General features: G+C 35.8%; 3 protein-coding genes across 5 annotated transcripts; all 3 read left to right on the forward strand.

The window, feature by feature from the left end:
- Window positions 1-7,721: 7,721 nt before the first annotated feature.
- Window positions 7,722-21,229, forward strand: LOC104221844 (uncharacterized). Of its 3 annotated transcripts, none has more exons than XM_070171574.1 (14): window positions 7,722-7,960; window positions 8,645-8,885; window positions 12,980-13,154; window positions 13,691-13,774; window positions 13,869-14,110; window positions 14,234-14,453; window positions 16,864-16,943; window positions 17,021-17,105; window positions 18,174-18,305; window positions 18,382-18,495; window positions 18,609-18,656; window positions 19,510-19,594; window positions 19,796-19,852; window positions 20,789-21,229. In XM_070171574.1, the coding sequence occupies exons 2-14, from the start codon at window positions 8,662-8,664 to the stop codon at window positions 20,884-20,886; spliced, it is 1,644 nt and encodes a 547-aa protein (XP_070027675.1). In that variant the 5' UTR covers window positions 7,722-7,960; window positions 8,645-8,661; the 3' UTR covers window positions 20,887-21,229. The 3 variants fall into 3 exon arrangements, with proteins under 3 accessions (XP_070027675.1, XP_009771282.1, XP_009771283.1); XM_009772980.2 differs by having other exon boundaries at window positions 7,787-7,960; window positions 8,529-8,885; XM_009772981.2 differs by lacking the exon at window positions 8,645-8,885 and having other exon boundaries at window positions 7,891-7,960.
- Window positions 21,230-24,792: 3,563 nt separating this feature from the next.
- LOC104221845 (putative pentatricopeptide repeat-containing protein At3g23330) lies at window positions 24,793-27,827 on the forward strand. Its single transcript, XM_070158629.1, has 2 exons — window positions 24,793-25,534; window positions 25,610-27,827. Exons 1-2 carry the CDS (start codon window positions 25,026-25,028, stop codon window positions 27,237-27,239), a joined length of 2,139 nt encoding a protein of 712 aa, XP_070014730.1. The 5' UTR covers window positions 24,793-25,025; the 3' UTR covers window positions 27,240-27,827.
- A 4,869-nt stretch (window positions 27,828-32,696) lies between these two features.
- LOC104221846 (casein kinase 1-like protein 10) lies at window positions 32,697-38,856 on the forward strand. The gene is made up of 15 exons (XM_009772984.2): window positions 32,697-33,340; window positions 33,441-33,481; window positions 34,080-34,149; window positions 34,247-34,395; window positions 34,474-34,569; window positions 34,978-35,048; window positions 35,663-35,724; window positions 35,806-35,869; window positions 35,966-36,050; window positions 36,221-36,347; window positions 36,479-36,552; window positions 36,653-36,716; window positions 37,734-37,870; window positions 38,020-38,333; window positions 38,432-38,856. The coding sequence occupies exons 1-14, from the start codon at window positions 33,265-33,267 to the stop codon at window positions 38,296-38,298; spliced, it is 1,395 nt and encodes a 464-aa protein (XP_009771286.1). The 5' UTR covers window positions 32,697-33,264; the 3' UTR covers window positions 38,299-38,333; window positions 38,432-38,856.
- The last annotated feature ends 33,233 nt before the right edge of the window (window positions 38,857-72,089 follow it).

The following is a 72,089-nucleotide window of genomic DNA, read 5'->3' on the forward strand; positions in this document are numbered from 1 at the left end:
GCTAGTTTAACAATAAGATATGAAGGAATTTACACTTTAATCCAAGGTTGAACCAAACACACTACACCAGAAAGTAGTTTGGTCCTAATTAAAAAAAGGTATCTACTAAACTTTGTTAATGGTGATTTAATAAAGAGAATTCAAGTATATTCCTTAGTCATAATGCAATTGGTAATCTTTAATGTTTGACTAATAATCAAAGATAATTAGTTTAATCGAGTAGGATATTTGTCAAAAGGCCCTTTTCATTTGCCAGTAAGGAGATTTTGTCTACCCAAATTGAATTAAAGATGGCCCCCCATTGAAATATTGTTACCCTTAATTTTGGGGCAATTTTCCCACTACATTTAAATTGCCTGGGGTATGCCATTACCAAATCTTATCCTTATTTCCCTTTCCTTTCATTTATTTGAAGAGCTTTTCAAATCAAAATTCAAATTTAAAGATCTCATTAGGTCCCTTTTGGTATTCGAATTTTAGTGGCCGTTTGGACATAAGAATTGTAAAATTATAAAAAAGTGGAAATGGTATTTGAAAATTAGAGTTGTGTTGGGAGATGAATATAATTTTTGGTTGTTTTTAAATTTTTGTGAGTGATCTGAATGAATTTTGAAAAACAACCTTTTGGAGTTTTTCAAATTTTCAGAAAATTTTAAAATTCCTTTTCAGGTGAAAATTGAAAATTTTATGGCCAAATATTAATTTCGAAAAAATGAAAAAAATTCGAAAAAAAGTAAAAAAAATTCTTATGTCCAAAAGGTTAATCTTTTTGAAAAATTTAGCAAAACTTAGGTCCTAAGTTAAACTGTTAAAGTCACTTGTGGGCCGCAAATCTGATTTTTCAAAGTTTGCCTTCGCATGAGTCATCGTTGTATAACTTTTATCCAAGTCTAATTCATAGGGTTAAAACTCAAGATAATTTTCTTATAATGATACTTTTGTTAGGGGTGTAAATAGGTCTGGTTGTTTTAATTTTTTCATTTACTAAACTAAACCAGCTATGTCAGTTTTTAAATCTATAAACTAAATCAAACCAATTAAAATTAATTTTTCAGTCTCAATTTTTCGATTGGTTCAATTTTAATCAGATTCTTTCCGGAAAAGGCCTACATAGCATCAAAAAATGTAACCAATGCTTCCTTTTTTTTGTTATAGCTCAATAATACAATTCTTTTTTTAAATATCAAATCAAACAGCTAGTCAGATTTTTTTTTTCCAATTTGACTCGGTACAAAAAAATAAGATACAAAAAGCCAATAGATTATGGATATATAAAGTATGTACGTATACCTTAAAAAATAATTATATAAATAAGTTGGTACCCTGAATAGTAAAAACTTTTAAGGGTCGAGATAAAAAAGATAATGGTATCCGTGTCACGTAAAATTTTTGGGGGTGGCTCTGAACATTATAACTTATACTACGTGACAACTCTTCTAAAAGTTTCCTAACTCAAACAATATTTGCCCATTGTTTCTTTTTTGACTATTCTACCATCCATCTCCACTTTAACTTTTGGAAAAGTGGAATAAAGAAAGAAAAAACTAAAAGAGCTTCACTTCTTCTCCTTTCTCGTACTCACAAATTCGACTCAACCACAGAAGAATTACCAAAAAAAAAAAAAAAAAAAACTTTTTTTAGAACTCCCAGCTAATTCTTTTGCTATCTAATCAAAAAAGTATATGTCTAAACTTTCAATTATCACTTTTTAAATGTCTTAACTAATTAACATTCCACCAACTGGTATACTAAGGGTAATTTTTTTTAATGTAATAAATTTGATTTATTGAAATGAAATTAGTTTATCAAAAGCTTGATTCAATTATAAAGACGAATTTTTAAGACCTTAATTTTAGTTAGCGTTTGGACATAGATTTGATTGAAACTTGAAAAAAAAATTGAAAGTTGAAGTTGTGTTTGGACATGCATTTTATTTGAAGAAAAGTTGAAGTTTTGTGAGTGGAATAAAAATTTTCACCCAAAAACTAGTTTTTGGGAACTTGAAAATTTTTGAATTTTTTTTCAAAATATGATTATATTTTATAAACGAACGATATTTTAATTTTTTTTAATAAAAATAAAATTTATGACCAAACGGAACCTTAACAACTTAGAAGATATAAACTGAAAAAGATTGAGATTTTCAAAAGATAATTGTATTGGGGCAGTCTGAATAATTATTTTTGAGGGTTTTGTGAACAGAAAAGCAGGAAAACAAAGATTTGTCAAAGGGCCCAATATGGGGACAGCTACCAATCTTCCACGTGTCCATCATGCCCCAATGTTTCTGCCGGACATCAAGGCTCTCTAATGTTTTTGTCGCCCTATCCTTCTACTATCATTTTTCTTTATTTTTTAAACTTTTTTGGGTGATCCAAAATATTTGATTTTTATATATATCAAAAGGAAATTAACTTATTCTATCCATAGTAACTTTTGGAGTAAAAAGCTTAGGAATAGTTTGTTATATTTTCAATGAGCAAATAAAAATTAATATGGTCAAGTTCATTATTAATTAATGCTAAAAAATAAATTCCTTAATATATGTGAAAAGAGCCAAAAAATTACTTAATGTGAACCGGAGGAAGCATTATTTGTCGTAGAAGTGACCTTTTAGCAACAATAAAGTTATTTTCATATAACTTATAGATTACGAGTTCAAGACGAGTATTTCAACAGGTAAATTATGACATATGGAGCTCGTCTAATTTTATTTTAACTCATATATGTATATTGTTCATATAAAATTATTGAAATTCAAATATTTTACACAAGATTTATAGGGACAACCCGGTGTACAAAATATTTCACATTCACGTAGGATTTGGGGAAAGGCCACATCCCAAAGAATATGATACATATAGCCTACCTTAAAGCAAGCATTAGGGACTATTTTCTCAGCTATTTAATAGTATATGCAAACATCAGTGGCTATTTTCTTATATACTAGTAATTGAATTTTCGGTTAAAGGAGAATGCAACTATTTAATCCAGATGACCAGATCTCAATTTTGATCGGCCACTCCTTTGAAGGCTGAATGGTCCGAAGAAGTGTCTAGCCACATTAATATTAATCTTTGCTAAAATATTCTTATGATATAGTTTTTTAACTAATCAAGCAAGACAGATGAAATAAAAAGGAGAAGAAGTAACTCACCACTATTGATTTGTCAATTCATGAACTTGATAAAGATGTACCCGATATAGTAAAATTAATTAAGACGAATCATCTTAGTTATTCCGCAAGCTTATTAATCCTAATCCTTAAAGTGAATAATATGCTTATAATTGTGATCATGCTACATTAGAGGTGGAGCCAGAATTTCAAAGTTATGGATTTGAGATTCTAATCATTAAGTTATTGGGTTCTAAATTAATAATTTGTACATATTCAATGAATTTTTTAAAACAAATATAGGGTTTGTACCAAAATTACTGGGTTCGGCCGAATCCGTTTCCAGCACTCTAGCTTCGCCCATGTGCTACATCATATTGTGATGAGCCGATAATCGATATATCAAATATTAAACTAATAAAAATAGATACTACACCTTGTTTTATAGTATCATATATATGGTAGCGCGCTACCTACCCCACCAATTTTGTCTAATGGAGTTACTATAGTAGAGAACTCCGTTTTGTCTAACGATCAGACTTTATTTTATTCAAACTTATGTCATGATATATCAGACTTGTAATAGCCAACTAACTAGCTCTACTAATGTGATATATGCACACTACGCATCACCCTCTCTCTACCAACACTTTTATCTAGTTAATGCAGTATTATTTTTCGCACAAAAAAAATCATATATGGTTCGGGCACATTTAGAGGAGGAGCACTGATGCACCGGTGAGGAGGTGTGAGCGACTGGCGGTAGTGGGCACGCGGAGAGGTAGAGGACGACCTAAGAAGTATTGGGGAGAGGTGATCAGACAGGACATGACGCGACTTAGGATTACTGAGGACATGGCCCTTGACAGAGAATTATGGAGGTCGAGCATTAAGGTTGTAGGTTAGGGGAGAGTTGTGAATATTTCTACAGCACAATAGAGTGAGACTAGCCAGTTAGGAGTTAGACTAAGAATGTCATTGGTCGTCTATTGATGCAGGGCTTTACCTTCTAGTTTTACTATACCAGCCATCTATTTCGTATTTCGTATTTCGTATTCTGTATTTCATATCTCTTATATATTGCTGTTATTTTTATTATGCATTTTTATGGTACTAATATATCAGCTCCTATTGCTTTTTTGAGCCGAGGGTCTCCTGGAAACAGCCTCTCTACCCTTCGGGGTAGGGGTAAGGTCTGCGTACATATTACCCTCCTCAGACCCCACTTGTGGGATTATACTGGGTTGTTGTTGTTGTTGCTCTTCTCCCTTATTAATTATTCTATTTAATTATAGTTTCCATAATACAATGATCTGATTGTATTCTTGTTTTAAGGTACTATTTGTTTTAAATTGTTGGTGTAATGTACCTGTTCACATAAATCTCTAGTACGTAGTATGTACATGTACGTAGATAGATAAGTATGTAATTATTGAAGCAATTATTCTTCAACGGTTTTTTTCTTAAATAAATATTTGCAGTAGGGACCTAAAAGCTCAACGCCTCAACCAACCGCGTTTTTCCCATTACTGTCATTTTCTTCAGCTCCTAATGTCTTTATCTTTAATTTATCGTTTCATTTTATCATGTGATAAATGATACGAAAGCCATTAAAAGTCAATATCTTGACGGCGCTAACTGCTAACAGCTAAATTAAATAGGCAATAGGTCAACATTTTCACTATTTTTGGTTTCTTATTAAGCATCTCCAGGCTAACACCATTTTTTGCACCAAATTTCACACAAAAATAGTGTAATATCAAATTTACTCCAACTATTACACCATTTTTTAAACCAAATCATCTCTCTCTTCTATATTATATTATTATCTTCTATTTACTTTTCATTTTTTATTTCCTTCAAACTAATACTATCTTTTTTCTTTTTTCCATATTCATTATATATAATTCACATTCACCACTTATATAATTATTTATTACAAAATTATTTTAAAGGATAAATTAATTAAAAGTGATAGTCGGCTTGTTGAGGCGATGGAAAAGTCAAGTAACTCAAGAAATGAAGCTTCGAGACAAAAAGAATACAAAGAAGAAAATAAAATTTTATTGACGAACTTGAATTCTATTGATGATCCAAATCTTCATGAATTTTTGCGACAAGAACAAAAACGAATAATCGATAAAAGAAGTCAACAATTTCAACAACCACAACAATTTTCTACCCCGTTCTCTCAGTATTTTGGTAATTTTGGTACACCTGAAAATGACATAGGGGATTACTAGACTTATGTTTAAAATGTAATTTCAATTTTAATGTATCCTCCTTTTATGTACTTTAATTATAATGTATTTTTATTTTATGTATTGTTAATTTTCTTTTTAAAATTTTAGTTTTCACTTTTCAATTTTAGCAACATTAAATATCTTACATTTGCATTTTTTATTTTTAAATAATGGTTATATTTCTTTTTATACAATTATAATAATAATAAAATTAACTTATAATTTTATATAAATATAATATATACAAAAATTAATGTATCAAAAAATAGGATATAAAATTAAAATTATAAAGATCTTAATATAAAAATTAATTATATACACAATATATGATAAATTAAAAGTTCACAAAATAAAAAAATTGAATAAAATAATATTAAACCAAATTTAGAGTGATGAATAGTGTTGCACGAAATTTGGTGCAACACTATTCATACTCTATAATAGTGCAAGAATTAGTGTTGCATTGGAGCAAAAAAACACCATTTCTTGCACCAAATTTGGATTTGGTGCAAGAAATAGAGTAGCCTTGGAGATGGTCTCAGGCGTTCAATATTCCCTTTGGAACCCCGATTAATTCGAATTCGTGGGGACCAAGAGCACATGTAACTATTTTCAAGATTACTATTTAGAAATTAATCAGTATTTATTTTTGTCCTAAAATTTTAAATTACAAATCTTAACTTCAGGATAATTCATGACATTTTTGTCTCGAAAAATTAAACTGAAAAGCTGAAATTTATGACGTGCTGACTAATTCCTAAATATTACCCCTTTAGAGTGCTACCCGGTATTATTTATACGAATTCGTGCCGTAAAATCTCACTATGAAAGATAAACTATTTTCTACTAAAAGAGACTCTATACCTAGAATTCGAAGCTCGAATCTTTAGTTAATGATAAATGAATAGTTGCTCCTAATTATTCCACTATAATCTTCTGAATTAATTGAAACAGTAAATTCTGAATATCTTGTACCTAACGTAAGCTAGTAAACATTGAGCTGCATTTTTTGGCACATTGTGAGCTGCCTTATTTGATATTGTTCGTCGCTATAGATTAAATGGAAAGTTTTGAAATGTTTGATTTTTTTCAACTGAAGTTCAGACCATAATCCTAATATATATTGCAATATTAGGATGAACTTAGTCCAACATGAATGATAATGGTTGTTTGGTACTTTGGTTTGAGAAATAAAAGAATTTAATCTCAGTATAACACTCAATAATTTGTTTGCAATATGTGTTTTAATATAAAACGCTGCATTGTCATGCGAAGTTAAGACCGCAAATCAATAGAAATATGATATTGTATACTCTATACGGAAAGTTATGTGTTTTCTATACAAAATAAAGAATACATATATTAACAATATGATAATAAAAAATTTGAACGCTCTTAAAGTTACATAATAATTCATTTGTTATTATTTATATATTATAATCTCTACATAATTAAACTTAAATAAAAATTATGATCTCTTAATATTTCACATATTAAGTTATTGATATACTGGTTTTAGGCATCTCTCTACTCTCGTATGTATTTTTCAGAGGACCTGAACAATTGAACTTCACTTCTACTCGCCAAATTCTCACGACATATCAAACATGGGCTGTTTTGAAGTGAAATGGAAAAGGGCACTCTAGTATTTACCTAATAAAGAAATGGAAAATAAAAAGAATATTAACGAAAAAAAAAGAAAAAATAAAAAATAAAAAAGAGAAGGTCTCAACTTTTCATAAATGTGAAACGTAAAAATTACAAAAATTCTGTATTTAAATTTTTATTTCTTAAACAAAAGATCCTTTCTATTATTATTCAATCTCTTTTGGGATTTTCTGCTCAATGTCTAGTATTAGAGTTAAAATAGCATGTTCGACCAAGTATCTAAAATCAGTTTATTTTGAAAAATACTTCTCACAAAAGTATTTTTCCAATCAGTTTACAAGTTTGATATTTGGCCAAACTTGTAAAAATTACTTCTTAAAAATACTTTTGAAAAAAAATCATTTTTTTTATTTCTCAATATTACTTTTGCTTCTACTCAAAAACAAATTTCTTAAAACTTGACAAACATCTTAATTTTAGAAAAAAATACTTCTGGCCAATTTTTTTTTTAGCAATAATCCAAATTGTACCCGGGTAAAGCACATTAAAGAGGAAAATCTTCTTTAGAAATTTTTTATTCTCAATTTTGCTTAGCCAAATATTTTATTCCTATTTTTAATCTTCAATCAATTACTCAAGAAAAAAAGGAAACAAGGCTTTTCCTCCCTTTTTATCTCTCTCACACACAGTATGTGTGTGTCTATGGTGAATTGATGCCACCAAAGCACAACACAACACAACACAAAGTGGTCATCCCCACTCCCACACAACTCTTCATTCTTCTTCTTCAACTAACACTATCTCTTTCCCCTTTTTTTTCAGTTTCCCTCTTTAGGGTTTTCTTTCTTTCCCTCTTTTGACAATTCAACTGTATTATATCCCACAACTAACCTATGTGATTCACTTGTTACAAAAATACTCATTTTTTCCTTTCTGGGTCTTGTTGATTTGGTACAGAGCTGCCAGAATTTACTCATTTTGAAGCATTTTTGAGGTAAAGTTTGAATCTTTCTTGCTGAATTTTTGTCAAGAAAGTTGCTTTCTTTGATGAAATTTACCTTCTTTTTTTAAGCTTTCTGTATTATGGGATGTTAAATTATCATTTTTATTGATATTCTGAATTTTGACATGATTGAACAATTACCTGTTTTTTATTGCATTTAAATTGATACTATATGTAGTTATGGATTCTCTTTATTTGATGATACATAGAGGATCTGTGTTCTGGAGAAGCAATTTTGATTTTTGAAGTTCTAGATTTACTGTATGGTTATTTGAACATTGAAATCCACCTTTTTAAACTTTTTCTCTTTATTCATGGAATAAGTCCTATTGTCCCTTATTTATCTATTGTTAATTTAGTGCTGGTGAGCAGTGTGAGATTTACTCCAACCACGAATATTTTGTATAGTGTATTATTTTACTAACCTTAAGTTAAAAAATAATCGAGCAAATTGAGAATGCGGAGATTTTCAGATTTTGACAGAGTTTTAGTTGCCTGTAATGGTTAGTTGCTCAGTGCAAATACACGGCATCAATTCTTGATTGAGTTCTTTTTGCAGAGCATTTAATTGGCTCCTTGTGGTGCTTTGAAGCTTGGCCTATAATTAATTTCCTGTCAAAGAAAGACAAATTTGCAGTTGCAGACTTCTTTGTGATTATTGCTTCCTATCTTTAGTAAGTTGACTAAGGCAGATGGAGACTGCGAAACGGTGGTTCAGTAAGCTTGGAAAAAAAGATAAGCCCAAGCCTCCGAAGAAGCAGGAAACGACTACTAGTAATGGGAAAGAAGGGTCAAAATTGTCATCACATGAGGAAACACCTTCAACTGCTACTAAACAGAAAGCTGCAGCTGCCAAGCAGTACATAGAAAAGCACTACAAAGAACAAATGAAGAGTTTGCAGGAGCGTAGAGAGCGGTATGTTAGTTCTCCTTTTTCCATAGGATACTGTGAATTAGCATTGGTCATTCCTAGATACATGTCCTTGCAAACGTTCATTTGATCATTGGTCCAACTTGTATTTACTGCGGTTGCTAGAATCTTAGTTACATCATATTTCCAGTCTTGCAACTCTAACAAACATGGGGAAGCTTAGACATCTATGCAATGACCATTTTCTTGTCCCTTCTCGTGATCATCCTTGAATCTATTATCACATTCCAAAAGGTTTTAATGTAGTTTTCCGTTGATTATGTTGTTAACAATAACTTCAGAATGGGATACTGGGATACTTAAAATGGATGTCATTTCATAGAGGGAATGCTGATTTAGTTTGTTTTGACAACTTGATTAAATAAAAAAGGACATAGAGGGAACTCCGTATTAGGTTAGGCTGTCTATATCACACCTCTTAGGGTCGGGGAAGAAATGTGGGATGCTTTGTGCATTGGGCTGCCCAATAAATAGAGGGAACTCTGTACTCTTTCCTGAACAAGTCATACAGCCTCATTCTGGCACCTGGAGTTGATTCATTAATTTTGCCGTGACATTTACATTTTTTGTTGGTATTTTGATGATGAGTGATGTATCGCAGGGGGTGGTTTATGCTAATAATAAAGAGTTGATAGCTGATACCTGTAAAAAATTTCCCAAGCTTTTCACTCTAGAGTGTTCTAGATAGCTAGAAATGAGCTTTGTGGTCTTAATTCCACGAAATGTTGGATCATGATGAATCGTCGTGGATGCCGTATTAATTTGTGATAGTCCAGTTGTGATTTGTTAGCCTTTAAGAAATTACAAGTGTACCTCGTGGTTTTCTTGATATGTTTGCATATTGATTGTGCTAAGATTTAAATCTATTTGCATTTAGATTGTGCTAAGATTTAAATCTAAGGTTGAGAGGAATCAAATGTTTAGAAAACATTTCCGATGGTTTGCTCTGTGCCACTTTGGGGCGAATGAACTCCTTGCAATGATTCGACATTCTTGAAGAAACATTATCTGGATTGCGAACTGATACAGAATTTCATTCCCTTTTTTGCTCATGTGAGGCTCATAGATTCATATCGATCAGGTGTAGGAAAAGTTATTGAAGTTCCTAACCCTTGCCAACATTTTCCTGCGGTTTTGGCATTTGTTGATAAGCCTAGTTCCAGATTTTCAAGGGAGTGCATTTGGTTGTGAGGTTTGGGAAACGTAAATTGCCCTTTGGTGATGTAGATTTGTCTTCTAATATATATCTTTGTAGATGTGTAGTTATTTGTGAAAACAGAGGCGGAAACTGCATATATGAACTTTTTGGTGCCTATGAGATGCCTATGAGCATCGATAACTGCTATTTGTAGAGAACGGTATTATTGTGTAAGTTCAACAACGTTACCGAGGAAGCGGATATGGAGGTGAGGCTTGATAGACAAGTCATCCCCAAGAGAGGTAGTTTCAAGTACCTTGGATCTATAATACAAGGTAATGGGGAGATTGATGAGGATGTCACACATCATATTGGAGTAGGATGGTTGAAGTGGAGGCTTGCTTCCGGTGTCTTGTTTGATAAGAATGTGTCGCTGAGACTTAAAAGGCAAGTTCTACAAGGTTGTAATTAGACCGACTATGCTGTATGGAGCAGAGTGTTGGCCGGTCAAGAACCCTCATAAAGATACAAGTAGTTGAGATGAGGATGTTATGGTGGATGTGTGGCATACCTGGTTGGATAAGATTAGGACTGAAGTTATTCGGGATAAGGTGGGAGTAACCCCTATGGAGGATAAGATGCAGTATGCGAGGTTGAGATGGTTCGGGCATGTTAAGAGGAGAAGTATAGAAGCCCCAGTCAGAAGGTGCGAGAGGTTAGCCTCAGTGGGTATCAGGAGGGGTAGAGGTAGGCCTCAGAAGTCTTGGGAGAGGTTATTAGGCGGGACATGGAGCAACTGGAGCTTGACTGAGAACATGGTCCTAGATCGGAGAGTGTGGAGGTCAAAGATTAGGGTAGAAGGCTAGTAGGTAGTCGAGCGTTTCTCATTGTCTTACTCAGTTCGCTAGCATTAGTGTTAGTATATATCCTTTTATTCATAGATTTCTATTACTATCTAGAGTTTAACTGCTTTGGCTACAGTCTTTTTTATTTTGTTGTTATTCCTACTTGTTGCCATTATTTTTTCATCCGTTCTCCAGCCGAGGGTCTATCAGAAACAACCTCTCTGCGCTTCTAGGGTAGGGGTAAGGCAGTGTTTTTGAGAGCGAGAAGCGCAAAAAAGCGATAGGGGTTCGCCTCGCTTCAAAAGCGAAGCGCAATACTTAAAAAACATAAAGTAAACCTTGCAAAGAGACAAACATAATGAAATAAACTGAAAATATATATATATATATATATATATATATATAACTGAAATCAGCAACACCTTAATTAAATTAAATTTAATAATTGAAATTAGTAACATTTCAAATAAAAAGGAAAAAAGATGGAAAAAAAAATAATAATTATGTTTAATATACTAAAATCAGCAAAGCAACAACATTTCAAAATATAATAATTAAGTTTATAAACTGAAATACACACAAAAATTAATAAATAAAGGCTAAATAAGAAGAATAAAAGGAGAGAGAAAAAGGACTGTTGCCTGCCCTAGCACTTAGCAGCAGTCGACGGGAAGAAGAAGAAAGAACAGAGAAAAAAAAAAGGATAAGTAGAAGAAAGAAGAAGAAATTACCTGGAGGTTGGACGGGTTTCTGGAACCTAGCAGCAGTAGCAGTGATGCTCGATGGAATAGAGGAAGAGAAGAAATGTCTTCACTTTGGGGTCTATGTTTTGTATAATATGAAAATGACCCAATCTTTTTTTTAAAAAAAAATTGACCCCTTTTGACTGAAGCAATCGCTTTTTCGCTTCTCGCTTCTACGTCGCTTCTCGCTTCAGGTGTTGAAGTGATCGCTTTTGATGGTCGAGCTGTCTCAGCTTCAGAAAAGCGATGATTTGTCGCTTGTTGTTGTTGGTATTATTGTGTAAGTTCTCTACTTTTATATCCGACTTGTATACTGGAAATTTCCACCCCATCAATACAAATATTACCTTTTGTTAAAAAAAATGCAAATATAGAATTTTTTGTGTTATTGGTGATTGCCATTAGCCAAGTTTTAGGCCTAGCTATGGGAGAAGAAAAATGGAATCTAGAGTGGACAAACCATTCACAGTTGCATTTCTTTGAACTGAAAGTAAGTATGAGCAGAAAATTGTTCAGCTTCTTGTTGGTCTTCCCTGATTAATTTGGGTTCATGTAATTTATGAAAATAGAGCACTGGTGTATGATAATCTGAAGTAGCTAATCATGGCCAAAGAAGACGAAAACTAGAGTTGACAGTTTCTGCTACTTATTTCTTGTCCCTGATAATTTGCAGTATGATATACATGTGTATGATAATCTGAAGTAGCTAGTAGTATACAGTGAGGAGTTTGTTTAATTATAAATAATTACAGTCCTTATATTACTGATTAATTTTGCCTTCAGTTTTATTTCTTCCATTATGATCTCTTTTATTAAGTTGGTCAAGTGCTTCTAAAAACCTTTTGGTAGTTGGTGAATCTGCTGATATACAAATCAGGCCTTTACCTCACTACTTCTTACTCATAGGCTACCAAACAAAGCTTTACATGCAATGCTTGCTTAATCTCTTTTACCAAGTTGATTTAGTGTTTTTAGAACCTCTCCATATTAATAACTAGCCAACCAACATTTGCTCTATTTGACCCATTACTTGCAATTGTAGAGTTTATAAGCATGTTTTTGGGGTGACATGTCTTAAGACTTGATTATAGAATTTCTCTGGATAAGTTAAACAATCTTGTGTCACCCTTCATTCTTTTGCAAAATTAATAGATGTCTTAAGACTTGAAGTTTTCTGAGGCCATGTTTATGGTAATCCTCCTTTATAAGATATGCGTCTCTTATTAGTTAATAGATGTGCTCTCTGTGCTATCACCATTCCTTTTATCTTTTCCATGTTCTTTGTGCTTTAAATGAACGGTGCATACAAAATCAATTTCTCTTAAAGAATAATCATTGTTTTCTTTGTTGCAGGCGCAATATGCTTGAAAAAAAATTAGCTGATGCTGAGGTTTCTGAGGAAGAGCAGAACAATTTACTGAAGTACCTTGAGAAAAAGGAGACAGAATTTATGCGCCGTCAAAGGCATAAAATGGGTGCTGATGATTTTGAGCCTTTGACAATGATAGGAAAGGGTGCATTTGGGGAGGTCTCTTTTTTCATCTCTTACCGCATGCATACATCCTTTCTCCCATTTATATCTGACCAGCATAACAGGCAAAGAGAACTTTGATTGGAAATCTTTTAAAATTCTCTTATTTCTTTTTAATTCTACTTATCAAGCTTGTATCTTTTTCCCTCGGGGCTCAAGCATCCTTTGGGAGAAATAAAACTAATAAAAGTAGAGGTATGGTAGAAAAAGGGGGCATTATGTCCTTGGGCTGAAACGCTGTCGTGGTTGTTTTCTACATCATACATTCTAACTCAGATAGTTGGAAATTGGAACTTTTTTCCTAGTGAACTGTTATGGGTTCTTTTACTCTTGGTGGGGTACACTTATCTTTGTGGTGGAAAGCTTTTGAGCTTTAATTGAGAAAGGATATAATCAGTAAATCTTCACTCACAGACCCTCTCTCTCTTTCTCACACACACACACACACACACACACACACCTGAGTCGGAAATATGAGTAACATTTGAGATTATATTCCTCTTGACCTTCTAACTTATTTTGTCTTGCTTCAGGTTAGGATATGTAAGGAGAAGGCAACTGGTCATGTCTACGCCATGAAAAAGCTTAAGAAATCAGAAATGCTTCGTAGAGGCCAGGTAAAGAACACAGAGAACTTTCTCGATAGTTACCTGGTGATTGTTTGTGTTGCACTTGCATGCTAATTTCTGCTTATCAACTATTTTTTGTTAGGTTGAACATGTTAAAGCAGAAAGGAATCTGCTTGCTGAAGTTGAGAGCAATTGCATTGTTAAGCTATATTGCTCTTTCCAAGATGAGGAGTATCTTTATCTAATAATGGAATATCTTCCTGGTGGAGATATGATGACTTTGCTGATGCGCAAAGATACTTTAACAGAAGATGAGGCCAGGTTTTATGTGGGGGAGACAGTCCTTGCTATAGAATCTATCCATAAACACAATTATATTCACAGGTTGGTACAAAATTCTGTTTCTCTGTGATGTGATTGCATTGACCAATCAAAGTGTTCTTCTTTGCTCCTAAACTCCATAGTTCTCTAATCAGGAGGAGTAACTTATGTATCCAAAATTTGCAGAGATATCAAGCCGGATAACTTACTACTTGATAGAAATGGGCACATGAAGTTATCAGATTTTGGATTATGTAAACCACTGGACTGCAGTAATCTTCAGGAAAAGGATTTCACAGCGGCAAGTAAGTTAAGTGGTGCTCTTCAAAGTGATGGACGCCCAGCCCCTCCAAGGCGCACTCAACAGGAGCAACTGTTGCATTGGCAGAAGAATAGGAGGATGCTTGTAAGTCCTTATTATAACCATAATAAAATGAACCTTTTATACTCAATCTTAACCGCACCCCACTGCCTTTCCTCGGATATCACATATGGTGCAACGGATATCTGCATGAGGTGCATCTGGAAAATATATTACACGCCTCTATATGGTAAACTAATGCTTATTTTCCTCTTAAACTCGCTACCGAAGACAACAAGGCTTGCAATAAAAGTGACCTAAATCCAATGTACTACACCCGGCACTGTCATCCTCTCTACTCCTCACCTCCTACCCCTCTTGTGCTGGTATATATGCTACCCCTACTTTCAGTGCTGACTTCCTCTGATCTCTTTCTCTTTTGTCTTAATCCTCTATCATCACTCCTCTTGGTCGGAGCTCTTTGCCTATATTTCTGTCACTTCGGTTTAATGATGTGCCTACGGAAGTTTCCTTTTCTTTACCGTGTTTGATCATAAGAGTGAGATATGCTCTATTCCTATCCATTATCTCTCTCCCCTCCCAACCCTCCCCACCCAAAGTCTGGAGCAAATAGCTAGAGTGTTCTTGGATACTGTAATGCCTATGCTTATCGAAGACATTACAATCAGGGACGGATTTGGGGGGGCCGAAGGGATCCAAACCCGTCACCGAATATTACACTGTGTATATAAGGTTATACTTGTTATTATTAGATATATAATACAAAATGAATCCCCTTAGCACAACATGAATGCGCAGCGCAATGATTAAGGGGGTTCAGATTTTCCTTTGGTTCCAGGATCGAGTCCTGCTAAATGCACACTGTTATGTTTTTTGCTAAATGCACACTGTTATGTTTTTTCTCGGAAGACAGTTATTAAGATATTGTACTAATTCTATATATGTAGAATAAAATGAATGCCCCGAGTATACTACAGATGTGCAGTTCAGTGGCAATGGTATTTGGATTTTCCCTTTGTTGGCAAGATCGATTCCCATTGTCTGCACGTTGCTATCTCTCTCTTTTAAACTACAATTTATTTGGTTATTTTGGTTGAAACTTTGGTATCTGAACATCCACCACATCGAATATACTGTTTTATACTTTTAATTAGGAATTTTCTTTCTGAGTTATTTTTGCAATCATATTTAATGTATTGTTTATTGTAATAATTTTTTTTGCCTTTTCTCCTTTAAATGCCTTTTTCACTAGCATATTTAGATAATTCTTTTGGTTGAAAATTCGCATTTGAACATCCTCCACTAAATAAGAATTTTATTATTATTATTTATTTTTGCAATCATATTTAGTTAATTGTTTATTATACTATAATGTATTTTTTGTCCTTTCTCCTTTAAATGCCTTTTGCACTAGCATATTTAGACAATTTTTCTGGTCGAGAATTCTCATTTGCACTAGCATATTAATTAGGATTTTTCTTTATTAGTTATATTTGCATTAGGATTAAATTTTTTTGAAAAAAGTACTGCAAAACGATGTACCACCGTATCTGATTTAATTTAATTTATAATAGTTGCTTAATTTTTATTTAAATTTAAATTTTTTAATGACCTCGTTTGATGAAATTTTTTATTGTTAGCTTCTTTAAAATATTGAATCCCCTTGCTCAAAATCCTTGATCCGTCACTGATTACTAACCTGTAATTTGAACTTTGAACTTGCTGCTATGAAGGAGAATAGAGTTCTCTTTGTATTTGTAAAAAAAATAATTGAATATTCATTGCTTTTGGGAGATATTAGCAGACTAGCGGACAAGATAAACAATTGGGAAAGACCATGAATTAGGGATTCAACTAATAAAAAAGGTCTTGACTTTTAAATTTAATACATTTCAGTTCCTTTTTAAAACTTCTGAATAATTATCAAGCTGACTTTTGAGAATTTGGGTATTATATGAAGGACTTATTCAACAAATTTTGTTTTAATATGAAAAAGTCTCTGGGCTTATGCATCACTAAAAAACGCGCCTCAAATGCCCGGGCGTATGCTCCTAACGCTCGGGTGTACGCCCCGAATTGCTGGGCGTACGCCTCTTGAGACTTTCGCCCCACACCATCGCCCGGGACGTTTTTAGTGCGCCTCGCCCTAGGGCTCGCCCCGAAAACGCTTTTTAAAACACTACTGTTACTATAATAGTAACAATAGTAAATTAGTAATGAAGCTTAATGCTTGATCATTCCTTGCCTTTCTTATGTTCCAATGCAAACATAGACTAGAATTCCTACTTCCTACGTTCTAAATTGGAGTCTACATCTTATGGATTGTAGTGCAACATTATCTTAAACTCATGATGAGTTCTGAGTAATGAGTGATTTTGCAAACTAACACTTCCCTCACTGCTGCTTCTGACTAGGAAAGTATTGTGATGAATTATTATTTTTCTGAAACTTGTATTGATTACATGGAACCATTTAACACAGTGAAGTACTGTAGGCTTATTCCACGGTTGGAACACCTGACTATATTGCTCCAGAGGTTTTGCTGAAGAAAGGATATGGATGTGAATGTGATTGGTCAGTATCTTTGTATTATGTTCTCTCTTTCAATTAAAAGCTTATCTATTTTTTACATGCCTGTGTGTTTCTCTCAGGTGGTCACTTGGTGCTATCATGTATGAAATGCTGGTTGGATATCCACCATTCTATTCCGATGAACCTATGTCCACCTGTAGGAAGGTAAGAATGGGAATCTGCTCCTTGGTTATGCATGGTGAAAAGTCTTTTAACGTGCGGAATCACTGGTTGTCATCTTTGTCCGTTTCATTCCTTTTGTCTAGTTATGCATGATCTTAGCTATTTTCATTCTGTTTCTGGCTTGGGACACACAACGTCTGGAGCTGCTTCAAAATAATTAGAACTGAAGCGGCTATATTGTTAATGGAAATTCAATGCACTGCGAAAAAACTTGAACTGCTTCCCGAGACTGCTTTTTGGCCCGTCTAAGTTGATAAGAGACCTGGGAATGTAATTGTTTGCTGAGCACAGTGAGTCATTAAGAATATGAAGGCCAACACTTGTCTTTGCTTCGAATCATTATGATTCTTTCAGTGTCTGATTTCTAGGGAAAGGAACAGGAGGAAGTAATACAGTTTTTAACATCTGGCATTATGTATATGAACACATGCCTCTTAAGTCTTATTGTGCAGAATCTTATGCTCTGCTGAGTTTATCCAGAGTGACTGGACATAATAGCATACTGCGGGGGCGCCAAAATATCCTGGGGCAGAAGCCTTTTTTGTTTCCACCATATTTTGATGGTGTATACATGCATCACAATATTTGCTTACTATATATATCAGCAATTCTTCTTAGATCAACTTTGGCTAAATGCATCCTTCTAGGCACATAATATCAGTATTTGATAAAACAAATTTTAAATGGATTTACTATATGACCAATTTTGAACTACAACGAGCAAGGCTTGATCATTATTCAGTGATTGCATCTTGATGCATGTGTGTTCTTGTTTGACATTCCCAGCCATTTCCTTGTGACATAGGTTGCATTGTATTGTGGGTTAGGTCAGGAAAAAATGGGCATGTTGTCTAAGCATGATTTTTGCATTTAGCAACATTTGCCCAAGATGTCTTAGAAGCGGTTTCTATTTTCATCAATTACAGTATTGCATCATTTTAGTATGTAACCTTTGGTGAAAACTTGGAATGCTTGATAACTATCCAACTTCAAGTTCCATTTTGATACTTTCTTGATGACAGTCCGCTTTTATCTGTCTTGTTGCTACAGATAGTAAATTGGCGGACTCATCTTAAATTTCCTGAAGAGGCAAAACTATCTCCTGAAGCAAAAGATCTCATATGTAAACTCTTGTGTAATGTGGAACAGAGACTTGGGACCAGGGGTGCTGGTGAAATAAAGGTAGTTGGTGTATTCGATGTAAATACTTAGAATGGGATTAGACTTGGTCAAGTTTAATCGGTTAACTGTTTTTCAGGCTCACCCATGGTTCAAAGGTGTTGAATGGGATAAACTTTATCAAATGAAAGCTGCATTTATTCCAGAAGTTAATGACGAGTTGGATACTCAGAATTTTGAGAAGTTTGAAGAGGTGTGCGAATTGACCTTTTCAGTCGTGGTTTCTCCATCAGTGCTACAGCAACCCTTTTGTGCAATCCTTATCTGCTTGATTCTCATGTCTTCCTTTGCAATTTTGGTTTGCAGGGTGACAATCAAATTCCAACAGCAGCAAAATCAGGTCCTTGGAGGAAGGTTAGCACCGATAAACTGCTAGTGACTTCATAATTTGTAGGGGCTTCTTTTTTTTAATTGTTCATAATTCATAGGGGCTTCTTTAAGTGATGTTAACTGTCATTCTGCATTTGAATAATCAGCCAATAGGGATGATTTATTGCATACAAGTTTCATAATTCATAGGGGTTGTTTCAATGATGTCATTCTGCATTTGAATAATGAGCTCATAGGAACAATTTGTATGGTCTTCATTCTAACTTTGCTTCACATATGCAAAATGGAGAACCTGAATTTGGGAAACTAGTTCTCTGGAGTAGCCATTTCCTCTGAGTGCTATCAATCCAAATGCAATTTCTAGCTGACAAATCAGAATTCCTGTTAAATTACCTATTTTTCTATGTGGCAATTTGACAGAATTGGAAGTAATTAGTAATAAAGAGCCAGATACTCATGTCTGTTTAATCAGCATTTAATATGCTGGAAGAGGGGATCGGTTTTGGTAGATAAGTTCTCTAGTTGAGCATAATTAAGTATAGGGATGTGTTTTCTGTTTCCAAATTGAAAAATCTATGTAATTACTACATGGTAAAGGATAAAGGGTGAGAAACAGTTGAAACAGAGGATACTGCCACCTTTATTGAAACTAGTTCGGTAAGAAATTGGCTGATAGAAGTGTTTCAGTACTGAGTAAGAGGAAAATAATTCATTTTGCTATATATCATTAGCTAATCTAGTTGGTGGTTATGGTCGGTCATAGTGATTCATGTGGCTACATCGATATATCAACTTCTATTGTCTTTTTCACCATGCACTCATAATATTCCTCTCATCGTTAAATCTGTTCTTTATCCTTTTGTTTGTTTTGCTACAGATGCTTTCTTCAAAGGATGTCAACTTTATGGGCTACACTTACAAAAACTTTGAGATTGTGAATGATAATGATGTTGCTGGAATGGGTATTGAGCTTTTCCTTGCATTAAGTTATAATTAATCCCTTTGGTCTCAATTGAACTTATCTAACATAGGATAAGTATGATTTGATTTTCTGCTGTTATCTGTGCTTTGCTTATCAACCTCTGTTTTACAAGTATTAAATGGTTATATTTGTTTCTTTTGTAATTGTGATTTTGTCTTGAAATGTTTTTTTCCTTTTTCAGCTGAACTGAAGAAGAAGAGCAACAAAGCTAAGAGGCCAACTGTGAAGGCACTTTTCAGTAGGATTTCTGCCCCTCTTTCTATTCTGGTTGTCATCATTATTACTGTAGACTGGATTATTACTTCTCCGGGCATTGCTCCTAGAAATAGAGAGGCAATGCCCAAGGAATGGAAATAATAGTTGTACGCCTTCACTAGCTGTAGTTGTTAGGCATGGTCAGAAAACGTTTTCCCACTAAGTGTATTGCAACTTATATTGGGATTGAGCGTCACCATCCTTTATATTGAGAAACATCGATAAAGTTTCTGAGAGTTGAAGGTAAATAGAGTTTTTCCTTATGTTTTGTAATGTGGTAATTTGTCAGAATGAAACAGTTGATATTATATCAGCAAAAAAAGGAAAAGTGAATTGATATCCACCACCAGGCCTTTGGTTCAGCCATAAGGACACATTGGAGTGTGGGTTAGGTCCACATCAGTGGTTCGGATCCTGCCAATGGACAAAAGTCCGGTATTTAAGTTGGGAGGAGGGTAGGGGGAGGCCAATACTCTCCGGAGTTTTGAACCTGCTGATACCTCACAAAGTGGGGGCTCAGAGGTGATTTCTCCAATATAAAAAGAACATTAAGAAAAAGAATTGATCATTCGTTGACTCTCCAGTTGCGGTTTACAGCATTTTGTCCATCTGTTTCATGTGGTCTTTCTTGTTATCCTTTTCTTGTGGATCATGAAGTTTCTTAGAGTTGGAGAGCTAGCGACAAATCTTTCTCTGAAGTTCTCCTTGTGGTGGTAATTTCTCAAAAGAAATGGTGGATATTACTGTTAGCTTACAAGAAATGAGTTGATTATTTGTTGACTTTCTGTTTGTGATGCCTTTACAGCATCTTGTCCCTCTGTTTCATGTGTTCTTTCTTGTTATTCTTCCGTATATTTTTCTCTCATGGATCATGAGATGGTATAAACATGCTAAAGTATGGATGTTCATATGTGTGTAGGTGAGGATTCGGATGCATCCAACTCTCAACCTGCTCACGGGAGTTTCCTTAAAATGTTACCTCCACACTTGGAATCGTCAAAGCAGGCTGAACTATAGCGTCCAAACTAATCTGTTAATAACTGTATGACCATAGTCAACAAAGGAGACGTGCAACATTCCCTCTGTTAAGTGAAGCTGTTGTGTTTTAACATAGGTGTATTTCAAGTGTAAAGTATCCACGACGAAGGCAGTTTTGCAAATCTGTGACTGCCTTGGTTCATAGTTGCGCTTGTTTTTGTGTAAATTATTTCTTGGAAGTACATATCATTCTTTTTGTTGCTAGTTTGTAATTTTCTCCCCTCTAAGCTGCAGAAAATTGCACCCTTGTTCTTGTAATCTCTTCCACTATGGGTTTATTTATTTCAATAGCCTATCTCAAAAGGTGGAAGTTCTAGTTTGAGTTCTTCCTAAAAGTGTACACTCTCCTTGTTTATGTTTTCTGGGATTGAAACCACCTTTTCATTGTTGTGTTACTGTTAACTCGAAAAGAAGACGAAAGATGCTTTATTGTTCTATAGTTTTGCATGAACTGAGTTGGTTATGTTGATGTCCCTCACCCCCTTGGCTGTGTAGTTGGTTCTTGTCAAGGGTGGCATGTGAATTGCAGACCCTTTAGCAGTTGGGTGAAGTACACAAATAGCCCTCAAAGTGGATGGTCTTGAATTATTGTTTTCGCTGGTTCTGTCTATGGGGCAAGCGGGAGTCAAAAGTTAAAGACCACTCCAAAAAGTGTCATATTTCTGCAATTTTTTGTTAGCAAACTGACATGAAGGGTGCTTGTTCATCTATATCTTTGCTTCTTCTGTCCAATTTGCATTATGGTCTGCACATATACCCCCCTACCCCACCCCATTTAGTTTTTTGATAACGGTAGAGTTCCGGCGTGTATCCGATGACTTTGTTCGCCAAGGTTGGTCAAACAGAAAGAAATCACCTAGCATATTGTGTTTGTTGGGAATTTATACTTGGTTTCCCTTAGGATTGCTTTAATTAGTTATTTGACTACACTTAATCTCAAAAGTAGTTGGGGTTGGTCATATGAGCTCTATACATCTAGGCTCTAGCTTACAAGATTTTACTGATTCATAACAGTGTTTTAAAGGCAGAGGTGCATAGTAGGATATTTTTGCTTACATGGGGTAAGATATTAGTCACAAGGCACACTCCACAAATTCAATAATAATATTATCTAAGTCAACAAGATTCTTCCAGTATATTATAACAATTATAGTTAAATTTTTCAAAAGAAATTGTTAAATAATACTAGTATTTCAGGCCTTATAGATCAACAATTTAATACTAAAGTGAGCATAGTTCTTGGACGTATTGGACCAAAAAAAATGTGCGTGAGGTAAAGATACACTGATTGATGTATTCCCCCAAGTCTCTAGCTCTCATAATACTTTGGGTTCAATCATATAAACAAAACAACTTTTAAGTCGAAATAATTAAGTCACTAAACCACTCGAAATTACTTAGTAAACAACAACAACAACATTAGCGGCGGAGCCACATGCATCGAAGAGGTGTCGACCGACACCCGTTCGTCAGAAAATTACACTGTATAGCTCGATAATTTTTTTAAAAAATATATATATATACTATATAATGACACCTCTTGACTTCTTGGTGAGTTTGTTTCTTTATATTTTGACTCCCCTTAATGAAAATTCTGGCTCCGTCACTGAACAACATATCCAATATTATACCACACCGTAGAGTCTGGGGAGGGTAGTGTGTACGCAGATCTTATCCCTACCTTGTGAGGATATAGAGGCCCGAAATTACTTAGGTTTTTTTTTTGTTTGTAAAAGAAAGTCACTTAACTATTTCTATAGCACTCTTGGAACAAAATAATTGAACAAAATTTTCAAGCATATATTGAATATATTATAAATATGTCTTTATTTTAAATAATTACTTTTTTTTTATGTTACATGTATGGATAATATACTTTAAAAGTTTTTATTCTCTTTCATTATTGATACGAATAAACTATTCTAGTTGGAAATTTTACTGTGCTCACTTAGTTTATTCATCAATTTCAAGTGCTTACACTCTTATTTTATAACTCAACCACAATTTTTAATATTTAATTTATGCAATTTAAAAAAATTACTCATAAGAACAACGCGCACGCGCAACACATGTACGTTAAGACTAGTTAGACAATAGTTTAAATAGAGGACTAAAAGGATTTGGTTAGTTTAAGTAGCATTTGACAGATTGGGCTAAATTCGCCATAAAATTAGTAGCCAATTATAATTTATCCAGTCCAAAGTTCAAACCATGCTACATTGATCCCAAATAAGATTGGGAAGCTTAGAGAAATGTCCCAAATAAGTCTCAACTTACCAATCTCTAATTTTAGTCATAGACTTACCAAAACTAGTCAAACACATATAAAAATTAAAAAATCAAATAAATAAAGTTCTTTCTCTCAAAGAATCACATGCAAAAATCACCTTCCATATTTTTAAGCGTGATTAACAACATATGCAAGACGGAAAGAAAAATTCATGAATGAGGTAGTAAATAAGGTGATGAAATACAAAAAAAAAAAACGGCCAAATACATCGCCAGCCCATCAAAGTTGTCCGTATTTTTCACTTAGACACTCCATTTAAGTCTGTTTCAATTGAATACTCCAACCACATCCCAAATGTGTCATTTAGACACAATTTGATGATGTGGCATAGTACGTGTATTACACCATTATTTGGTGTATTTAGTGTGTTTTGTTCGATTCCAGTAGACCTCGATAGCTTGTTGTGATGGGTGTAATTTCTAGCAATCTGGGATTAATTCTTTGTGACAAAGAAATTATTAGTTAATTTCTATGTCTTATGCATGTTCTTAATATTGTAGAGGGTTAGAGGTGGAGATTAGGAGGAAAAAGAGTGGTGATAGGAAAGTGAGTTTGTACCTCTATTCTTTCTTTGGAAGAAGAAGACGGAACGAGGGAAGAGGAGTCGCTGGGGTTGTGGGGAAGATGACAAAGGGGTGGGATGGGTTCATGTTTCTTGTTAATCTTTTTTTTGTTTTCTCAAATTGTTTTTTTTTTTAATTTGTTCAAGTTATATCCACTTGTCCTCGTCTTATTCGTTATTTTGGCGTGTGAAATACACACTTCTTTTGTATTTGGGTGCCTATTAATTTTGTGTTTAAATGACTCATTTGGGATGTGGTTAGAATGTTCAATTGAAAAGGACTTAAATTGAAGTGTCTAAGTGAAAAATATGGACAAATTGAAGGGACTGGTGATATATTTGTCCAAAAGAAATATATATACAATATTCCAAAAATCTAAGCAAAAAAGGATCTTTTTCCATGTGTATAGTTGAAATTCATTGAAAATATATAGATAAGTCGGTATACAAATTTTGAGGAAGATTGAAGGTGATTTGGACTGGTTTTGTATCAAAATTCGTAATTAAATCGAGTTCAAAAAATTCTTCCGCGACACATGTATCACGCATGTATCTCACACAAATGTATACATGGATATACATATAATACACAATTGATACAAATATGATACATATGTGATACATAAATGATACACAGCGACAGTGTGATACACGTATCATTTTTTTTTCATGTTCAGTTTTTACTTTGAATTTTCAATTCGAACCACCTCAAAACATCACCAAATCATCCCAAAATTGAGATTCAATCTCCTTAAGATGCACCACTCAAAGGAAAGCAAAAATTTGACCTTTTTTTTTTGCTACAAATAGCTTTTGACTAATATTAATAATATTTTATGAATTGATCAATTTTTGTAATAAGCTACTTATAAATGGACAAACTGGTAGTTTCTCAATAAGATTCTCCTAGAGTTTGCCTTTTTTTTTTTTTTTTTGCAATTTTAAAAAGAAAAACATAACTGAACTTTGATCCAGTAGTTAACAATCTCATTTTAAGGATTCATTTTCTGCCTTGGCTCTCATTCCCCTTATGTCTATACTTTGTTTGTTACATCACAAGGTAGAACATCACATTCTTACATCATCTTTCCCTTTGGCCTTCTAACTAAAACAAAAACCAAAACTCATTGACAAATGACAATAGCAACCATTTTTTAACAAAATCCTAAGTTCCTCCCAACATGTCTTGCTCGCTATTTCCATCTTCACTAATGTGACCATTTAAAAACCTCAAGATTCATTCACCCAAAAAACCATTATACCAAAATGGATTCTTCCTATGAAAATGTAATCAAAAACCTTTTAAGAAACCCATCTTCCATTAAAACAAAGTCACAAGCTAAGCAACTCCATGCCCAAATTGTAAAAACAAGAGGGTCAAGGTCTGTTTCACTTGCCACTATAATTCTTCGCATTTACTCTGACCTTAACCTTTTAAAAGAATCTTTACAAGTTTTTAACACCTTTTGTTATGTACCCACAAAAGCTTTTAAATCTGTTATTAAGTGTTACTCTTGTAATGGCTATTTTCTTGATTCTTTAGCTTGTTTTGTTGAAATGAGAGGTTTTGGAAAATTACCTGGCCAAGATGTCTTTCCTGCTGTAATAAGAGCTTGTACCCATTTGAAAGAATTAAGGTTTGGTGAATCTGTTCATGGTTGTGTTGTAAGGTTTGGTATGGAATCTGATCTTTATACTGGAAATGCACTCATGAATATGTATGCGAAATTGCAGGTTTCGTCACATGATTGCCATGTGTTTGATAAAATTCCCCAGTCAAATCGCTTCAGCAGTCAAAGAAGCAATTTAGTATCTGTTTTGTATGAGGAAACAAGAAATGAGTTGATAAGGAGTGAAAAAAACCATTTTGATACTTTAAGTGGGAGGAGAGTGGAAAAAGGTACAAGATTAGATAGTGTGAGTAAGATTTTTCAAATGATGCCGAATAAAGATGTTGTTTCGTGGAATACTGTGATTGGTGGGAATGTACAAAGTGGGCTGTATGAGGAAGCTCTGGATATGTTAAGGGAGATGAGCAATGCCAATCTGAAGCCTGACTGTTTCACTCTGTCGAGCATCCTTCCTGTCTTTGCGAGGCACGTAGACGTTACAAAGGGAAAAGAGATTCACGGGTATGCGATTAGACATGGGTTTGACAAAGATGAGTTTATTGCCAGTAGTTTGATTGATATGTACGCGACTTGTACTAGGGTTGAGGATTCTTATAGGGTGTTCGATTTATTACCACAAAAGGATGATGTTTCATGGAACACAATAATAGCAGGATGTGTGCAGAATGGTGCTTTCGACGAAGGGCTAAGATTCTTTAGGCAGATGTTAGCTGCTAATGTCAAGCCTGTGGAAGTTACTTTCTCAGCTATACTGCCAGCCTGTGCTCATTTGACCACACTACATCTCGGGAAACAGCTCCATGCATACATAACGAGAATGAGATTTGATCAAAACATGTATATAGCTAGCTCACTCGTGGACATGTATGCCAAATGCGGGAAGATAATGACTGCTAGATGGATTTTCGATAGGATGGAGGTGCACGATTCAGTTTCATGGACAGTCATAATCATGGGCTATGCGTTGAATGGACATGCTCGCGAGGCCATTATTCTATTTGAAAATATGGAGCGTGAGAGGATAAAGCCCAATGCTGTGGCCTATCTAGCTATTTTAACAGCTTGCAGCCACGCCGGTTTGGTTGATGAAGGTTGGAATTATTTTACAAGTATGAGCAAATGTGGAGTTTCTCCTGACATCGAGCACTATGCTGCTATTGCAGACCTTCTTGGTCGGGCTGGAAGATTATCGGAAGCTTATAAGTTTATCACTGACATGCCTATTAAGCCCACGGGGGGTATTTGGGCTACGCTTTTATCAGCTTGCCGAGTTCACAAAAATGTTGACCTGGCTGAAAAAGTTGCCAAAGAAATGACTACAACCGATCCCGGGAACATGGGACCTTATCTGCTCTTGTCAAATATGTATTCTGCAGCTGGGAGATGGAAAGATGCATCAAAATTAAGAACTAATATGAAGAAGAAAGGAATGAGGAAACCACCAGCCTGCAGCTGGATAGAAGTTAGGAACAAAGTGCATGGTTTTGTCTCGGGAGACACATCTCACCCATATTATGAGCAGATACATGAAGCACTAAGAGATCTTTATGAACGTTTGAAACAAGAAGGTTACGTTCCTGAGATGAGTGAGGCGCTACATGATGTTGATGAGGAGCAAAAAGGTGATTTGCTCTATACTCATAGTGAACGGCTTGCAATAGCATTCGGTATTATTAGTACGCCTGCTGGGACAACCATTCGCATAACCAAGAATCTCCGTGTATGCGTAGACTGTCACACAGCCATAAAATTCATATCCAAAATTTTGGGGAGAGAGATAATTGTGAGAGATAATAGTCGATTTCACCATTTCAAAGATGGGAATTGCTCATGTGGAGACTATTGGTGACAGTAACTATGGAAGTGTATCCATAATGTGGCGGTAAAGGGCTTCATTGTAAGCCAAAAAGAAAAAAAGGGAAACACATATGGGAAGGTTTCAAGAAAATAACAGAGATTATGTAGGAGTTCAGATAGTCTCTAGTATTTCGCATTTTATTAGCAAATCTAGAGATCATGTCCGTTTTGGTCTGAAAATTACAAGGTCCTTCTGATGCTGTTCAACTACATGGTATTGGGGGCAAGAATTTCATCAATCCATTCAGCTAACTAACTGGATAAATGGTCTGATGTGAACTTCCCATTTTCTCCAGTGTGTTACAAAAGCTTAGAGACATTTTGGAATATCATAAGGTCGTATAGGATTCATCTGAGGAGGATACTAGGAACTGGACTTAAACTTTAAATTATTTTGTGTAAATTGCATTTTTTTTCTGTGACGTTTGAATATTTTGCACAACCTGAAAAGAGAATTTTCTGAAAACTGTGTAAGTCTTTGATGCCAAAAATAATGCAATCTTTGTCATTGTGGAAACTATCTTTGTACATTTGCTTAAACATTGTTAGACACTTAATGCAGGGCAATATTTGGAACTTTTGAATAGTCAAAATGTGTTTTCTCTCTTTGCAAGGCTGTTTATTTACATTTGTTGCACTTTCTTGGTGCTGAATCGCTTAGGAGCTCTCATGAATTTTGGCAAAGATTTCATTCCAGTTCTAACTATATTGGTATATGGCCTTTGAACGTTTGGATAGCATAGCGAGTGAACGGAAATGGGATGAAACTTGGTAGATATTCCGTCGATAAGAGCTCTGGGGAGTCATCACCATGTTATCCCAGGTCAAGCTCTGCAGATTATAACATGCTGCATGAGGCTACAATGTGGTCATGTAAAGTACTTGCCACATCTTGGGAAAGAATTTTCATAAGCTTAATTGCGAATTGTTTATTCTACATTGGTTGGATCTTTGTTATGGGAGTGTAAGTGAGATGATGAAGTTTGTATTTTCTGATAGGAGCTGGCATTAAGGAGACAGATCCTATTTCACCTCAGGAATAGGTCATAGTACAAGTAAAGTAAAAGGGCAATCCGGTGCACTAAGCTCCCGCTATGCGCGGGCTCCAGGGAAGGGCCGGAGAACTGTACGCAGCCTTATCCTGCATTTCTGCAAGAGGTTGTTTCCACGGCTCGAACCCATGACCTAATCATATGGCATCAACTTTACCAATCACGTCAAACTCCCCTTCCATAGTACAGGTAAAGTATCCATCAAGTTGGACCAAAGAAAGACAATATATAAAATAGTATAGTAGTTTAATACAAATGTATGTGAATTAACAATGTATTTGGTCATTTGATGGTCATTTGAGTTATCCACTATTTGTTCTTTGTCAGTTGGCATGTGAAAGCAACATTGTATATGCATAAGTAGACAAAGTATGCCTGTGATTTTCATATGTTTGATCCTTGTGATCTCGTTGCAGTCTATTTTTTAAGTGATTTGCTGGAGAAAGTGAACAAAATGGTCATGATTTCATCTTACAATATGATCTCTTAGTCAGAACATGCGCAGTGAGACAAAAATGATGTTCTGATTAATATGCACATCTTCAGTCACCGTCCTACTTTAATTTTTTTTAAATACTTCTCCTCTTTTACTTCCTTCTTACTTTCCTTTTCTGTTTGGACGTATTTTTCAGTCTTTTTTTTTTTTTTTGAAGGACAAAATAGACCTAAAGTTGAAATTGTCTCCCAAGATTGATAATCCCGGGGTGTTTGGTTGGTGGGATAAGGGATAATAACCGAAATAAAATATGAGATTATTTTATTTTATGTTAGTTATAGGTATTAGTTAGTCACGGAAACTCTTTTGTACTAAAATGGTGGGATTAGCAATCCCGTATAGAATGTGAGATAGCTAATCCCTGAAGATATCCTTGTCTATACCATCCTGGTAATCAGACGACCTCGAAAATTCAAGAAAAATTCAAGAACAAATTGACCGCTTTATACTTCAGAAACAAACATAAACAAATATTAATCACTTTCATCTTAATAAAAAAAAGAATTAAGAATCTTTAGTTCAAATATTCAAATAGTCTTTCTTTATATATATATATATATATATATATATATATATATATATATATATATATATATTTGGAAAAAAGAAAAGGAAGGGAAAAGGATGCAATATTCGTGTGTAAGATGGATTGATTTAAGAAATCTTTTTTTTTTTTTTTCAAGAAGAAAAGAAAATAAAACATAAGAAAATAATACGTTGATATCTTCTTAGTGGTGAACATTTCAATGTACTAAAATTTTATTGGTCTTCTTTAGTTATGAATACTATTAATCTTCAGGTTCCTCAATTAGCTTTGACAAATTCATATGTTGTAGCTAAGATTATGTACGAAAAGTATAAAGAAAATAGTTGGCTTCAAATCTTCAACCCAATACCAATCATATTTGATTAATCATTAAATTTATGAACTTGATATGATAATTTTTAAATATTTTAAACATGACGTACTTGTTCTATCAAATCAGAACTAATTTCGTGATCATATTTCAAACTGGTGCAATTACAGAAATTTCAAATTAGATGACCTTAGAGAGGAATTTTGGCTGCGGTAGCAGCCATTGCCCATTGGCATCCTTTGACGCCTTTTTTTTTTTTTTTTTTAAATTTTTAATGTTGAATGAAATTTTGATTATCAACTTGTTTTGACTTTTTGCTGTTTTTTTTCTAATAATAATAAAAATGTGATATATTCTCACTTTTTGAACAGTTTACTAATTTTATTTCTCTCTAACACAAGGCTATACCTACCAAAGTGAAAAGTAAACTCTATAAAAAAGTTATAAGACCAACAATGTTATATGAGAATGTCATTGAGATATAGAAAGTGTGGTCATACAAGATAAGAAATGATCACATTATTAGACAGAACATGTATCACATATCAAGAATAAAATGAAAGATGATCATTTTCGATGGTTTAATCATGTCATACATACAATGGCAAAACTAGTCTTTAAGAGTGTTAAAATTTAAAAGAAGTGAAAGGAAATTTCGATAAAGGGTGTTCAATATGTGTTATATACCTCTAAAACGTAATATTTTACCTATGTACACAGTGCAATTTTTCGAGACAATGTAGCTTCGCCACTAAATGCATAGACCTTTAGATGCACCGGTCAGTATGTGTAAAACTATAGTGAATGAAGATATTAAAATAGAATGAGGTAGACATATAATTACATGAAAAAAGTTTTTTTGAGATGTCTACAATCTCTTAGAATTACTTAAATCTAGGAAAAATATGGCACAACGGAAGAAATAAGATCCATATGGGTGATGCCGGTTAGTTGGAACTATGTTTGCTCACGTTGTACATTAACTCTTATATTTTCTGAATTTCTTTAACATATCGGACGTTAATTCTATTATCAAAATTATCCCCGCGACTAACGGCACTTCATGTGGGCCTCTCACTAAATGATGTGACATTCTTTCATTTGTCCACATGGCTCAGTGGGACTGAAATTGTATTTGGGTAAATTTTGACCCATTTAACCGATCCGACCCACTCTTTTTTATATGGGTCAGCTCTCCGTACAGTGCGACTACCGTGAGCAGTAACACGGTCGTGCTTTAATGCACACTGCTCTATCGTTGGAAAGCCACCAGACCACCACCAAAAGATGCGCCTTCCAATTGCGCACCAACTTCAACAAACCATTTCCCAAAACAATTCCCTAGCTACTACAAATTTGCAAAATGGTGCTGGGATCACTGTAGCGCAAAATCACCTGGGAGTTCAAATCGAGCCATTCCAAGCACCAAGGATTCTTCTCTAGGTCCATATCAATCTCCCCACCAAAATTTGGAGGATTTCAGCGTCGGAATTGGAAGCCCCGATCAACTGAACAGTCCAAAAATGCACTAGATGGTAGAGCATGGAGTTATGGTGAACCAATTGGCCCAAGACCAATGCCAAACGATTCCTACTGTTCAGGAGATCGTTTCCAACTCCTCAAACCCAAACTCATCGGCTCAATCTCCACAACAATTCAAAAAGGTAATTTCACAAATTTGGGATCACCAGACGTTCGACAAAATGTCCAAGCCAATTCCCCAGCTCAAATGGTTGGTACTGATGTTCCTCAAGCTTTTCATGATCATAATGAAGTCAGTCGTCTAACCTAATTCTCACGAAACAATTCAAAAAAGGGTGATCAGGCACTTTCTTCCCCTTTCAGTTCCTCATGTGGCCGTCAATGGTGTTCAGTCTATTGAAAATGATCAGAGCCAAGTTAAAGTTAAATGGGTTGAAATTTCGGAGAGCTGACCCACATAAAAAAGAGTGGATCAGATCACTTAAATGAGTCCAAATTTACCCAAATACAATTTCGACCTCTCTGAGCCATGCAGACAAATGAAAGAATGCCATATCATTTAATGAGAGGCTCACATGAAGTGCCGTTCGGGGGGTAATTTTAGCAATAGAATTAACGTCCTACATATTTTCAGACGGATAGATGGATGGAGGATTTTTATAAACCATTTAGCATATGACAGGGGTATCAGGTATCTTAGGCCCTTTTCCGTTTCTTTAATTCTATCTACAAAAAAAATATAAAAAAATTGTAAACATATTATTAAGATTAAAAATATTTGAAATTTTAATAATATTTATTATAAAGTTGACTTGTGACTTATTTCACAGATTTGTTACGTTAAAACTCAAATTTACATTGACTTAATAACATGAAACATTACCTTTATCCAATGAAGAATGAGCGTAGGACTTTAAAAACTAAAAGAATATCAAGCCAAGAAACGTTGATAATTCAAAACTTCTTTATAACTAAAAAATAATTTAAAAATAATAAGTACGGTACATTTATTTATTTTCTTGAAAATTTTAAATTGAAATCCGAATACATTATAATAACCACCTAAGCTAAGCTAAGTTATTGTGTAAAAGAGAATATTAATCTTCGAATTTAGAAAACAAAAAACAATTTTAATCTTCTTTCCTAGAGAATCACAATATATTCCTCTTTCCTTTTTTTTAAAAAATTATTCTCCCCAGCATCTAAGTTTTTTCTTTTGAAAAAAGAATTTATCCCAAAAACCAAGAGTAGCCGCCCCGCCACCCAAACCTCAAATAAAGAAATAAAAAATACAAGTATAATTTCATAAATAAAAAAATAAAGTTTAAATTCAATGCACTTATAATGTAACAAATATATATACAATCATATCATTTACTAAAATTATATATTAATTTATTAACAAATTAGTTGATAATGCTATAAATGATAATTAACCTAATCATCACAAATTAAATTCACAATATTATAAGAAAATAAGAAACCCAAAAAAATAAACTAAAAGAAAAAAGGAAATGAAAAAAAGAAGAAAAAGCCACTATTTTTCCAGCTTTTCTTTTCTTGTATACCATTTTCCCTATTTCTCCTTCATCATCTTCTTCTTCTTCTCTCCGTCTCTTTGAATCAAATTCCCTTTAATTTTCCACAAATTTCGTTTCCATTAGATTCTCTCTCTCTCTCTCTCTCTCTCTCTCTCTCTCTTATTTTCCCTTCTCTTTCCCATTCCATTTCCATTTCCTCTCTAATTCTTTTTTTTCAAGAATCCAAAAACCCACTTAACCTTTTTTCTTTCCTCATATTATCTTCCCAGATTTAGGGTTTCTCTTCAACGCTATAATTTTTTTTGTTGCAATTTTTCCCCATTCATTGTATTATTCTTTTATTTTTTTTAATTACAAAGGGGAGACTTTTGTTGAAAAAAATACTTGTTCCAAGTGTTTTCCATATATATGATTGATATTAGGTATTAGGGTTTTGAAGATTTTTTTGTTTGTTTCTGGGGTCACCAGAAAGAAGTCATTTTTGGTAATTTCTTTTGGTTTTTTCTGGATCTGAGGGTAATTTCAAGATTTAAACCTGTTTAGTTGAATTGGGTTTAAGTGAAATCAAGAAAAGATTCAATCTCTGAGTATGGATCATGTGGTAGGTGGCAAGTTTAGGCTAGGCCGAAAGATCGGTAGTGGATCTTTTGGGGAACTTTATTTAGGTAATCTCAATTTGTATTTCTTGATTGTTGTTAATTTCAATTGTAGCTTAACATTTTTTTGTTATGGGGCTTGTGTTGACTTTCAGTTTTTTTATATCAGGAGTCAATGTACAAACTGGAGAAGAAGTTGCTGTTAAGCTGGTGAGTATGTTTATTAGAATTAGAGATTGGGTCTTTTCATTGGATTTGAATAAAATTAAGAATGTTGATTTAGCTGAAGCTGGAAACTCAATACATGGTTGTGGTGTCAATTGTCTTAAGATTGAGCTTTTCACTCTACTAAATAAAACTAAAAACAACATTAAGAAAATTAAAAAAACAATGAGTCTTTTACTAGAAGATGAGAAGATTAATCTTGAGCTATCAATTGTCAAATAAAAAACTCACAATATAATAGATACACATTGCTATATTGTGCTTTGTTACCGTTCCCAAAAAAAAAAATTGCTATTTTGGCTGAATGTTCGAGTAACGTTGCTTATTTGACCCTTTATTTGGTTAGTCTGCATTTGCTGGATATAGCTTCTATTTCTGAAGAGTCCATATTGGTTTGGTAGGGGACCATATTGTGATATATTATAAGACTTCATATGTGGCTTGCTTCTTTCACCATTCGTCAAGTGTTTTAGAACATCAATGAGATTTTCTTGCGCTTTCTATGCAGGAATGTGTTTCTAGTGCTATGTTTAGTATTGAAGGTTTTTTCTTTGACACATTAGCTTTATTTTTTCGTTTCCAGGAATCAACTAAAACAAAGCACCCTCAACTTCATTATGAATCAAAGCTGTATATGCTTCTACAAGGAGGAAGTAAGTAATAGCTTCTACCCGTGAATATCAATGACGGATTATATTTTTTTGAGCTGAACTGATCTGTTTTTTTCTTTTATCATTTTCTTACTTTAAGCTGGAATTCCACACCTCAAGTGGTTTGGCGTTGAAGGTGAATACAATGCCATGGTTATTGACCTTCTTGGGCCAAGTTTGGAAGACTTGTTTAACTATTGCAATAGGAGGTTCACTTTAAAGACTGTGTTAATGCTGGCAGATCAATTGGTAAATAATTAAAATTATATATACTGATTAAAGCATAAATATTGTAGCTGGTTGCATAAGACTTGTTCTCCTATGCAGATTAATAGGGTTGAATATATGCACTCAAGAGGATTTCTTCACCGCGACATTAAGCCTGACAACTTCTTAATGGGTTTAGGGCGTAAAGCAAATCAGGTGTGCACTTCATAATATGTTCTCGAATTGTTCATCTTTGTCTGTGTATTTTAAAACAAAGTTGTATGCTCCTACGTGTTGGACTGGCTATTCGGGAAAATTGTCCACCTACTTGTCTGGAAACTAGATCAGAGGATCTAGGAAGTTGGTACTTTCTTAGGGTTTTATAGTTCCACTATATGAGTGCTTCTCCATCATTTGTGGAGCTCGAACATTCTATCTTGCTCGTTGAGCTTGATCTAGGAACTTTTGGAGTAACATCTTTTTGGTATTCCCTTATGTTATCTGTAGTCTGTACCATTGTGAATCTACGTTGGACAAAGTTTAAAAATTTGATGGAAAAACAATTCTCATGGCATGAATGCTGCAGCTCTAAACAATTTTGGGTGTTTTCTTTTGCTATAACAGGTATACATCATTGACTATGGTCTTGCCAAGAAGTACAGAGATCTTCAGACGCATAAGCATATTCCATACAGGTATAAAATGTGAACCTCTTCTGTTCCTCAAAGATCTCCATGTGATCTTTCACTTTTAGAAATTAAAATGGTCCAATTGGTGACAAAGTGTTAGAATCAAGGACGATTACTTGATAGAAAGAAGCCGAAGGTTGAGCTGTTTCCATTTGTCTCTTTGGTGGCTTCATTTTGATTTTTGCAGTAGTGAGCATTTGATTTTTATCTTGAACTGAGTAGCAACCCTCGCTGATTTGTTATATTTTCTCCAAAGTTCACATTTGCATAAGCTGAATCAAAGCCACCAATAGGGGATCTCAGAAACCATATTGTTTCATTTTGCTTCTGTAAATTTTGACTGTGCATGGTGTACTATGTCACTTATAATCAAAGAGTTGGATTACTTTTCCCCACCTCCATTCCTGCTTGGACACATCTCTTATTTTTTCACTCGCTCGCCGTCCATTCTATATACACTTCCAAGCTTCTCAATAATTGATGGTTAGATTAAGAAACAAATTTGGAGGTTTTCATTCTTATCATGCTTTTCTTTCCTTCACCTTATTTTTATAGGGTGTTGGGTGGATGGATTGGAGTGCATGTTGATTTTTGAATAATTTATTTGCTCCTTTTGACAGGGAAAACAAAAACCTCACAGGAACGGCTCGTTATGCTAGTGTTAACACCCATCTTGGAGTTGGTAAGCGACGATAATGATATCGTTTTTGGTACTTAGTATTCTTTGGAATTGAACATAATTCCCTCGCTTCTTTGTATGCAGAGCAAAGTAGAAGAGACGATCTGGAGTCACTCGGTTATGTGCTTATGTATTTTTTGAGAGGAAGGTTTGGGAACTACAGTTTTAATGTTGATCTTTTGGCTCCTGTCTTTTGATTTCCATGTGCCTTGTTTCTTACAATTAGCATAATTGTCTTTACTAGTCTGCCGTGGCAAGGTCTGAAAGCGGGCACCAAAAAGCAGAAATATGACAAGATTAGTGAGAAGAAGATGCTTACACCTATAGAGGTAGTGTGACTTTGTGTACATTATATGTTCTGTGTAAAATCTTGATATGAGATGCTACATGTTTGGTCATACAGGAGAGTACTGGGTCTTACAAATATATACCTGCCCTAAATATGTGTTCTGTGCATTAAACTGCATAATGACATATTCCATTGGTCTTTGTTAAGCAGGTGCTTTGCAAATCTTATCCCTCAGAATTCATATCATATTTTCATTACTGCCGATCATTACGGTTTGATGACAAGCCTGATTACTCATACCTGAAGAGGCTATTCCGAGACCTTTTTATTAGAGAAGGTATATTTTATAGTTTATGATGCTAGTAGTTTCAGTCATCCATTCCATCCTTTATATTTTCTCTTTGGTATTTATCATATGTTTTATTTCAGTAGTTTTATACAAGAAACTTTTTTTTGTGTGCATTGCAGGTTATCAATTTGACTACGTATTTGACTGGACTATATTGAAATATCCACAGATTGGCTCTAGTTCAAGAGGACGAGTCTGTCCCTTTTTTCTGCCCTCACTAAAAACTTATCCACTGTCACTTGATTTCTGCGTTATAAAGATACACTAGTCTTACCCTTCTGTTTCTTTTTCAGCAACCTACTGGGAGATTACCTGTGAACCCAGGACCATCCGCTGAGAGAGCAGAAAAGATTCCTGGTACTGTTTTAAGAAACTTTGGCTTAAGAAGTAACAGCTTGAATTTCTGATAGTGTGTTCATTGATGTTTAGGCTCATGGTGCTTGTCCTTTGTCTCCAATCTAATTTATGCTTTTTGTAAAATAACCAATTATTGGGAGCGGAATAGCAATATAAGCCTCTTGAGGGGGAAGAGAGAGAGAGAGACGTATGGTGCTCAAGTATGTGCATAGACTAAAAGTTGGATCTACCCTAGTCTGGGGGAATGGGTGCTCTACTCTTCCCCCCCCCCCACCACCACCACCACCACCAAAAAAACACTCCTGGTTTAATGTGCACAAGAGATGCCTATGCATCAGATTGTGTTCCATCTTTTGTTAGCTTCCTCACTCCTGGTATCCATCAGACCAGAACTAGTTTGCTGAGAGATGAAAATGGGATCTCCCTTGGTTAAACTAGGAGAAATTTGACCCAAGAAATCTCAAGGAAGAGAAATCCTTTTAGTTATTAATATAGACAACTGTTAACAACTAGTGTTGCATGTTTGACCTTCCAAAAAAGCTAGTGTTGCATGTATTTTTGTACCATATATATGAGAAATGTGTACAGTATACGATGAAGTCCATTAGCTGTTCTGGTTACTTAATGAGCTTCTGATATGAAACACTTCTCTATAAACTGTAAACTGGAATAGTGAATGTTCCAACTGACCAAACAGTTGAGTAGTTCTGTCTCTTTCTGATGTTATGGGGCATAAGGTGCTTTTTGGGTCAGGGAATAAATGATGCACAGAAGTTGGCCATTATGGGCTAGGTTATCTCTGTTTGAAAAGATCGTAACGAGCTGTCCACTTTTCTTACCATGCCCAGTGCCCCCTACCTTGCAAGAATTATCAGAGGAAGGCGAGGCAGAGAGAGTTTCTCATAACCCCCCCCCCCCAAAAAAAAAGAGAAGGATTTGTTGGTTGAATTTCTGGTATCATCTTACAGATTTGTATTCCAGAAGCTAATTTTTATATTTGGCTGAGCTCTTTTACAGTGAGGCAGGAAATTAAAGATAGGTTTTCTGGTGCTGTTGAGGCGTTTACTAGAAGGAACGTGTCTGGAACTGGTTTGCAAGGGGACCATTTGAGACACCACAGATCTTCAGACGATGTTCCATCATCCAAGGATGTGGTAAGCGGTGCATATGATTATCTTTTATCTGCCTGAACCTGTGGATTCTGTACAGTATTTCTGCATCCTCTCAAGTTTGCATGCATTAATTTGTTCCTACGCGGAGCTTTCTTGGTATCGGAACCTGCTGATATTGTTTATATTGTCAGCAAGCTGATACTGAAAGAAGCCGTGTAACTCGGACTGGTAGCAACTCGAGGAGGGCTGTCATGGGAAGCAGCCGACCAAGCTCATCTGGTGAACCCACTGACAATCGCACTGGTCGATTGGGTTCAAGTAGTGGCCGTATTTCCACCACCCAAAGAGTGCAACCCGGATTTGAATCCAAGTCATCATCTTTTACCCGCGCTACTGCAACAAGAGGCGGTAGAGATGATGCTCTTAGGAGCTTTGAGCTGCTAACTATTGGCACTGGAAGAAGGAAATGAGAGGCTATATGGTGTCTAAAATCTGCCCCCTCAAGGTTCCAAAACTTTTTACCGCTGGCATTTAAGTATTTCCTTATTCTTGATTTTAGTCCTCGGCTAATTTGATATTATCGTTACTGGTTTTTGCTGATAGTTGAGCAGCAGATTGAGCAGCTTTCTTTAAGCACTTCCCGGCAATCGTGCACTGATTCTTGCAATTTAACAGACTTGCTAAACTTTCAGAGATAGGGGGGCTGTTTCTCTGTTTATATATTTGAGAATGCCTCTCTAGTGTGTGATGTTGTAGACCGGGATATGTCTCGAAAATAAAAATATTTCACATCTCTGTAAATTGCTTAATGCAGAGATGAGCATAGCTCCCTTTTTTTCCTGATGCATGGCTCTGCTATGTTTGCAAATGGGGAGGAAGTTTAGTGGAAAGTAAATAGTTCATGGTTATGCAGTGTAGTTCCGATTACTTTAAGGGCTACCTCGGTACATTTTCTTAGTTGTGTGGTTCTTGTGCCAAGAAAGATATTCATTTACTTTATGAATGTACCTTAAATTTCTTCTATCCAATCTTACATGATTGTTACTATGAAACAGCCTCTTGCAGAAATGCAGGCCGTGTATAATACTCTTTGTGGTCCGGCCCTTCTTCGGATCCCGTGCATAGCGGGAGCTTAGTGCACCAGCCTACCCCTTTTATGAACTTGAGCTGTCACTAGTGAATCTGATTTGATTGGCTATGGCTTAATTACACTTGCAATAATGCTCTAGTTCTACTGATATGGGACCAATTATTTATTATTTTTCTAGATTTATTGGTCCAAGTATATGGTCATTGTTAAGATGAATTTGAGTTTTTAATTTTGAATCTCTATTTTCTTGGACGAGACTAACAAGGCATTTCATGATAAGAGGGGTTGGTTAGATTGTTAACCTCTCCCACCTGGGGTTGTGGGTTCGAGTCAGCAAAGGAGTAATAGCGGGGAATTTAAAAAAAAAAAAAGATCTGTGGAATTTGACGTGGGTGTGGAGAATTCACCCCTGTTCTTGTGTAAATAGTCATTGTCTCGACTTCTAAGGCGCATAAGAAACGGGCTAACATTTTTTCGATTGAAATGTGGATTAGTCACGGGCCAATTGGCTTCCCGAATAATTTAAAAAATATAAAAAATTAAGTAAAAACGGTGTGTAGATTGAAGATACACTAATTTTACAAATTACTCATTTTCATATTAAATTGAATTGATTTTATTTTCTATAGGATCTTACCTTATTTTCTTCCCTTTCAATGTTTTCATAAAAAAATATAGTCTAAATTTTTCATAAATGAGATTCCTAAAGCACCATTACTCGCAAAGGTGAAAAATATAAAGGTAGATTTCTCTTTAATTTTTGTCTAAAGAGGAAAAATAGTCTTTTATAGTATGTGCATCAAACATTAATTTTTCCATGAGCCAACTTTGATAAAGTTGTTCACCACTACCTTGTGTTCTTGTAATATTGGCTTTGTAAGGACATGGTATAATTAAAGTAATAAATTATAACTAATTGCTGAGACCAATTAATGTTATTTCCAGTTTACACAATCACAAGTGATTATAATAATATCACTTACAAGTAAGTAAATTGAAGTTTGTCCAAAATATCACAAAGCAATCTGATTCGTTTGACATAAAGATAATCATAAAATTTAGTAGATCCATTCTGTGATTACATCAATTTACCGAGTCTGATTCAAAAGAAATCAGATTGCTGCAATTTATTAAACAAAAAAAAGTTAGTGTTTTATTCTAGTTGGACAAAATCACACCTCGGATTTGAAATAAAATCATAACGGGAATTTACTTTGAAATTCAAATTCATAAATCTGTTGTATTAAATATAGAGCTAAACGACGAGTCTGTTGTAATCTAAGAATGTGAATACTTAACTTAGAGATAAAACCGAGCTTTCTTCGAAATCTATTACAGCAGGTTAGTTAAATATAAACAAAAATAAGGACAAAGATAAATCCCAAAATAAGAAAAACATTAGTTTTAAAATTTTGTTTTGTGAAGCTGTCACACATTGTTACAATATTGAACTTACCATTAGAAATCTGGAACAAAAATAAATAAAGGGCAAGATTACACCCTGAGTAGGCTATAAATTCCCTTCATATTTCACAAAAAATATTGTGCAAAGTTATTATTTTCTCTACCATTGTTTCTTTGGAGAGATCTTTCTTTAGAAAACTGTCATTCATTTTTCAACATGCAAAACACAAATCCTTCTCCTCCTCCAATTTTAATACCTTGTCGTGTGCTACTTCGCTGCCCTTTATGTTATGGCATTTTTCGTACTCATTTTGACTTTATGAATCATTTACAATCTCACCCGTTATCTTCTGAGCAAGATGTCATTCTACGTTCTGGTGTAGATGCGGCCGCTCTTCCTTTACCAGGCCATTTGCAACCAACACAGCCCACGCCATCACAACATGCAAGTTCGAGAAGAAATGACAGAGGTACTGTGCTGCCATCATCATCATCGTCGAATCGTTCTCACCCTACTGAAGGGCATCAAATGGCAAGAAGAAATAGAGGTAGAGCTCCAAGTACAACATTTCTTGATTTAAATGTGACTCATGATGGTACAAGACCATTGATAAATCAGTTGGATGTTCCCATTTCATCAAATGCAGTTGCATTAGATGAAGAACCAAATGGTTTGAACTTAAGCTTGAGGCTTTAGAGCAAAAAGTACAAGGATCTTCTTTGTTGAGTCTTTTGTTTTATTTTAGTCGGTCTGATATTGGTATGTCTAAAAGTATTGGAGTCTTCTGTTATGTTTTGTTTTGTTTTTTTTAATTGTTTTTTTGGTTGATAGGGCGTGTCAAAAAATGTGTACGGTTGGAGTCTTTTATATTATTTTACTAAATATTTGTTTGATTTAAATAATCCTATCCCATTTGTTTTCATTCAAATTTCAATTTTTCTTGTCGAAAAAAAAAAAATTAATTTTCCTATTGTTCAAAATTGCAATTGATTCCACGAATTATTACTGAATTTTGCCTACTAACATTATATCTGCAAAATTATTTTTTATGTTAAGATAATTGAACTATTAATTTAGTAAGAAAATATAAATGGCTAGAAGGTTTGATTTTAGATTTAGGTATGATATATCACTCATCATATTGATTTTTTTCACCCCGTAAATTCAAATAAAAAAATAAACCTCCAACCTTCATGGACTTTCAAAATTATCCTTGCCCTGAAGCCAAATACGGACATGTACCTAGGGCCAGAGCTAGAAGCCCCTCTATGTATTCGGTCGAACCTAATATTTGTATTTGGCCTAATATTTTTTTGCTCAAACAGTATATTTGTGTTAAAAGATTTATCAAATATATGTATAAATATTAAACTTAGGACCCAATTATTAACACTTGAAAATTAAAATTGCCGTTTTAACTAAAACTCATAAAGTTAAATTTCTGGATCCCTCCATGTACCACTTGAACAACTCAAACTGATATGTTAAAAGAGGCAAAGAAAATAATTTTCGAAGCTATAATGTGAAAACAAAAAATAAAAATTAAATAGTTATTCACGAGTATCGACAGAGATTTCAAGTATAGCTTGATTGAATTGAATTATAGTAAGCATGGCATAACACAGAGGGAGCTAGTCCTGTCTTTACTCCTTAAATCTTAGAATCGTATTATGTACATCTGTCCGAGCTAATCCAGTATTTGACTTAGATTTTAAATATTGCTAAAATATAATTTCTAGATTTTATTTTACGAAGACCGTTAAAGACTGGATGGTAACACGAGATACTGATAACTTGAAGTTGCCCCTAATACAAAATATATAATCTCTATTTTTTTACGAACCATTAAAAATTGGATGGCGACATGAGACGTTGAACTCAAGTTAGTCTTAATGCAAATTATATAATCTCTAGATTTTGTTTTATGAAGACCATTAAAATTTGGATGATGACATGGCATACTGAACCGAAGTTGGTCCTAATACAAAAGAAATTATGTCAAATACATATTTTATTCCATTTTATCTGAGGTCTTTGATTGAACATGAAGTTTTTAAAAAAGAATTTTAAAACTGAAAATTCGACTTAAATTCAGGGGGGTACTTATGCTTTTTTTCTTACTAGTTTCTGGACACGCACGTTGCACGTGGAGCTATTATTGCCTCAATTTATGGGGTATAATTTGGATTTCGAGAGTCGATCTTCATAAATTTGACTGTGAATTCGAACATAAATCTTTAAATTCTTTAATTTTTTTTAAATATTTGAAAATTACGTAATAAGTATTATAAGTAACAATAATAAATAATTTAAAATATTGAAAAGGTATTTAAAAAATTACAATCAACGATTTTTTTTCTTTCCGATTTTCGAAATCCGATAACAACCATATAAGTTAAGATGGAGGGAGTACATCACATAAAAAATATTTTAAAAAATTATGTTTGAGTTATTAAATAAAAATCAACTTAAAAATAACGAATATACACCTTATTTAGCTGATTCGATAAAGGAAGAAGTCATAGTAAAATTTTATGTCAAAGTAATGAATTTAAAAGTACATACAATGTTCATCTTTCGATCCTTATGTAGGGATTTTACTAATTAGTACATATCGAAATATATTTCATATCGATACATGAGGCAAGACTCTTTCCTACCATTCTTGATAGCTACAATATATAAAGTTGATTTACCTCCTATCAGGGATGAAGATGATAAAAGATATCCATTATTAAAAATTTTAAGAGTTTTTTTTTATTATCTAAAAGTGTGCTAAGGTTGGAGTCTTATGTTTTATTTTAAGGTTGGAGTTTTCTGTTTTGTCTTGTTTTATTTTATTTTATTTTTGGGCTAATAGGTGAGTCTAAAAATGCATGTGTAAGGTTGGAGTTTTTTATTTTATTATTAAAAATAATAAAATAAAATATTTGTTAAATATTTGTTTGATTTAAATAATCCAATCCCATTTATTTTCATTCAATTCTCAATTTCCTTGTCGAAAATAAAAAAAATTATTTTTCTATTATTCAAATTGCAATTGATTCCACGAATTGTCACTGAATTTTCCCTAATATAATATTATATCTGCAAAATTATTTTTTATTTTAAAATAATTGAACTATGTGTAATTTAGTAAGAAAATAAAAATGGAAGGTCTAATTTCAGATTTAGGTATGATATGTCACTCGTCATATCGATATTTTTTCACCTTTATAAATTTCAAGTCAGAAAATGAACCTCAAACCTTCATGGACTTTCAAAATTATCATTGTCCTGAAGCCAAACACAAACATGTATCTAGGGGCAGAGCTAGAAGTCCGTTTATGTGTTTGGTCGAATCCAGTAGCTTTTTGTTCAAATAGTGTATTTGTGATTAAAAAATTATCAAATGTATAGAATATTAAATTTAGAACCCGATTATTAACACTTGAAGTTGTCGTATTAAAATCTAAAACACATAAAATTAAAATTTTGGCTCTATCCCTGTATGTACCACTTGAACAACTCAAACCGATACGTTAATAGAGGCAAAGAAAATAATTTTTTAAGCTATAACGCGAAAACAAAAAAAATAAAAAAATAAAATAGTTATTGACGAGTATCAACGATGGAGATTTCAAGTATAGCTTGATTGAAATAAAATATTGTAAGATGGCGTAACACAAAGAAAGCTAGTCATGTCTTTGCTCAATAAAATCTTAGAATCGTATTACGTACATCTATATGAGCTAATCCTGTATTTGACTCAGATTTTAAATATTGCCAAAGATAATCTCTAGATTTTACTTTACGAAGATAGTTAAATATTGGATGGCGATACAAGATACTAAATTGAAGTTGGTCCTAATAGAAAATATATAATCTCTAGATTTTGTTCTACGAAGATCGTTAAAGATTGGATGGTGACACGAGTTACTGAACTTAAGTTGGTCCAAATATAAAATATATAATCTCTAAATTTTGTTTTATGAAGACCATTAAAGATTGAATTGTGACACAAGATACTCAACTGAAGTTGGTCCAAGTACAAAATATATAATCTCTAAATTTTGTTTTACGAAGACCGTTAAAGATTAGATGGTGCCACGAGATACTGAACTGAAGCTTGTCCTAATCTCTAGATTTTATTTTATGAAGAGCGTTAAATATTGGATGGTGACACGAGATACTGAACTGAAGTTAGTCCTAATACAAGATATATAATCTCTAAATTTTGTTTTATGAAGACCGTTAAAGATTGGATAGTGACACGAGAAACTGAACTGAAGTTGGTCCTACTATAAAATATATAATCTCTAGATTTTGTTTTATGAAAGCCATTAAAAATTGAATGGTGACACGAGATACTGAATTGGAGTTGGTCCTAATACAAAAGAGTTATGCCAAATACTTATTTTATTTCATTTTATTTGAAGTGTTTGATTGAATACAAAGTTTTTAAAAAAAATTGAAAATTTGACCTTAATTCAAGGGGTACTTGTGCTTTTTATATTACCTCAAAAGATGTAGTTTGAGAGAGAATCTCGAATTGAGAAAAAAACATTCCAAGTCGTGAATCACTGAAGAAAATGAGTATATATTCAATAATTCCTTCTTAATTATAGTTTAGTATGACAATGGCTAAATTCTTTGAAACAACAATTGTTTGGATGCCATCGGTTATTTTGTTCTATAATTGAATCACTTACATTTCTTCTAGCAAATCAAATAAATTGACTAAACCATTTGTTATCCATCTATATCTAGGATTCGAGACCTCTGGTTAAGAATGAATGAGTGCTTACCACAATCTTTGTTGATTAAACTATTTAGTATTTAACACATTACTAAGTCTACTTTGCAATTTCAAGTTTTCTTCTATACCAAATTATACCAGATTTCAAAACATTTCGTCAAGTAAAATTAAAGAATTATGATAACAACACACATGAAATCATAGCCTATGAAGAGTTCATTCCCATGTAAAAACCCAACATTACACTTATCAACCACTGATTGTGCACTTATTCTTTTTTTTTTTTTTTAAATATGAAAATGAAAAATATTTTACTTGGCTAGCAGCAAGCACATACATTAACCATGAAAGTCCACGAAGGGAAGCGTTGGCGTAACTGGTAAAGTTGTTGCCATTACGAGTTCGAACCGTGAAAACAATCTCTTGCAGAAATGCAAAGTAACACTGCGTACAATAGACCCTTGTGGTTCAACTCTTCCCCGGACCCCGCGCATAGCGGGAGCTTAGTGCACGTGACTATCCTTTTTAGCAGCAATCACATATATTTAAGGAATTTTTACCTCCTACAGCAAAGGTTAACACCTTATTTATTTTAAATAAATACCATTTAAAAAAAATATATTTTATAGATACCTTTTAATGTTTATAGCAAAATATTTAATTTTGGTTACCTCCTACCCTAAGCCACTAAATACGCTATTCAGTTACACTATTTTCTGTCTCTCTCTACTTTGATACGCTATTCAATAATGAAAGCAGTAAGTTTCCTCTTTATGAATTCGTCATTGAAGGCTTGAAGACTTTGATGTTGTTTTTTCTGTTAATTCGTCATTGAAGGATATAAGTTAATTCGTCTTTATCAATCAATTCGTCATTGAAGGATATAAGTTTCTGTGATTTCTACATCTTCTGAGATATGACATTGAAGGCTTTGACATTGTTTTTTGCCATTGTGGCGGTCTTATCGGCAGTTGCTTCTGCTCAGGAAGTGACCTCGGCTCCGGCACCATCGCCGGACCAAGGCGGCGCGTTTTCACTACCAGCTTCCGGTGAACGGCGGATTCGCCGGAAATTAGGGTTTGTTCTTGAACAAAGACGACAAAGTTTGAGGCTGAGCAACTTGATTTTCTGTTAATATATTTCAATGAATTTTCATGTATTTTATTGTATTCAATTGTCTTTTTTTCATTGTAATTCAATGTATCTCGTTGTATTCCATGTATTTCATTGTATTCACTGTCTTTTTTTTCATTGTATTTCAATGTATCCCGCTATATTCTATGTATTTTATTGTATTCACTGTCTCGCTATATGCCATGAATGTATTCATATATTTTCTTAATTAATATAATTTATGTGTTCAGATGTATTTTATAATTTCTCTGAAGATTGCTATGTTTTTTGGGTATTTTTCGGTTGAGAATCTTTTTTATAACTGAAAATACAAAATTTGTGTGTTATAATTGAGTTTGTTGAGTTATATTAGGAGTCTATTATGTTAATTGATTCACTTTCCATTTTAAAAATAGTGTAATCTCTTATTTCACGCCGTGAATACAGTCGAATACAATAATCTCTCCAGCTGTAACCCCATATTTCACTCCACGAATACAGTCGAATGCACTCGAATACAACAACTGATTAGCTGGATTTCCCTGATTCACGCCTATTTTTTCTACTGTATTAATGAATACAATAGCTTGAATACATCAAATACATTTTATAACCACATAAAAGGTATCTATAATCCGTAATATAGCAAATGATATCTATAGATGGCTAATTACTACTAAAAGATAGTGCTTTATGAAAATTTATCTATATTTAAGCTTCTTTGAGCCCATAGCTTGTAGCATATATCAGCTCATTGCACGTTTTTTATGATGCACAATTAACTAATTATTTAATTAATTAGAAATACTAAATTTTACAAATTTCAAAAGAGTGCCAGGTACATTTTATATTGCTTTTAGGAATTTTTATATTCCTATGCCACATAGAAAATCTTATTGCCCTCAATGTTTAAGGTTTGACTTAATTACACTTAGTATACCAAATTACCAATTCTATACCATAGTTAATTAAGGGTAAATTAATTATACATTTTTTACTCCTTAATTAAAGGAATATGTATATCCCAGTATCCCCACTCATCCCACGTTTCTCTCTCCTAACCCCTCAGCCCCACCCACGTTTTACCCATACCCACGTTCTTTTTACTATTTTCCATCTTCTGAAACCAAATTCTCCCTCTAAATTCACAGAAAATTGAAGAAACCCTTCAACAAAATTGGTTCCCCATTTTACTCCATTTGAAGTTCAGCAATGAAGAACAACAAAGCTTCGAAACAAAGTCCTAAAAAATCAGCAGTAGCTGATATACCCTCATTTGATTTGGGTGTTTTATCACCAAAATCACCCAAAAAGCAAGACAAATCTCCACATGCAATTGCAGAGACTACTCACAGTTCCTCTCTCCGACAAATCAGAGTCGAGATGAGAACCAAACAAAAATATGATGTAGATGTTGGAGAAACTTCTACACCAGGCAAACAAGTCAAACGAAAAGGAAAAAAGATTTTGGTAGATGACGACTTTGTTGAAGGGGTGTGGATGTTGATTTTTAAAGTTAAAACGGATTTTCGACATAATTGCGTTTTTTACAGAAGATTTGTAGAAGTTTTAGTCATTTTTGATTTGTGAAAACAGAAAATAAAGCATCTACAATCAGAATACAAATAATCTACAATTTATTTACAAAATATCTACAAACTGGGTACATTGAATTTTAATATCCCAATTCCCATTCAATTGTAGCTTAATTGGTATTTTCGACATAATTGCGTGTTTTGCAGAAGATTTTGTAGAAGTTTTAGTCGTTTTGGATTTGTGAAAACAGAAAACAATGCATCTACAATCAGAATACAAATAATCTACAATTTATCTACAAAATATCTACAAACTGGGTACATTGAATTTTAATATCCCAATTCCCATTTCAATTATAGCATAATTGGGATTTTCGACATAATTGCATTTCTTACAGAAAATTTGTAGAAGTTTTAGTCGTTTTGGATTTGTGAAAACAGAAAATAATGCATCTATAATCAGAATACAAATAATTTACAATTTATCTACAAAATATCTACAAACTGGGTACATTGAATTTTAATATCCCAATTCTTATTTCAATTGTAGCATAATTAGGATTTTCGACGTAATTGTGTTTTTTGTAGAAGATTTACAGAAGTTTTAGTCGTTTTTGATTTGTGAAAACAGAAAGCAAAGCATCTACAATCGGAATACAAATAATCTACAATTTATCTACAAACTGGTTACATTGAATTTTAATATCCCAATTCCCATTCGATTGTAGTTTAATTGGAATTTTCGACATAATTGCGTTTTTTGGAAAAGTTTTGTAGAAGTTTTAGTCGTTTTTGATTTGTGAAAACAAAAAACAAAAAATAAAGTATCTACAATCATAATACAAATAATCTACAATTCATCTACAAAACATCCACAAACTGGGTATATTGAATTTTAATATCCCAATTCCCATTCGATTGTAGTTTAATTGGGATTTTCGACTAGACATAATCTTAAAGATTCATTATAGTATTCTCAATTATAGATTGAGGTAAATATGTTAGAAAGCTACATCAACTACTTTGTCGAGTTTGAAAAATACTACCTAGTGACATCAACTATTAGATTTGTCAACTTATTATTTTTCATGGAAAAAAAAATAACGATATTTTAAGCTACAAGTTTAAGTGAGACTATAAGCAAAAAGATTAGGTTAAAATAGGAACAATTTTCAAAAGCCGATCTCATACTCTGTCTCTCTGATTATTCACGTCATTTGATCTCTCAAAGAGAAAAAATAATAATTAGAGATATCTAAATAAGGAATTTTAATGCTACAGTGATTCCTTATTTAATGAAATATCTGGAAGAATATTTACTTCCATAATTGTAGCGCGCCTAAATAGGAATATTTGGAAGAATATTTAGTTCCAGATTTGTAGCGCGCCTAATTAGGAAGGAATCAGCTCCTAATAATTGGTATTTAATGAATGGTATAATATTGTAGAATAATTGTGAACATGACGGGTAAATATGAAACTATGCACATTTTTGATAATAAGGTTTCATATATGATATAGGAAGGAAAAAATCCCTTGCTTTTACATGTCAATATTGAAGGGATAATTCTTTTTAAAGAATCTTATTATGGTAGGAAGCAGAAGAGACTTAGTAACTTGAATGTCATTTATCACGAAATGCTTATATAAAATAGAAGTAGGGTTATAAACATTGATAATGAATTAAGAGTAACAATTTTCGATTCTAATTGCTATATTCATTACATTATTCAATTTTGAATGTAGAATAATAAATAAAATACTTAAGGTTACAAACACCATTTCGAAGAAGTCCAAAGGCCTTATTAAAAATTAACCATTAATGGGTACCCATTCTAATATAATTATTTATTTATTTATTTTTATCTTTATTGGAATGTATATTTACCTCTTTGTACACAAATATTGTTGGAATAATTTTTGAATTTAGGGGCAAAACCGTAATTCAACTTTTGATGGGTAAATCTGTAAATTAACTTTGGCTTAAGATATTCCCATATATATATATATATGATATAATTGTGTACAACGAAATCAAGAATAGGAAATGAAAAGAAATACTAACACGAGTAGGAGGAAATGTTATAGTGTACTTGGTTAGATGGGATCTTCACACAATAGTCGAGCATATTCACTCTTTACTTTTTCTAGTCATATACATAGATTATATATTGATTATACACAATTATACCCATATAATACATAAATTATGTATATATTTTTCACGAGCCGGATTTCCCACCCTCGGGAGTCGTGATGGCGCCTACTAATGGGAGCTAGACAAGCCAAACCTTAACTACTTGCTACACTTTCATCTTTGCTTCTTTTACCAACACAAGTCGATAATATGATAAAAGCGAAATTTTAAATAAATAAGCGGAAGTCAATAATTATATATCTTAAGGCTACGTCTATTACAACTTTTAATAAAAACCTCAAATACCCCAAAACCTGGTGTCACAGTGTCACAGACTGTCTAAGAGTTACTACATACAAGGTCTGAATAAATACAATACACTGTTTCTGAACAAAGGAAATGAAACAGGAAATAGAGATAGAGGGAGATGCCAGGGCCTGCGGACGCCTGCAAGTCTACCTTGGGTCTCCGGGTGGACTGAAGGAAGCACTCCAACTACTGTCCGAAAGCTGCTCCTGGATTTGCACACAGCGCAGAATGTAGTATCAGCACAACCGACCCCATGTGCTGGTAAATGTCTAGCCTAACCTCGGCGAAGTAGTGACGAGGCTAGGACCAGACTACCACATAATCCTGTGCAATTTAACTAAATACAGCAGAACAGAAGTACAGAAAGAAACAGTCATATACAGTCAAGTATGGGAGGGGAAAAACAAGATGCGGGGAAACAACAAGTATCAACAGGAAATCAGCAATTTAGTGTAGGGAAAACCGTAACACAATTATCAATAAAAATTAGGAAATCAAAAACAAGTGCACGACATCACCCTTCGTGCTTTAACTCTCTCTCACCAAATCAATACACGACACCACCCTTCGTGCTTTACGCTCTTCCTCACCCAAACAACAATCACAAGGCAAATAGGATGAGAGAATCTATAACCTCGAAGTAAATCAAATAACAACAAGTAATGAAAGAAACTACATAACTCGGATATCAACAAAGAATCAGAAACCAACAAATGCACGACATCACCCTTCGTGCTTTTACTCTCGTCCTCACCAAATCAATCATATAATAAAATGTGCACGACATCACTCTTCGTGCTTTTACTCTCTTTCCTCAACATATAATCAATAAAATCAGCACGAAATGGTACATTGTGCGGCACGACATCACCCTTCGTACTTTACACTCTTTCCTTACAATAACAAACAATGCACGACATCACCCTTCGTGTTTTAACTCTCTTCCTCAACCAAACAATAATCACAAACAATAGGGTAAGGAAATAAAGGAAATTTGCAATAAGAATCCCGACAAGGGAACAACAAGTCAGCAATTAAATCCCGGCAAGGGAACAACAGTTACGCAATTAAATCCCGGCAAGGGAACAACAAATAAATCAACAATAGCCCGGAAAGGGTGAAAACATAATGATCTCTTCTCTTTCTCAATTTTACTTCACAATTCACTTCACAACTCGAGCCAATGCTCTAGAGGTTCGATTATCACTTATACTTTCACAACTCGACCCAATGCTCTAAAAGTTCAATTGTCACTTATACTTTCACAATTTTGCTATACAACTTGAGCCAATGCTCCTCAATGTTCATAGGTCACAATTCTTTCCACAAACTTTATACAACAATTAGAAATCTTCACCAAGGCATGAATAATACAACGAAATCATGAAATCACAATATAAGACTCATGGTCATGCTTGACACCAACGTATAGATACTCGTCACCATGCATATACGTCATACTCGACAAGAAGCAAATAGCAAATAGGACACAACTCCTAATCCCTCAAGCTAAGGTTAGACCAAACAATTACCTCGATGCAACGAACAAAATTCAAGGCTCAATTACCGCTTTACCTCTTGTTTCCACTACCAACTCGCTTGTATCTAGCCACAATTTGCTTAACGATATCAATAAATGCTAAATGAATCAATTCTAATGCATGAAAATAGGGTTTATAAATATTTCTCCAAAAAGTCAAAAATCGACCCCGGGCCCGCTTGGTCCAAACCCGAAATTCCGACCTAAACCCGATTACCCATTCCCCCACGAGCTCAAATATGTAATTTGTTTTGAAATCAGACCTCAAATCGAGGTTCAAATCTCCATTTTTTGAAAAACCTAGGTTCTACCCAAAACACCCAATTTCCCCCATGAAAATAATTGATTTGAAGTTGAAATCATGTTAAAAAATGTTAATGTTTGAAGAAAACTAGTTAGAAATGACTTAAAATTGATTTGGAGAAGAAAGGTTATTTGAAAAATCGCCTCTTATGTTTTTGGGGTTTTGAAAAGTGAAAAATAACTGAAAAGTCCGTTTAAATATACTCCTCTCAGATCCTCTCCGCGGACCGCATAAAATGGACTGCGGCCGCAAAGCTCCATCGCAGACCGCATAAAATGGATTTCGGCCGCGGAGCTCCACCACGGACCACATAAAAAGGACTGCGACCGCGGAGCTCCACCGCGGACCGCAAGAAATCGAGCGCGGCCGCGGAGGCTTGGACTTGCTCACCACGGACCGCACAAATCCCACCGCAGCCGCGAAGTTTCCACCGCGGACCGTGAGACCTGACTTCAGAGACCTGCAACTTCTCTGAATCTGCAACCTTTTCCTAAGTCCAAAACTTGCCAAATCACATCCGAAACACACTCGAGCCCTCGGAGATCCTATCCAAACACACATACTAACTCAACAACATCATACGAACTTATCCGTGTGATCAAATCGCCAAAATAACCTCAATAACAATGAATCAAACCTCAAAATCAAGAACTTTTTCTCAAACTTCATCAAGTATCAAATTTAGCAATTTAGGTCTGAATCACGTCAAACGACGTCTGTTTTCAACCAAACTTTATAGAAATGACTTAAACCATATATAAGACCTGTACCGGGCACCGGAACCAAAATACGGGCCCGATACCATCTCTTTCTAATCAAACTTCATTTCAAATTTCCTTAAAAATTTTCAGAAAATAATTTCTTTTAAAAAATTCATTTCTCGGGCTCGAGACCTCGGAATTTGATTCCGGACATATGCTCATGTCCCATATTTTCTTATGGACCCTCTGGGACCGTCAAATCACGGATCTGGGTCCGTTTACCCAAAATGTTAACCGAAGTCAAATTTATTCATTTTACAATCAAAACTTATCATTTTTTACAAAATTTCATATTTAAGCTTTCTGGCTACACGCTCGGACTGCACACGCAAATCAACGTGACTCTAAATGAGTTTTTCAAGGCCTCAGAACACGGAAGTTTTGTTTTAAAACAAGTGAAGACCTTTTGGGTCATCACATTCTCCACCTCTAAAACAACCGTTCATTCTTGAACGGACAGAAGAAGGAAGTATCTGGGTCGGGGAAAAGATGGGGATAACAGCTCCGCATATCGGACTCGGACTCCCAGGTCGATGCCTCAGGAGGCGGACCTCTCCACTGAATACGAACAGAAGGAAAACTCTTCGACCTCAGCTGACGAACCTGCTGGTCTAGAATAGCTACCGTCTCCTCCTTATAAGATAAGTCCTTGTCCAACTGGACAGTGCTGAAATCTAACATGTGGGATGGATCGCCGTGATATTTCCGGAGCACGGACACATGAAACACTGGGTGCATGGCTGATAAGCTCGGCGGCAACGCAAGTCTATAAGCCACCTCTCCTACTCGATCAAGAATCTCAAATGGGCCAATGAACCTAGGCTAAGCTTTCCCTTCTTCCCAAATCTCATCACGCCCTTCATAGGCAACACTCGAAGCAATACCCGCTCACCTACCATGAATGCCAAATCTTGAACCTTGCGGTCGGCGTATCTCTTTTGCCTGGACTGAGCTATACGAAGCCTATCCTGAATAATCCTGACCTTGTCCAAGGTATCCTGAACCAGATCTGTACCCAACAATCGACCCTCTCCCAGCTCAAACCGTCCAACCGAAGATCAACACCACCTACCATATAAAGCCTCATAAAGAGCCATCCGGATACTCGACTGGTAACTGTTGTTGTAGGCAAACTTTGCTAGAGGCAAAACGGATCCCATGAGCCTCCAAAGTCAATGACACAAGCTCGGAACATATCCTCCAAAATCCGAATAGTCGGCTCGGACTGCCCGTCCGTCTGAGAATGAAATGCTGCACTCAACTCAATCTGGGTGCCCAACTCTCTCTGAACTTCTCTCTAGAAATGTGAGGTAAACTGTGTACCTTGGTCCGAAATGATAGATGCATGCACACCATGAAGACGAACAATCTCCCGGATATAGATCTCAGCTAACCTCTCAGATGAATAGGAGACTGCCACAGGAATGAAATGTGCTGCCTTGGTCAGCCTATCAACAATGACCCATACTGCGTCGAACTTCCGCCGAGTCTGCGGGAGTCCAACAACAAAATCCATAGTGATCCGCTCTCACTTCTACTCGGGAAGCTCAATCCTCTGAAATAAACCACCGGGCCTCTGATGCTCGTACTTGACCTGCTGACAATTCAAAAAGCGATCCACATATGCTACGATATCCTTCTTCATTCTTCTCTACCAATAATGCTGCCGCAGATCCTGATACATTTTCGGGGCGCCCGGATGAATAGAGTACCGGGAGCTATGGGCCTCTTCTAAAATCAACTCTCGGAGCCCATCCACATTTGGCACACACACTCGACCCTGCAATCTCAAAACTCCATCATCATCTAAGGTAACCTGCTTGGCACCTCCGCGCTGCATCGTGTCTCTAAGGACACACAAATGGGGATCATCATACTGCAGATCACAGATACGCTCCAATAAAGAAGAATGAGCAACCGTGCAAACTAATACACGACTAGGCTCAGAGATATCTAACCTCACAAACTGATTGGCCAAAGCCCGCACGTCGAAAGCAAGCGGTCTCTCACCGATCAGAATATAAGCAAGACTGCCCATACTGGCTGACTTCCTACTCAATGCATCGGCCACCACATTGGTCTTTCCCCGATGATACAAGATAGGGATATCATAATCTTTCAACAACTCCAACTACCTCCTCTGTCTCAAATTCAACTCCTTTTTCTTGAACAAATACTGAAGACTCTTGTGATCCGTGAACACCTCACATGCCACGCCATACAGATAATACCTCCAAATCTTCAATGCGTGAACAATGGATGCCAACTCCAAGTCATGAATCAGATAGTTCTTCTCATGAATCTTCAACTGCCGCGAAACATAGGCAATGACCTTGCCATCCTACATCAACACTGCACCAAGCCCAATACGAGGTGCATCACAATAAACTGTATAAGGCCCTGAACCTTTGGGCAAAACCAACACCGATGTCGTAGTCAGAGCTATCTTGAGCTTCTGAAAGCCCGCCTCATACTTGTCCGACCATCTAAACTAGGCACCCTTCTGGGTCAACCTGGTCATCGGGGCTGCGATAGATGTTAACCCCTCCACGAACCGATGGTAGTAGCCTGCCTATTCCAAGAAACTCTGAATCTCTGTAGCTGATGCTGGTCTAGGCCACTTCTTGACTGCCTCAATCTTCTTTGGATCAACCTGAATACCCTCTGCTGATACAACATGACCCAGAAATGCAATTGAACTTAACCAGAACTCACACTTCGAGAACTTAGCATATAACTGACTATCCCTCAAGGTTTGAAGAACCACTCTAAGATGCTGCTCGTGCTCCTCCCGGCTGCGGGAATATATCAAAATATCATCAATGAGGACTATCACAAACGAGTCCAAATAAGGCTTGAACACTCGGTTCATCAAATCCATAAAAGCTGTTGGGGCATTGGTCAACCCAAATGACATGACCAGGAGCTCATAATGCCCGTACCGACTGCGAAAAGTTGTCTTAGGGACATCAGATGCCCTAATCCTCAACTGATGATAGCCAGATTTCAAATCAATCTTTGAAAATACCTTGGCACCCTGAAGCTGATCAAACAAATCATCGATTCTCGGCAATGGATACTTATTCTTGATTGTACCTTGTTCAACTGCCGGTAATCAATAAACATTCTCATCGATCCATCCTTCTTCTTAACAAACAACACCGGTGCACCCCAAGGCAAAACACTCGACCTAATAAAACCCTTCTCAAACAAGTCTTGCAACTGCTCCTTCAACTTTTTTAACTCAGGCGGGGCCATACGATACAACGAGATAGAAATGGGCTGAGTGCCCAGAGCCAAATCAATGCAAAAGTCAATATCCCTGTCGGGTGGCATACCCGGCAGGTCTGAAGGGAAAACATCAGGAAACTCTCGAACAACGGGCATAGAATCAATAGAAGGGACCTCAGCACTAGAATCACAAACATATGCCAAATAGGCCAAACACCCCTTCCCGACCATACGCCGAGCCTTCACATATGAGATAACACTGCGGGTAGAATGACCAGGAGTTCCTCTCCACTCTAAACGGGGCAAATCCGGTAAGGCTAAGGTCATAGTCTTGGCATGACATTCCAAGATAGCGTGGTAAGGTGATAACCAGTCCATCCCCAATATAACGTCGAAATCGACTAGGAACGATGAACTCGATCTACCACAATAGAATCACCCACCAGTGTAGACACATAAACAGGAATACTCAATGAATCACTAGGCATGACCAGATAAAATGCAAAATAAGATGACGCATACGAGTAGGTAGATCCTGGATCAAATAACACTGAAGTATCTCTATCACAAACCAAAATAGTACCTGTAATGACTGCATCTGAAGTCTCAGCCTCGGGCCTGGCTGGAAGGGCATAACATCGGGGCTGGGCTCTACCACCCTGGACTACATCTCTGGGACGACCTGTAGTTGGCTGGCCTCCACCTTTGGCGGCCTGAGGTCCACCTCTAGTACCTCTACCTACACCTCTAGCACCTCTACCCCCACCTCTAGCTGACTGGGCGGGCTGTGGAACACCTGATGCCTGTATCATAACACGAGAACCCTGATGCTGAGAGCTACTCGGTGCTCGAGGGCAAAACCTGGCAATATGACCTGTATTACCAATTTGTCTCAGCAATGCCCATTTTCCTAACAACCTCGTGGCAACTGTCTAGATAATCTTGGGGATCCTCAGTAGATGCACCGCTGAAAGTAGAAGTGAAGAGCTTGGTGAACCTATCCAGTCTCCACAAAGCATCGGCGGACATAACCACTCTATCATCGGTTTGAGCTACCACACCCGGCTGTACTGCTCCAACTGGCTGAACCGCTGGAGTCTGAATCTAAGGAGCTACCTGCTCCAGAGTGCGAGTAGCAAGAATCTGGGCCCCTCCTCCAGCCTGAGAGACGACTGGTGCTACAAGAAGCAAGGCTTCCCGGGTGACACTCTCCATGAGTCCCACTAATCGGACCAGAGCATCCTGAAGAACTGGGTAGTAATAAACCCATCAGGGACCTGAGCTGGGCCCACCGGAACTGCTAGAGCCGGAACCTCCTCATCAAAATCAACCTGAGGCTCCGTCACTAGGGCTGCTGCTCGGGGTTGAGATATGCCCCTACCTCGGCCTCTAGCACGGTCTCGGCCTCGCCCTCTGCCTCTCGTAGGAGCGACTGCTGGGGGCTCGGGCTGCTGAGCAGAGGATGAGAAAGCGCGTGTTCTCGCCATCTGCGAAATAATAGAGTAGAAGTTCAATTAGCACTAAGAAACAAAACCGCACGATAGGAAAGAATAAATTTGAAGTTTTTCCTAACTCTGTAGCCTCTGGGGAATAAATACAGATGTCTCCGTACCGATCCCTCAGACTCTACTAAGCTTGTCTGTGAACTGTGAGACCTAAGCAACCTAGAGCTCTGATACCAACTTGTCACGAGCCGGATTTCCCACCCTCGGGAGTCGTGATGGCGCCTACTAATGGGAGCTAGGCAAGCCAAACCTTAACTACTTGCTACACTTTCATCTTTGCTTCTCTTACCAACACAAGTCGATAATATGATAAAAGCAAAATTTTAAATAAATAAGCGGAAGTTGACGATTATATATCTTAAGGCTATGTCTATTACAACTTTTAAAAAAAACCTCAAATACCCCAAAACCTGGTGTCACAGACTGTCTAAGAGTTACTACATACAAGGTCTGAAGAAAAACAATACAATGTTTCTGAACAAAGGAAATGAAACAGGAAATAGAGATAGAGGGAGACACCAGGGCCTGCGGATGCCTGCAGGTCTACCTTGGGTCTCCGGGTGGACTGAAGGAAGCACTCCAACTACTGCCCGAAAGCTGCTCCTGGATCTACACACAGCGCAGAGTGTAGTATCAGTACAACCGACCCCATGTGTTGGTAAGTGTCTAGCGTAACCTCGGCGAAGTAGTGACGAGGCTAGGACCAGACTACCACATAATCCTGTGCAATTTAACTAAATACAACAGAAAAGAAGTACAAAAACAAACAGTCATATACAGTCAAGTATGGGGGGGGGGAACAAGCTACGGGGAAACAACAAGTATTAACAGGAAATCAACAATTTAGTGTAGGGAAAACCGTAACACAGTTATCAATAAAAATTAGGAAATAAAAAACAAGTGCACGACATCACCCTTCGTGATTTAACTCTCTCTCACCAAATCAATACACGGCACCACCCTTCGTGCTTTACGCTCTTCCTCACCCAAACAACAATCACAAGGAAAATAGGGTAAGTGAATCTATAACCTCGAAGTAAATGAAATAACAACAAGTAATGAAAGAAACTACATAACTCGGATATCAACAAAGAATCAGAAACCAACAAATGCACGACATTACCCTTCGTGGTTTTACTCTCGTCCTCACCAAAGCAATCATATAATAAAAATGTGCACGACATCACTCTTCGTGCTTTTACTCTCTTTCCTCAACATATAATCAATAAAATCAGCACGGAATGGTACATCGTGCGACACGACATCACCCTTCGTGCTTTACACTCTTTCCTCACAATAACAAACAATGCACAACATCACCCTTCGTGCTTTAACTCTCTTCCTCACCCAAACAATAATCACAAACAATAGGGTAAGTAAATAAAGGAAATTTGCAATAAGAATCCCGGCAAAGGAACAACAAGTCACCAATTAAATCCCGGCAAGGGAACAACAAATAAATCAACAATAGCCCGGAAAGGGTGACAACATAATGATCTCTTCTCTTTCTCAATTTTACTTCACAATTCACTTCACAACTCGAGCCAATGCTCTAGAGGTTCGATTATCACTTATACTTTCACAACTCATTTCACAACTCGAGCCAATGCTCTAAAAGTTCAATTATTACTTATACTTTCACAATTTTGCTATACAACTTGAGCCAACGCTCCTCAATGTTCATAGGCCACAATTCTTTCCACAAACTTTATAAAACAATTAGAAATCTTCACCAAGGCATGAATAATACAACGAAATCATGAAAATCACAATATAAGACTCACGGTCATGCTTGATACCAATGTATAAATACTCGTCACCATGCCTATACATCGTACTCGACAAGAAGCAAATAGCAAATAGGACATAACTCCTAATCCCTCAAGCTAAGGTTAGACCAAACACTTATCTCGATGCAACGAACATAATTCAAGCCTCAATTACCGTTTTACCTCTTGTTTCCACTACCAACTCGCTTGTATCTAGCCACAATTTGCTTAACGATATCAATAAATGCTAAATGAATCAATTCTAGTGCATGAAAATAGGTTTTATAAAGATTTCTCCAAAAAGTCAAAAATCGACCCCAGACCTGCTTGGTCCAAACCCGAAATTTGGACCTAAACCCGATTACCCATTCCCCCAACAACAACAACAACAACAACAACAACAACGACCCAGTATAATCCCACAAGTGATTACCCATTCCCCCACGAGCTCAAATATGTAATTTGTTTTGAAATCGGACCTCAAATCCCCATTTTTTGAAAAACCTAGGTTTTACCCAAAACACCCAATTTCCCCCATGAAAATTATTAATTTGAAGTTGAAATCATGTTAAAAGATGTTAATGATTGAAGAAAACTAGTTAGAAATGACTTCCAATTGATTTGGAGAAGAAATGTTATTTGAAAAATCGCCTCTTATGTTTTTGGGGTTTTGAAAAGTTAAAAATAACTGAAAAGTCTATTTAAATATACTCCTCTCAGACACTCTCCGCGGACCGCATAAAAAGGACTACGACTGCGGAGCTCCACCGCGTACCGCATAAAATGGATTGCAGCCGTGGAGCTCCACCGCGGACCGCATAAAAAAGACTGCGGCCGCGGAGCTCCACCGCGGACCGCAGGAAATCGAGCGCGGCCGCGGGGGCTTGGCCTCACTCACCGCGGACCGCACAAATCCCACCGCGGTCGCGGAGTCCCCACCGCGGCTGCAAAATTTCCACTGCGGACCGCGAGACTTGGCTTCAGAGACCTGCAACTTCTCTGAATCTGCAACTTTTTCCTAAGTTCAAAGCTTGCCGAAATACATCTGAAACACACTCGAGCCCTCGGGGCTCTTAACCAAACACACGTACTAACTTAACAACATCATACGAACTTATCTGTGCGATCAAATTGCTAAAATAACCTCAATAACAATGAATCAAACCTCAAAATCAAGAACTTTTTCTCAAACTTCATCAAGTATCAAATTTAGCAATTTAGGTCCGAATCACGTCAAACGACGTTCGTTCAACCAAACTTTACAGAAATGACTTAAACCATATATAAGACCTGTACCAGGCGCCAGAACCAAAATACGGGCCCGATACCATCTCTTTCTAATCAAACTTCATTTCAAATTTCCTTAAAAATTTTCAGAAAATAATTTCCTTTAAAAATTCATTTCTCGGGCTCGGGACCTCGGAATTCGATTCCGGGCATACGCCCAAGTCCCATATTTTCCTACGGAGTCTGCGGGACCGTCAAATCATGGATCAGATTTTCATGTTATAGTCAAAACTTATCATTTTTCACAAAATTTCATATTTAAGTTTTCCGGCTACACGTCCGGACTGCGCATGCAAATCGAGGTGACTCTATATGAGGTTTTCAAGGCCTCAGAACAAGGAAGTTTCGTTTTAAAACAAGTGATGACCTTTTGGATCATCACAATATTATACTTTCACCGGCTATTTTTAATCTAAGTTGTTGAATGGGCGGCTATTTGAATTAATTCTTCTCAGAAAAATGCTCATTCATCTCGGACCCTATGGCCCATAGGCCCATAAACAGATTAGACTGGAGCTGGTATCAATTTCGGCCCAACAACATTTTTCCCCTATATAATTTGATATTTTGACCGTTGACTAAAAAAAGGAGAATTACATCCCTTGTCACTTGGCCCAACAACCCATCAGAAAATGTCCCATGTTTGAAGTCCTTACCCAGTATAGCCCAGATTGTACATAACCTGAAAATTACTTTTCACTAGTTGTCCTTTTTTTCTTCGTTCCCCTCTTTTCCTTCGTTCCAGTTACATCCCTTGTCACTCCCCTTTTTTCTTCGTTCCAGTTAGCCCACCTTTTTCTTCTCTTTCCCAAGTCAGCCTTTGTACCACAAAAGTTTTCTACTATTATTATTCTCCTTCAATTCTTTTCCGGATTCCAATGGTTAATTAAGGATTTGAAAAATAAAAGTCACCATTACAGGTGGTTCGAAGATTCGATTTCAGAAATTGAGTTTTCCAATTTGTTAGTTGTTTGGAATGGGTGTTGTCTCAATTGATTGGAATCATCAAAATGAGTTCAAAACTTAAATTTCAAGTGATTTGGAGTAGATTTAGGTTATATTTGAGTTAAATTTTAGAAACTGAGTTTTTCGATTTGTTAGTTGTTTGGAATGGGTGTTGTCTCAATTGATTGGAATCATCAAGATGAGTTCAAAACTTAAATTTCAAGCGATTTGGAGTAGCTTTAGGCTATATTTGAGTTAAATTTCAGAGGATGTCCAAGGAAGAAGAAGAACACGTGAAGCTCCATTGATAGGATTCATTTGTATAATATTGTATAAATAGTATATGATAGTGTATAATCACAACTTATACATAGTATATCAAGAATATTTTCACTTTGTGATTATACATCTTTACACACTTTTATACAACTATATACATACTGTACCTCTTTGTATAAAAGTGTATAATATTGTATAAAAGTGTATCAGCATCGCTGACGAAATTTTTATACGATTTCCACCTGCAATTCTTGTATAAAACTAGTCCAAATCTCCAGTAAATAACTTCAAACTTTGTATACAACCTACTTAGACTATTTCTAATAAGTTCAAACAATACCCACTCCAAATTTCTCACAAAATATAATTGAAATTTAACAAGATTAGCATTAAAGGAGATGAGATTTTAGGTTTCTCGCGTCTGTTTTTGCGTTTTGCAGTTGTGATCGGTATGTATAAACCTGAAAATATACAAAATTTAAAAATAATAGAGAAATATTGGTTATGGAAGAAGGTACGAATGAGTGTTGACTGAATGAGGAACTGATTTTTCTTTTCAGTTTTGTTTGCATATGATTCTTTTTCATTAATTAAATTAAATATTTATGGGTAAAAAATGAGGAGAGAGCTACAATAGGGATAGGTAGGAATAAATGAGGTTGTTATAATTAGAATGAATGGAAAAAAAAAATCTTATTGATATTTGGCTACACATTTGCAAACTTGTAACTGAGCTAAAATAATGCAAGATCAACTTATGGAGTGTATTATTCTGTAATTTTGTCACTAAAAAAACAGAATTATGTAATTGTATTACCCATCCATTATTACAACATTGAAGAAAATATATTTCCTTTATTAAACTTTAGGAATATAGCAATAGTTCTGTATTTTGCAGCGAATGGAGGGAGAGAATAAGGAAAATTGGGGTTGTTAATACTATAAACGAATAAGAAGATGAAATATGTCTTTTATATACACTCGGATTATTTAATCATGTTTACTAAAAATATTTTGTCACCTAATTATTACTTAATTATAATAAATTAATGTAATTTGATGCAAATATTTTGTATGGATAAATCGATAACTTAAGAGTCTAGATTTATATTTTCGCCCTTGACACAAGGTTTTTTCCTCTCGTACGAAGTGGACACAGTGGGGATAGGGATGGAGGTGGGTTTTGATTTAAATTAAAAAATTTAACTACATTTCCCTTTCATTATACTTTATCTTTACCCTATTACACATGAATATATATGGTTTTAGGCTTTTTGCCACTAAATGTAAGATCAAAATAGAAATAATTTTGTTGAAACCTTCCGGTTTGTTTGGATGGTTGTTATATATTATTTTATAATATCATATATTGTATTATATTGTACTGTATTATTTTATAAATACAATGTTTGAATAGATTGTATTGTTGACCGTTATTTTATGATGTTACGCACTAACAATATAAAGAATAAACTTACAGTATCAACAAAAAAAGTATATAGGGGTAGAAATATTATATAAAAAGTTGGGTAGATGATAAAATATGATTTTTAATAATAAGAAAGTGTAAAATGAGAGAACAAAATAAGGTAACAATACGACCATAGCAAATCAATCGTTACATAATAACGGATTTAACAACATAATATAATAATAGAATTTAAATAATAATCAAAACAAACATTATATTTAAAACAACAATACAATAATCCAAATAATTAAACTGTTAGTTACACATTTGATCATCCCTATTTGTTGCCTATTGGCTACTGTACCGCCATCATATAAATATCTTTATTAATTGCCTGTATTTAAAAGTGCAATTAGGTCTTTGCCCTATAGGAGTCTAAACTGTCGGCAATCGGCATTAAAGAAAATAGATAAAATCCAATTGATTTTTTCCAGTAATCATCCATTCATTTTCGCACTACTGTAGCTTATTCTGGATTGATAAGATTCACTGGGAAGATAGATCTGTGCAGCCAACTCAATCATGTTTGGTGGAGGTAATAAAATTAAAAGGGAAATTTGCGCGCAATTCCATGCACAAAGCATCTCGCGTTCATACAAATTTCGCGGAAGAACCGTATTCAAGAGTACAATATAGACAACTTACCCTAAGTAAGCATTAGTAGCTGCTTCCACGGCTCGAGCTCATGACCTATAGATCGCACGAGATAACTTTACCACTGCTCTAGGGCTCGCTTGCGAAAATTTGCACATCTTTCCTTTCTTTCTAAAATTAAACAAAGAATTCCCAATTTGTCATACATTATTTTTGTCTGAAAGAATTAGAGGTATCTAATATGTGCATTTGACTAAATTTGAGTGAGGTATTTACCCGCAAAACAGTACATTTGAATTTATACGTAGTTTCTAGATAAGTGAATTAATTCGATCCTGAAATAATAAAATAATTGAAGAAATACACAATACTTAGCCTTGAAATGAAGATAAAATCGAAGAAACAATAATTCTGGGAGCAAATCTTTCGAGCACAATAATGATGAAATAAAGGAACAACAAGATAAAATTGTATAAAACTTTGAATCAACTATAGCATAAGTTTGCCCGAAAAGTCCCCCTACAATTGTAACAGAGCTCATTATTTATAACTTCACCTAAGGAACAAGGTCCTAGGATCATGCCCTTTTTTAATGTCAATTATGAGAGCCATTGATGAAGGTATATCGGTGAGCATAAATGACAAGTTCTCAATAACGGGTAGTACACAAAATACTGTGGAATATTCTCCATTACATGCCACTGGACGGATGGTATTTATTGCATCTTTACGACTGTCATTCTTTCTGGTGACAAATGGGATAATTGCCTTCGGTTCTAACTATCCCCTGCTTTAGGTTCCACGTGTCACTCTCCTAAGCAGCCACTTAGCATAACATATTTTACCTTATACAATAGTCGCCCTGCTTTTCGGTGACATACTTTTGTATCACCGGGAAGTTGGTAGAAATACTCTTTTTTGCAGGAATTACTATGATTCCTTCTCAAAGCTTCTGACGGTTGATTAGACACACGCCTATCCGCATTTAATGCCCCGAACATGCGTCATCCCACGATTCAACATAGCTTTTGTCGGTTATCGTGATAATCATGGCCATGAATTTAGCCGCCCAAACCTTTACTTATACGTATCAACCTTCTCCATTCATACACCATATGTCACGACCCAATTTTATTATAGGTCATGATGGCGCCCAACACCGTTGTCAGGCAAGACAACCTTAAGATATTAGTGTGTTCTCATTTTACTTTACCAAAACAACTCCAACATTTTCTTAACTTGAATTTAAAACAAGTGATAATTAGCAACTTAAAGTAATAGATATACAACCCAAAAGAATAGTCTACCAATGTGTGTCCCAAGACCTGATGTCACGAGTATATGGGCATCTAGTAGAATATACAAAAGAATAAATCTATCATACTGTCTGAAATAGAATAGACAGTCAAAAACAAAGAGAGACTCCATCATGCTGCTGAACGGCATAAGAAGGGAGAAGCTCACTGTGTGTTGGCCTAAGTGAAGGTTAGTTTTGAAGATTGACAAAGGAAGCTCAGGCATGAACCAGGTCGATCCCTCAGGTGCACAAAAACGGGCAGATTCGATCATTTGGGATGTACGTGAAGGAGATAAGCTTAACTTGGTGTATTTAATATCTCCTGATCGAAAATGTTGCATAATTGATAAGGAGAAGGACTCCTCACTCAAAGAGAACATTATCCAAGATATGGAAAGAGTTAGAAGTTGAGATAAACTAGAACTCTTCTTCTAAGGAAGAGTTGCATTAGAAATCTAGTTATTTATTCATCTACTAACTCTATAAATTGCAGGATGTTCTCCCATTACATGTGTTGCACAAAAACGTAGAAGTTAAACGTGAATTGAGAGAAAAATAGCAAGGCTTTTTGCAAGCAGTTTGTGTGTGATTCAAGTGTGGAAACCTGAAGTTACATGAACCAGATTGAAGAACCAGCTCCATAAAGAGTTTTATGTATCTTTCTTTATTTCTAGTTCAATTGTAGTAGGTGTTTTCATATTGTAGCTTTCAGCTTTATCTAGAAGCAATTGTAATAGGTACTTTGAGTATTCAAGTTAGAGTTAACTTAAAGTTGTCGAAACAGTTAGAGGCTGGTTGCTACAACGGGATTAGAGGTAATCTTTAGGTTTACAAAGAGTTTTGTAAATGCTGTTTTGACTTAGTGATTTAGTGAAGTGTTTGGAAAAATCCTACTGAGTAGTAGGTCGTGTTTTTTTCACCTTTTGAGTCGGGTATTTTCCACGTAAAAATATTTGTGTTCTTTACTTTCAACATTTATTATTCCGCAACAGTAGCAGAAGGAACACATAGAAAAATCGGGTCCTTCAATAATCAGTTTAAGCGAAAAATTGGTCACCACACAAATCACCCCCCTCTTGTATGGTATTGAAGTATAAAACATCAATTGGTATCAGAGCAGGTTATCCTTGAAGAGGCTAACACCTTAAAAACAGATCAAGATGAGTGTACCACCTGAAAACTGGGAAGGGCAATCCACTAATAGGCCTCCACTCTTTAATGGCCAGTACTACTCTTAGTGAAAAAATATGATGAGAGATCACATCATCGAAGAAGACTATGAGTTATGAGACATTGTCACTGATGGTCCCCTCGCTACCATGAACAAAATGCTAAAGGAGTAGACGTGCCAAAAACAAGAGCTGACTGCAATGCTGTGGACTTGAGGAAATGGGAAAATAATGCTATGGCCAAGAAATAGCTTGTGTGTGGACTTGGTCCAGACGAGTATAGTAGAATTCAAAGATGTACCAATGCTAAGGAAATCTGGGACACTTTGCAAGTGGCTCATGAACGAACACCTCAAGTGAAGAGGTCCAAAGGAACACTGCTGTATTCTCAATATGAGAATTTCACCATGAAGGAAGGAGAAAACATCCAAGAGATGTATACAAGGTTCACCATACTGACAAATGAACTGAAGTCTCTTAGAAGGGTTATTCTTGAAGAAGACAAAATTGAGAAGATTTTGAGAAGGGTTCTGCCAGTCTCTTGGGAAAGAAAAATCACTGCTATTCAGGAATCAAAGAACATTTCCACTCAGTGATTTAGTGAAGTGTTTGGGAAAATCCTACTGAGTAGTAGGTCGTAGTTTTTTCACCTTTTGAGCCGGGTGTTTTTCACATAAAAATACTTGTGTTCTTTACTTTCTACATTTATTATTTCGCAACAGTAGCAGAAGGAACACATAGAAGAACCATGTCCTTCCATAATCAGTTTAACCGAAAAATTGGTTATTGCACAAATCATCCCTCCTCTTGTGTGGTATTGAAGTATAAAACATCATTGTGGAATTTCGACCTACTATTAAGGATGCGCACTAGACGGGTAGCCAGATGTACCTGCCTCAGATCCTGTACAATTAAGTACAAAAATGTAGTATGAGTACATAAACAACATGTACCTAGTAAGTATCCAATCTAACCTCGAAGAAGTAGTGACGAGGGGTCAACTTGACACTTACTAAGGTCAATACCAATAATAATTAAAGATTACACTAAGCATGGATAACATAGGCATAATGGCAAGCTCAGAATTTAAAGAGAACATTATATCAGTCTCAGTCATGTCTTATAATAGTTGCACTCCAAGGCATTTAATAGAGTAAATCATGGATAAGATTTCACATAAATATCAAGCACACATTATGCTGAGGTCGTATGGCCCGATCCAACAGAAAAGAAATTGTGTACTACCAGAGGGTCGAATTGCGTAAACCATAGATGCATCTATTTCTACCGAGGCGATCGGCCCGATCCACAAATATCAATTATTATCAAGAAGGCACATAAAGGCACATTCATAGTCAAATAAATTCATGCAAGTTCTCAAGTAAGTGCATACGTTCGTATATATTTATCTTCAAACCTCAACATGTCCTAGGTGACCTTATTAGCATGTAAGAATATAAGCATTTACAAGTATGGCATGATACGAGCCCTAAACTACCCGGACAATTAGCATAATAGTAGCTACGCACGGACTCTCGTCACCACGTCCGTACGTAGCCCCCATAAACAATCACATATATTTATTAGATTCACTTAGGGGTTTATTTCCCTCTTACGAGATTAGAAAGGAGACTCACCTCGCTCCAAAGCTTACTTCCAATATCAAGAACGTGCTCAAACCCTCAATTTGGAGACAAACGATCCAAAACTAATTAAACGGGATAAGAACTAGTCAATACACGCTCAAGAGTTCATATTTTAATTATTAAAGTGATTCCCCAACCTTAAATACAAGTTTCCTAAAATCAATCCTGAAGCCCACGTGCCCGGATTCCGAAAAGTTTTTAGGGAAATTGTTCCCATAACCTAAGGATCAAGAGTATATGATTTTTATTTTATTCCATAACAAATTTCGCAGTTAAATCTTGTTTTTATCAAAACCCTAGGTTTTACTCTAATCCCATGATTTTTCACTAATCCTTAAGTGTTAATCTACCCAATACCCAAGTATTAAACTCAAATTAAGAAGGAATAACTTACCTCACAATGCTAGGTTGAAATCCCCTCTTTGGAAGCTCCCAAATCGCCCAAACAATGAAGGAAATGTGTCAAAAATGGCACATTCCTGTATTAAATGAAGGCACTGCCTTCAGCGATTTTCGCACTTGCGGTTAGGGGACCGCATCTGCGAGGGAACGTCTGCATCTGCAGATTTGGGTTTGGCTGGTTGGGACTGCTTTCGCGGTTTGGGAGCCGCTCCTGTGGGTCTGCTTCTGAGGAAGAGGAACCGCATCTACGGTTCCTGGGCTCTTCCCTTTTGGCCGCTCCTGCGAGGGCTCGACCGCTTTTGCGGTCCCGTACCTGCGGCTGACCAACCACAGGTGCGGTTACGACAGATACCTGTAGCTTCAGCTTATTCCAAAATTTTCCAACTTCACTCGAGCCTTGTTCGATTGACGCTCAGCCCCGCTTGAACATACCGACAAGTTTGAAATCATAAAATAGACTCGCTCGAACCCTAGGAATACCCGAAACAACACTAAATCTAAGAATAACCCCCTAAAAAATATTGAATTAGACTTATGAACTTCAAGTTCTTCAATTTACTTCCAATGTGACGAAACACACTTGCACTACTCGAATTGACACAAAATTTTGCGTGCAAGTCTTAAATGGCAATACAAAAGTATTCTCGGTCTAGGAACTCCGTTCAGACCTCGATAACACAAAAACTCTCTCCAAACCAAATATTTAAGAACTTTAAAATCCCTAAGGAATCAACTTTCACTATTAGGCACCAAAACGCTCCCGGTTCATCCAAAACCCGATCCGGACATACGCCCAAGTCCAAAATTAACATACGAACCTATTGGAACCTTCAAATTCGGATTGCGAGGTCGTTTACTCAAAACATCGACCGAAGTCAAACTTGGCCTTTTAAGCCAACCTTAAGGAACCAAGTGTTCCGATTTCTACCCAAACTCTTGCAAATCCCGAACTAACCATTCTCCCAAGTCATAAATCAGTAAAAGTAAGTACATGAAGTCTTATCTAGGGGAACGAGGTTCTAAAAAGCAAAACGACAAGTCAGGTCGTTGCATTCTCCACCTCTTAAACAAACGTTCGTCCTCGAACGGGTTTAGATTCATACATGAAGTGCCGAATAAGCGTGGATATCTGCTCTGCATGTCCTCTTCAGACTCCCAGGTCACCTCCTTGACTGATTGGACCCTCAACTGGGCCTTTACCATAGAAATATTCTTGGATCTCAACGGACGATCCTGCCTGTCAATAATGGCAACTGGCTCTTCCTCATAACCCAAACTCTCATCCAGCTGAATAGTACTGAAGTCTAACACATGGGACAAGTCGGCGTGATGCCTCCGAAGCATAGACACATGGAAAACTGGGTGAACTCCCTATAAGCTGGGAGGTAAGGCAAGCTCATAAGCAACCTCCCCAACTCGCCTCAACACCTCAAATGGGCCAATAAACCTTGGGCTTAACTTGCCATTCTTCCCGAATCTCATAACACACTTCATTGGCGAGACTTTCAAGAGAACCTTCTCGCCGACCATGAACGATACATCGCATGCCTTCTGATCTGTGTAACTCTTCTGTCTAGATTGAGCTGTGTGATATCTTTCCTGAATCAACTTCACCTTTTGCAAGTCATCTTTCACCAAGTCTATACCATACAACTTAGCCTCACTAGGCTCAAACCACCCGATAGGAGAACAACATCGCCGGCCATATAAAGCCTCGAAGGGAGCCATCTCGATGCTGGACTGATAGCAGTTGTTGTAAGCAAACTCGGCCAAAGGCAAGAACTGATCCTACTGCCCTCCAAAGCCAATCACACAGGCTCTAAGAATGTCTTCCAAAATCTGAACTATCCGCTCCGACTGCCCTTCGGTCTGCGGGTGAAATGCTGTGCTGAGCTCTATTCGGGTCCCCAACTTACTCTGTATGGCCCTCCAGAAATGGGAAGTGAATTGAGGGCCTCTATATGATATGATGGAAATAGGCACACCGTGCAACCGAACTATCTCCCGAATGTAGATCTGGGCCAACCTCTTTGAAGTATAAGTAGTCACAATCGGAATAAAGTGTGCTGACTTAGTCAATCTGTCAACAATGACCCACATTGCATCAAACTTCCTCAAGGTCCGCGGAAACCCAACTACGAAGTCCATGGTAATGCACTCCCACTTCCACTCAGGTATCGACATCTGCTGAAGTAGACCACCAGGCCTCTGGTGTTCATACTTAACCTGCTTGAAATTCAAACACCTAGCCACATACTCAACTATGTCTTTCTTCATCCACCGCCACCAATAATGCTGCCTCAAGTCACGATACATCTTCGTAGCACCCCGATGAATGGAATATCATGAACTGTGTGCCTCCTCTAGAATTCTCTCCCTCAAGACATCAATATTAGGAACACAAATGCGACCCTAAAGTCGTAGAACGCCATCCTCGCCAATAGAAACCTCCTTGGAATTACCCTATAGCACCGTCTCTGTGAGAACTACCAAATGTGGATCATCGAACTACCGGGCCTTGATCTGCCCCAATAATGAAGACTGAGCGACAACATATGCAAAGACTCGACTGGGATTTGAAATATCTAGCCTTACAAGTCTGTTAGCCAAGGACTAAATGTCCAAAGCTAGTGGCCTCTCCTCTACTGAAATGAATGCCAAGCTTTTTATACTCTCTGCTTCCTGCTTAAGGCATCCACGACCACATTTGCCTTGCCCGGATGATAAAGAATGGTGATGTCGTAATCCTTCAGTAACTCAAGCCATCTACGCTGCCTCAAATTGAGATCCCTCTACTTGAACAAATGTTGTAAGCTGCGATGATCAGTATAAATCTCACATGACACCCCATACAGGTAATGCCTTCATATCTTAAGAGCATGAACAATCGCGACCAACTCTAGATCGTGCACATGATAATTCTTCTCATGAATCTTTAGCTGACGCGAAGCATATGCAATAACTCGCCTGTCCTGCATCAATACACAACCCAAGCCAACGCGTGAAGTGTCGCAGTACACAGTATACATCCCCGAATTGGATGGTAACACAAGAATCGGTGTTGTAGTCAAAGCCATTTTGAGCTTCTGGAAGCTCGTCTCACAATCGTCGGATTAACTAAAATGAGTGCCCTTCTGGGTCAATCTAGTCAGAGGTGATGCAATAGATGAAAAGCCCTGCACGAATCTACGGTAATAACCTGCTAACCCCAGGAAACTCCTGATCTCGGTCACTGAAGTAGGATGTGGCCAACTATGAGATGCCTCAATATTCTTGGTATCCACATTAATACCCTCTCCTAACATAATATGCCCCAAGAATGCCATTGAATCTAGCCAAACCTCACACTTAGAGAACTTAGCATATAGCTTCTAATCTCGCAAGGTCTAAAGCACTACTCTCAAATGTTGCTCGTGCTCTCCCAGGCTACGTGAGTATATCAAGATGTCGTCAATGAAAACGATAACAAAGGAATCAATATAAGGTCTGAACACCCTGTTCATGAAGTTTATAAATGCTGTTGGGGCATTAGTCAAGCCAAAGGACATCACCAGAAACTCAAAATGACCGTATCTAGTACGAAAAGCAGTCTTCGGAATGTCTTGAGTCCCGAATCTTCAAATGATGGTACCCTAATCTCAAGTTGATCTTAGAGAACACCCTAGCACCCTGCAACTGGTCGAACAAATCATCAATGCGTGGCAACGGGTACTTATTCTTGATGGTATCCTTGT

Source organism: Nicotiana sylvestris, chromosome 1 (genome assembly GCF_000393655.2).
Source record: "Nicotiana sylvestris chromosome 1, ASM39365v2, whole genome shotgun sequence".
Classification (NCBI taxonomy): domain Eukaryota; kingdom Viridiplantae; phylum Streptophyta; class Magnoliopsida; order Solanales; family Solanaceae; genus Nicotiana; species Nicotiana sylvestris.

What these genes read in the sequence shown, in the direction of transcription:
- LOC104221844 (XM_070171574.1), top strand. Translation starts at nt 8,662, where the DNA reads ATGGAGACTGCGAAACGGTGGTTCAGTAAGCTTGGAAAAAAAGATAAG. An exon ending in GAAAGGGTGCATTTGGGGAG is followed by an intron (nt 13,155 to 13,690) that starts GTCTCTTTTTTC and finishes GTCTTGCTTCAG; the next exon opens with GTTAGGATATGTAAGGAGAA. An exon ending in AAACACAATTATATTCACAG is followed by an intron (nt 14,111 to 14,233) that starts GTTGGTACAAAA and finishes CAAAATTTGCAG; the next exon opens with AGATATCAAGCCGGATAACT.
- LOC104221845 (XM_070158629.1), top strand. Translation starts at nt 25,026, where the DNA reads ATGGATTCTTCCTATGAAAATGTAATCAAAAACCTTTTAAGAAACCCA. An exon ending in GTGTTTGATAAAATTCCCCA is followed by an intron (nt 25,535 to 25,609) that starts GTCAAATCGCTT and finishes TGAGTTGATAAG; the next exon opens with GAGTGAAAAAAACCATTTTG.
- LOC104221846 (XM_009772984.2), top strand. Translation starts at nt 33,265, where the DNA reads ATGGATCATGTGGTAGGTGGCAAGTTTAGGCTAGGCCGAAAGATCGGT. An exon ending in TTTTGGGGAACTTTATTTAG is followed by an intron (nt 33,341 to 33,440) that starts GTAATCTCAATT and finishes TTTTTATATCAG; the next exon opens with GAGTCAATGTACAAACTGGA. An exon ending in TATGCTTCTACAAGGAGGAA is followed by an intron (nt 34,150 to 34,246) that starts GTAAGTAATAGC and finishes TCTTACTTTAAG; the next exon opens with CTGGAATTCCACACCTCAAG.